The 62,702-nt window shown below is 31.8% G+C and overlaps 1 protein-coding gene across 1 annotated transcript; it reads left to right on the forward strand.

The window, feature by feature from the left end:
- Positions 1-28,823: 28,823 nt before the first annotated feature.
- Positions 28,824-59,679, forward strand: LOC148272148 (disks large 1 tumor suppressor protein-like; the record flags this gene model as incomplete). Its single annotated transcript, XM_088240459.1, has 5 exons — positions 28,824-29,027; positions 36,056-36,136; positions 40,153-40,362; positions 58,896-59,028; positions 59,613-59,679. Coding segments are annotated over 5 exons (695 nt in total), but the record flags the coding sequence as incomplete, so codon positions are not given.
- Between the last annotated feature and the right edge of the window lie 3,023 nt (positions 59,680-62,702).

Consider the following 62,702-nt stretch of genomic DNA (forward strand, 5'->3'; position numbering starts at 1 on the left):
CGCCAGTTGCAAAAAAAAAAAAACAAGAAATATTTTTTTCTCAATTGGTCTAGATGTTGTGGTGTATTTTTCATTACCACCTTCCATATCCTCCCTATCCCCCCTGCGGACAAGCCTCGAAATAGAGGCTTAGCTTGTTATTCCTTTAAAATAAAAATAAAAAACAAAAAGAAAAAAAAGAACGTTTTTATTTTATACAAATTTTTAAGACGATAGTTTGTTAAAATACATAGAATTTCTTATGTTTTATTGATGTTGTGTATTTTATCGGCGTTGAACACTTAAACCAGCATAAATTTAATAAAATTATTTATTTATTTAACAATTTATATGTTTAATATTCTTTCAGAAAACAATAAATATTTAAATATATAGATGCCCATGATACCCTTGCTCAGATAAATCTTAATTAATCTCACCGTAATTTGCGTACCAATACTGTATTTGCTGTGGGAAATTCAAGAACCAACGTCGGATTCTTTTCACCTCTGCCAAGGATCCTAAGAACAGTTAACAAAACCTACTTGATAGTTATGTCGATGTGTTTTTACAGCGAGGACAAGAATTTAAGAAGCGAGCGGTGTTAGCACTCCTGACTTGAGATGGCACACTTGCCAGGTCTACCTATGTAGATCATGGCAATACTACACCTTTTACATATATGTACATAGATACTAAGATTGTTTAGGTTAAGTGTATAAATAATTGTATTATGTAGCATTAATGCCAATCTATTAGGGCTGTTTTAAGCCAGTTAGTTAGTTTTAAAAAAATATATGCATACATTTTATAAATATATAAGGGCGGGCATATTGCCTTAAAGCAATTCCTTTCTACCTTCCCAAAGCGGATATGTTTTGGACTATGTTCAGTTTGAGAAAATAAGTATTAGGTAAACAAACATATTTTAGTCATATTGATATATAATATTTCTATAAAATTGAACATTTATTATGTGTGTTTTTATCAAAAAAAAAATATGGAAACAAAAATTCACTAAAAATCTACACTACATTATGAACTAAAGGAGGGAAATGGGAAGTAAATAAGGAGGAGAGAAAAATTTCATATTTTCAGATAGTGACATTTCAATCTTGATTTAAATATAAATTAAAATGGGGCGTCTCTGACATTTGTGGGTAGATTATTACACGATCAAACACCTTCTCCCAAGTCAGTCCCTCAATGCTCAGGGTCGCGATCACCATGAACACTTCTGATTAGTCTGTTCCACTCCAGTCTGTCCTCAGCCCGACGAACTGACTCATCAAATTTTAGCCCCGTAGCCACCTTTATTTGGTCAGTCCATCTATATGGGATTCTACCCCGGCTTCTCCTACCTTCAACTCGGCTAGACATTATTGCCTTTTCTAGATTGTCTGGCTCACGTCTAGCAATATGTCTATGGAAAAACAGTATCATTCTCAAACACACCACTGATAGACGAGTTGTAATATGGAGCTCTTCCAGTATTGATGCTTTCGTCCTTCTGGCTGCCCGAGTCACACGCAGCTGCTTTTTCCAACACCACATCTCGAATGCAGCGATCCTCTTCCTCTCATAGGCACGCATTGTTTACGTTTCAGTAACATATAGGAAAATGGAGAATACCAGGGCTTCCATCAACCGCTCTTTTGTGTTTATTGATATCCCTCGATCTCGCCAAATCTTCTTTAAAAGGTTCATTGCTTCTTTGGTCATTTGAATCCTGCGACCAATCTTAGGTCTACTACTGCTGTTGTTGGAAATTAGCAATAGGGTCAAACACCTACAAATGTAAAAAAGGAGGCAAAAAAATAAAACGGTAATAATGAATAATGAAGGCCAAAAATAACCCTTTCTTGAGCTAATTATCTAAACCTTATACAAATAAGGGTATATACTATTCAACTCGGTTAAGTTGAAACTATGCCATGTCTGAATAATCGATAACTGAGAAAAGACTACAATTAAATCAAGTCTTTCTGAATAATGTTATTATATATGTTAAAGACATTTTAAATTTATCTCTTGCTTGACTTGCTAATTTTATCTTTCAATTTTAACTTTTTAATTTTAATTTTAATTTATACTTATTCATATGTACATCTACTATTTGAATCGAATTAATCATTGTTAGTCGTGAATTTTGACAAAAAAATATAAATGTTCATGTAAGCAGAGAGAGAGAGAGAGAGAGGAAAGTAGAGTTGGAGCTATACTATTTCTTCTTCCTTTTATGTACTTTTTATTAAATGTTAATATTTTTACTTTTTTATTTATTTATATTTGGAGAAAAATACAAATGGTGGCAACGATTGAGAAGCAGTTGTAATTATTTGTTTGTTTTTATGTAAATAAAACTAGCGTAAAACATTGTTTTAGATAGTCAAATATAATGGTTAGCTGTGCATAATCGCTTCTTTACACGGTTCGCCATTGGTTTGCAGACAGGCTGGATTTCTTCCCTAGGAAATTATTAAGATCAAAATTTTTTGCAACATAGAGGGAAGTCATTTTTGAGAAGGGAATTAGGCAGTCAAGGCATTTACAGGGCTTATGATCTGTCATTGGCTGGTTTAAGTGGCTTAATTTACACATACTCAAAGCATTCTTGAATTGAATCGACTAACTGGTATAAGAAGAAGTATAAAAATTGTTCAGTTGTTTTAAGGCGTTGCTTAGTAGGTGAATTGGTTTAGTAGAATTAATTTTACCCACACGATAAAGGTTTCAGCTCCTTTACTTCATAAAGTCGACATATGGAAGAGTGAAGAAAATGTGGATTTTTAAACATGGGCAGAATGGTGAATGTTACACTGAGTGTAAAGTGGCTAATTGAACTAGCTAATAATAGGTTATAAGCCCTGTAAACACCTTGACTTCTATATTTCCTTCTCAACAATGTTTTCCCTCTCTGTTGCAACAAATTTAGATAAAATAAAATAACTCAATAAGTAATAACTTTAAATCTTAATAACTCCCTAGGGAGAAAATCCAGCCTGTCTGTAAACATTTGGACAAACTCTAAACATCGTTATTATTTATTTAATATATATATTTAATATACACTTACAAAACATTACTTTTTTATGATTTTGCGTTAGTAGAAACATGTTTGATGTTCTTAAACAAAACCATTGACCCATTAGTTAACATAAACGCACCCTAACCCCTTTATAATTATGACACTTTACTCTCGCCCAAACTCCCAATCATGCTCAGTGCCTATTCTGTCGATCTTTAACCGCCAGCCAGGTTTTGACGTGAGCTCGACATTTAATTCGAAACCGATATGCCTGATTGTGACGTGAAAGCGTGTAAAAACTTTTCTGGTAAACGAAAAAAGATGATGTAACTTTTCGTTGGTATGTACGGACCTAGGCATTTGTTTATGATTGAGTTCTCAAACATGAAAAAGTTCATTTTTATTCATATTTTTGCAAATGTCAAACTTTGCTCGTCTTACCAACAGGGATGCACTTAATGTTGGAATACTGTTTTCAAAAATGTGTTAAGTGTCAGTTCATATTATTTAAGCAATATCGAAAACCAAAAATTGGTAAAAAGTATTAGGAATTTAAGGGTATATAATCTGATTGGAATCCATGATAAACGAGTATTGTGAGTAAACAATCAAACACAAACTTAAAAAAAAAAACATTCTCCCAATTTTTCAATCAAGGACACATATACATTTAGTCTGTCGAGGTCACACATCCGAACATTTCCTTTTATATAAATATCTAGATGAAATGGAGTACAAATTTTCAAATTAATTTTACGGTAAAAATGTAACTATTGGAAATTTAATAGATGCGTAGATTTTCACGGTCACTGTTATCAAAAGGTATTTTTTTTGTGATCCCATGTAAATTGAATTTATTCAGGCGTCTTGACTACCATTGCAGGATCCGTCTTCAGGGTAAACTATGACAACTATGGTTCACTACATAGTTAACCCTGAAGATGTCTCTTGCAATGGTAGCCGAAACGTTGGAACGATTCCCAATTACACGGGATCACCCAACAAGGATACATATTGATTGATTGATTGGAGATTAACCTTACTATTTGACACATTGCGCCTTCCGTTCTGTTCTATTTTTTAAAATTATATTCTGGTCTTTTCTATGATGTTCTATTATATATTATTCCTAATTTAAATTGCTTTTAAAAGTAAAAAAAAAAAATCAACATCACTGTATTTAAGCTTGTTGCTAATTTTAATTTTGAATCTCTTTTTTGCATTGTACGAATTCGTTGATGAATATTCTATCACTGTAATCATAACTTATTTTCAAGATACTACAAAAATGCAAGTAATTATGTATCTGACGCGCTACCGACGAGTTACGGGTCCACCACTCTTCACGAGGTTGTCCCTTCCGCTGTTCGTAAGGCAGCGAAACCGAAGAACGAAGCACACACTGAATTTCACTGGCGGCGGGAACCGAAGGGCGAAGCACAAGCACTGGTTCACTGCAGCGAAAAGCCGATTTGAATAGTAGTCCTGAAAATGACTTTTAATTCCAAGAGAGCGCCGCGGTCGGGATCCGTAAGGTGAGAAGTCCAGAAGTCGAATCCAAGGGCAGGCGAAGGTCTTGTAGCGAAGTCGGTATCGGCGGAGAGTAGAGCGGGAGATGATTCAAACACGAGTGAATGATAATGACTGATTAATTTGACGGCACTGCGTCGTTTTATACATAACAAATCTGCGCGGCTGACACAGGCCGTCCAATGCCGGGCGGGAGTAAGCCGACCAATCCCGTCGCGAGAGAGATAGCGCGCTGTCGCCCGCTCTATCTATCTCTCTTTCGCCACGTATAATGACTACCTCCCCCCGCCACCCGCCCGCACTAGGGTGCAGACAAACATGTACAGAGAAAATATTATTATTAATCAAATAAGGGCAATGCGATATATTTATAAATTTAATTATAAAATTCTTATTCTATAGGCTTCGGTTTAACGGAAGCCACCCCTAAAGGTAACAAAATAAAATCTTTATTGGGGGGTGGCATTTTGTGTTACATACCGAGGTTTCTACACTATTCATTATTCAAGAGGCCCCAGGTAGGGCTGCTGAGTCTATTCAACGTCCGTAACAAATTACGTTGCAAATCTAATATAGAAGCAACAAAAAATATTTTGTTTTTTTATATTTATAATGTTTCTTCTGTTTTATTGTATTTTCTCATGCGGCAAAACAAACATAAGGGACAATAAACATCAAGTTGCTCCATACAGCCTTAACCCTTATTTTCAAACCAAACATTTATGTAATATAATGTTTATCTAAGTTTTATATTATTTGTACTTATTCTAAGAACTTATAGGTCTCACAAAACTCACTTGTCTTGTGAGACCTAGATTGTGTTGACTTTGTTCTTCATGCGTATTCGAATTATTTACTTAATTTCTCAAATACGTCCAAGGGTCGTTTATAAAAATAATACTAAATATTTTTTTTAAATTAGGTGATAAAAAAAAAGCAATTGTTTTTTCAAAGATGAGTAAGAACCAAAAAATCATGCAATGTAAATAAAAAGTAGCTCAGTATTGTTAAGAAAGAAAACACACAAAATGTAAACAAATTCATTTTATGTCGTTTCTGTCAGCTGTCAGCTCTTGTGCATCCTCCCAAGTCAGGATCGCGTCCCGTAGTTCTGACATGAACTGCCTACGAACAGACAGCGGTGAACGTCCAGGACGTCGAGAACCTGATGCCTCGTAAAGTAGGCAAGCGTGGTTAAGGCTTTCAGAAGGCATCCGCAGTACATGGACAACCCAACCGTATCACCTCCGCTTGTTGACAGTTGTCACCGAAGTTTGCTGCGTCCGTTCTCTTATTGCTAAATTCTTACTAAGTCGAACCATCGCACACCCAAGATTCTTTAGAGACACCTATTCCCAAAACTATATATTTTGCTGTTTTGGGCTCTAGTGAGGTCATAGAAAAGAATAGGTGATATGCGGGCGTTATATATTGTAACAAGTATATTTCATCTTGCTCCGTTTTTGGGCACCGCGTAAGTACTTGCGATTCGAAATTTATATTCTACACTGACATTCGACGTTCGACACTTGTTCGAAAAATGGCAAACGGGTCGGTTGAAATTCTTTAAAAGGGAAAGTGGTATTCACGAATTGGAAAGATGTGAATTCTTAATTACTGGAAGCGTCGATTTTGAAAGCTTTCGAAAATCCTATTAATATTATAATTTGAACCTTATGGCATAAGAATATGTCTATAGAATTTGGAGCATTTTTGATAACCCGATCCCGTGAGAGACGACAATAAGGCTTGTTATCTGAAATTCGTCCCTGCAATTACTCTGAATGCGGACAATCTTTGACGAGGCGTGAAATTCAGTTTGATAATTATGATGTTATTCAAACAACACTTTAAGATTAAATTTTTAACGAGGTATTGAAGATACTTTGAAAACAAGAAAATTAATGTCAACAAAGACTAAGAATTTTATGAATTAAGTGTGGTTTTTATTGTAATATTTGAAATTTTTTAATTAATCTTTAAAATTCTTAAAACTTGGACATGCAGGTACTACATTTATCTAGGTAAATTTATTTAAACTCATCCTGAGCTGTCTAGAAATATTTATACAAATTCACGCAGATAAATTGCTTGTAAAATAAAATAGTATTTTTAAATGAAGCCTTTGTTATTTTAAAATTACCTGTTAAACATCTTTTAATTAACAATGAACAGTGATTAATAATTTTACGAGATTATTTAAATATCGAATCGTGTTTTTTAATGATTTATTATGGAGAGATTCTCAAGTTTTCCGATTGAGCGAAACTGGTGGTAGCGTATATTTTGTGATTGATTTGTTTTGAATTTGTTTATTCGTCTTACTTTTTGCATTGTCTAAATACAATGCACAAAGCGGAGATGTTAACACTTTGATGACCGGCCGAATACACATAGAATTTACCTTGTGCCCGGCCCATTTCTGTGAAATTTCGTGCTTTGTGAAGGGTTTCTTAAAGTGTCATAATTATGAAAATACTGAGTTGAATAAATTGAAACTTCTTGTATTTATTTAGAACAATTTAATAAGAAAAATGTCTTTTATAGTTTGCCAACATTAGCCTTTATAGAGAGTTACATTGCAATGTTCGCACATAAAAAGGGTCTCACTTCTTTTTTGTGCTTTGCATCCTGGAGCCATGTAAACACGTAATTATAATAAGCACTTATGCTCATAAAAGTCACTAGATGTCAATAAAATGCACTATTATAGACCTCTGGTAAACCACGTGAAAACACGGGACCGGGACACAACGCGTGGTTATATAATCACGTGTTTACACGGCTCCGGGATACAAAGCGTTTATAAATTGCTACGTAAAAACACTTTTTATTTTTTCTCTATATATAGATGAGGTTCCTATAGGTGAGGTTCAATTTTTTTATTAACCTTTGCAATTTGTTGATACATTTAGTATAACTTTTTTTATTATTTTATGTAAGACAATTTTCTAACTCCTCACAACTACACGTTACAATATGCGCTAGGTTTTCACAGAATAAATATCTGATCTCCAGATAGCCTTTTTACTGTTAAGCTAGGGTTTCCTAGGACAGCGGTGCCCGTATTTTAGCGGCCGTAGTGAACGATGATGCGGTAGACAGCCGTCATAACGTCGACTAGTGGTTTCCTAGTGAAACGGCGTTAAATAGTGTTGATAAAACCGTTTTCCTAGAAAACCACACTCTAGTCACCGTTACGACGGTTATCCACCGCATCACCGTTCACTACGGCCGTTAAAATACGGGCACCGCTGTCCTAGGAAACCCTAGCTTTACTGTGCTACTCCTAACCGTACTTCCAGTTATTTTTTAAAGGTGCCATTTTCTGTAACATTTACTCCCAGGTATTTGAAACTCTTGACTTCTAGGCACGAAGCGTTACATAGTATGCACATAGGTTTTGCTGTTTTGATTTTTAAACACATGTATGCGGAGTACTTTTTTAAGTTGCCTACAGTGGGCTTTAGAATTTACATCTCCCATTTGGTGCCATCAATGTAAAAAACACATTCACTGAACTGAATCTACGCAATAAAAATTAATACCGTATTGCAATTTTAGATGGTTTGCTCTGAACGCAGGTGCAGACGAATCGACGTATTTACTTAAACTTTAAACTCGCAGAAACACGCCTGTAGCTCAATCACAAACAACTATCGACGTGCTTAAAAACATGCTAAGTATTTGAGCGATCACGATGAACAATAATGAACATGCTTAAGTTATCGCAGTCATAAGTCAACGCGTGTGTAATCTCTAATTCAACGCTTGTGTTTGTCGGTTTTTTGTTTTCCTCGTAAAAAAATACAGTTCGTTTGTAAAAAATTGGCGTTTACCATAAAAAATAAAACAATAAATTTCAATTGCAAAATAATTAAGAGTATCTGTTACAATTTTTTTTAAATTAAAGTACAATTACTATAGCAACTGCTTTTCTTGACATTTGGCTTACCAACCGTCGGCTAAATGCCATAAATAGCATGATAAATTATAAATAAATGAATAAAAATAGTAGTTTTGGAATATTTTCCATATTTACACCGGTGAAATTCAAATATGTGATTGCGCAGCAGGATTATATGTTACGAAACGTAAATATTTTGTCATTTAATATTAGGTGTTCATGGATGTTTCATTGCGATCGCGAATACGATAAACAACCATGATAAGAAATTGTTATCACGTCGCTTATTAGCACATCGATAGTTGTTTGTGATTGAGCTACTGACGTCATTTTTATGAATTCAATATTAAACAACTCGATGTGTTTTTTAATTTTATTTATTTATTCATATAAAGACACATATTACAAAAAAATAATAACCGACCCCTAAATTTAAGAGGCCAAGAGCCCTGTGATGAGTTGGGATACAACAAAATTGAATATGAAAGCTTGCATATTATCAAAGAATACTACAAATAAAAGTCATTACACAAACATAAATTTTAATGAAAATTTGGACAATACCCTAAATATTACCATATACAAATCTTTGCAATGTCTTGCAGCAGTCTCCTACTAACTACTAACATGTACACTTCTCTTGAAATTGGCTTTCGTTTTGGAGAAGTTAATATATTCATTTAGGACACTGAACACTTTAGGGGCCAGATGTATTTATTTATTTTATTTATTTACACTCTTTATCAAAATACAATTTTATGTTCACTTTGCCCAGCTAACTAGGGCACATACTCCGTTCCAAGCTAGACAATTACATTTAAATATATCATAATAGTTAACAAAGTAATAGAGAGCACAGACAAATAAAATATAAACTTATTTTGATACATATTTTGATACATATACATACACACATACACATATATACACATATATATATATACACACATATATACACACACACATACATACGCCCATGCGCATACACATACATACATTCATAAAAACATAGACAATTTATTTATGCGAAACTTCATGGTTGCCATCTATAAATATATTTTTTTTAATTATTCCTTATTTTTACATTTTATTTTCGACATCCAGTAAGAATCTCCAATCCGTGGCATGCATCAATTTTGTCATTTGTCATAAGATTCTATCAATGAATAATTTTCGAGTCCCAGTAACAACCAAAAAGCAATATTTATTGTAAATTTCTAAATGTTCCACAAAATCGTATCAAAACTCATTTGTAAATAGCAGTTATTTATGTTATTTATTTATTTACTTATAAACAGATTATTACACATTTTTTGAGGCATTTGTTCCAATTCCATAGGATTTAAAGTCTTGTTTTGAGTTAGGACGAGTAATTAGTTAACAAATACGTACGAGTAAATCATCACAAATGTAATACAGGGTCAGAAGCATAACCATTTTAAAACAAAATACTTTTTTTAATATGGCAAATAGCGAACTCAAACATTCTGAAAATCACCAAGGAGCGATATGTGTAATCATCAATGTAATCATGTCGATAGTAATATATGTCTTTGATTTCAATTAAAAATGAAAATTTTAAAACAAATTCGTGTTATAGTGTTGTTGAATTTGGAGCTTATAAACATATGTAATGAATGCTTGAGTTTGTTTGAATTTTTGAGGTGTTCTTTTCACCTTGTTTTTTCCTTCCTTTCCAATCTCCTCTCTTCTTTCCATAGTATAGTGTAAATTTTTGTTGAGATTTTAAATAAAATTATGAGATTTAGCACAATAACCTTGAATATGTCTATGCACTTGTAATTTTCTTAAACTAAACGGTTTGAGTTGGTAGGAAGATATTGCCTTGAAGCAATATGCCCGCCCCTTATATGTATATAAATTGTATATTTATATAGTGTAAAATATGTAAATAAAATACTGGCACATAATAAGAGTACACTGCAAAGTCAGCTTTATTCGTAATATATATTACAATGTGCAACTGTGCGACCGATATTTAAGCCGACAAACAAAAACTTCTTAACACTAAATGCCAAGAAATGCAATATAATACATTTCGAAACACAAAAGAGGAACCATAACATGAACATAAAAATAAACAACGAAACTCTTAAAGAACTAGAACATGTGACTAACCTAGGACTCACAATGGACAGACAATTAAAATGGACAAAACACATAGACGGACTCACTAAAGTAATGGCATCACTACATAGCCTCTTCTACAAAATTAAAGATTTTATATCAAGAAAGGAAAAAATTATGATGTACGAAGCCTATGTCAAAAGTAAATTGAGTTACATGATCGCCTTCTGAGGAACTGGTAACAAGACAGACATAACAAGAATACAAAGACAACAAAATAAAATTCTTAAACTAACATACAACCTACCCTACCTGACCTCTACGACTGAACTGTACAAAAAAACACACCAGTTTGACATAAACTACTTGAGAAATTGTGCACAAAATAACACTGGGAAACATACAAGACGCCGACATAATATTAGTCAAAAATGCAGACATACACAAATATAACACCAAACAACAACAACACTATCATATTGAAAAAGCAAAGACAAACACAGGACAGTCAAAAATACTACATAATGAACTTAAACACTACAACGAACTACCTTACTATTTGAAAACTTTTACTGGAGACAAATTTAAAATCAATCTGAAAAAGCACATGATGACTGAACTAACTAGACTAGACGAGACATAAATGACTTGATAATATTACATTTCTAATGTAACCCTAACGGGTTTTTTGAAATTGTAAATAAATTTAAAAAAAAATAAAAAACAAAAAGTGATGTATGCATTTTATAATTTAAATTATATGTCCATATTTATAATATTTCAAGTTGTTTATTTATAATATTTACCTTTAGCTATATAACATTGTGTATGATATTTATATCACAATTATTTATATTACCAATATTGCAAAGAAGCCTCTTATTTTATATTCTGAAATGCATAAATAATATGTATCTTATAGTTTTATAGATTTCTGTTAGCTTTCTAATAAAATAAAATAAAATAAAGTTTTCCAATGCGATTGTGCGTACGATTTTGATCGTCTCAATTTTGGTAAGGTGTTAAGTGTGCGTCAAACTGGAAAGGTCCGCAGTTATGTTTAATATGTTTTTTTTTGCCAATTGTTTGGCTACCATTTTCTGAGTTATAGAAATGTATAGCTGTATTAAAGAAATAACTAACAAATATTGAAGGCGATAATATAATCTTTATGGTTATCTTCGCCTATAAAGCCTGTCAAGTTAAAGTAACGCTGTCCAAAAGTTCTTTCTTCTGCTATAAAGTCTGCAGGGGTAGCTTAACTATAAAATATTACCTTCATTTTTCTTCTCCAATACCCCGTAATGATATTTTAACAATTTAATTATCAAAGTAATGGGTTTATTCAAAGTACAAATTTTAAAATGATCACGGAAATAACTAACTAAGAAGTTATGGGAAAATATCGAAAAAAAACATATTTATAAAAATCAGATATTTTTCGCTGAATTATTTTTCTTAATTTTTTTATTTGAATTTTAACGCATTTCTGTGAACTTGCTCTTACTCACTCGAAAATCCGTGTCAAGCCGTGGCACTTGAAATGCATTCATAAAGCATACATATACGAACACAAATTACGCCGTTACCAAATTAAAGATATTTGTAACATTTTTTAAGCGAATTTCACGTTGAAGTCTCATATTACTAGTATTGTAGATAATTCAAGTAAGATGCTTGGATTTGTACTTCGAATTTCTCGATATTTCAATAATAATGCTGGGTTTGATTAAAATTATTTATTGATAATTCATGATGAAATCCCATTGCAATGATGTAAAAACTAATATTAATATATAAACTACTGATTAAAAATACTTGCTACAGAGAATGAAAGGTGGGTAAATTTAAATTATATTGAAAAGACTAACAATAAAATAAAAAAAAATCTTACAAAAAATAATCTTTTAGTTTCGTTTCATAATAAAAAATCTTAAAAATATTTCTTTCTCATTTGTGTCAGAAAAAAAGTGCCAACCTTTGGACGATTGAAAATTGAAATAAATCGTAATTAAAGGAAAAATTGCTTGGCGTAACAAATTTTTGACAATTTTGAAGCGTAGATTGAAGGGTTCTAGACCCGATGATACAAACCGATGTACTAAAATCAAAACTTGATACCTCAAAAATTTATTCTGAACCATCTCCAGCATAATAGAGAACTTCAATTCGTGGGGCGCCCAGATCAGAGATCCACAATCAAGTCTGCCAATGAGTTTTAAAGGACATTTAAGAGAAGGTAATATAGAAGTCTAGGAATCTACATGGCTTATGACCCATCAATGGCTGGTTTAAGTGGCTACTTTACACACTGTGTAACATTCACCATTCTGCCCATATTTGAACATCGATATTCCTTCAATTCTATCATCTATCAATATGTAAATATAAACAGCTCCCCAGGGAGTTGAATCCAGTGCTTGTCTACAAAAATCTGGACAAACTCAACATAATGTTGAGTTATAAAGAAGCCTAAGAACACGAGTATTCAAGAACACATTGAACAACTTGAAGATGGGGAGATGATAGAGTATCTTCGTAATCGCCCGAGAGAATTTATCTTGAACTATACTATCATGGTGAAGGTGCGAGGTTCTTATCTTCCCATCATAATCAGTTTTGTTTTTTATGATTATTTTAGTTTATATTGCCAATTATGTTAATGATAATTAGGTTAATTAGAGTAATTAAGTTTTTATTTTAATATTATGTTAACTTTATTAAATAACTAATTTTAAGCTTTTTTACTTATTGTAAAATGTTTCCCTCAGCACGGGACACCTCAGTGAGGAAACGTTATTCTGTATAAAAAAAATACAAACATTGTAAAAGTATTAATAAATAACATAAATAATTATGATGTAATTTTTATTTTATTTATTCATTTTTGACCCTGATTGAAAATGATTTTATTACATAAACTATTATTGCTGATTCTTATAATAATAATAATAATTATGGATAACTTATGTAGCGCCATTTTCGTAATAAAATACCTCAAGGGCGCTTTACACGGTGATTCTATTGTTAAGTTAATTTAATTGAAGCTTTTAAATTTGTAATTTAATTAAAATAATTTATTTTGTTGTCACGTGCTACTGATTTATTCAAATGATTTAGAGAACAAGTGGGTTTTAAGTTTTTTCCGAAACATCACTTCACTTTCACAGCCTCGCACCTCTTATGTCATTTTGTCTGCTGAATCGTAACATGTAATAAACAAAAAAAGAATGGCCCACGCTCAGACGCTGAAGTCTTTGTGGACATTTTTTCCAATTTATGTTATAGCTTAATTTTAAGATGTATTTTTTTAAAGTGTATTTTTGTAATTAAAATTCCATGTATGGAAAAATAAACAAATAAAAAAAATAAAAATGAAAAAAAATATATATATCATCATATCACTTATTGTTTTCTGATAATTTTATTTTTTACCCTAAGTGACCATGTCTCGCATCTCATATTTAACTTTTAGAATTTCTTATTTTAGTATTCGTTTAAAATAATATTGTTTTAACCATGCATTTTTATTTACATAATATCGTGATCGATGTTGACTTCTATTTCATTCTTTCCTAAACTTTCGTTTAAATCCCGTTCATACTTCACTCTTACATTCTCGACTTGTTTTCAACCTTGACTCTAGACGAACATGTCACAGTTTTCGTTCGTGAGCGCCATCCACGAAATAGAATCACTCGAGTTACAACAATAAAATGTTCTGATTCCATTTCAGCGCCCCGAAACACGCGGGTGTCGGTTGTGTTTGTTCTTAATCTAGAGTCAACAACCACGTAATCAATTATCGTTCTTTCATTCCCTCTTTCCCATGTGTATTGGTGAATACCTTTATGATTAAAAAAGGTATTCGAAACAAAAAAAAAAAACAGTAAGCTGCTTGTTGTATGCTGATAATGCAGTTTTGTTAGCAAGCAGCAAGGCTGATTTGCAGCAAATAGTCTCTAGAATGTATGATGTATGCCTGGAGAGCGAATTGGCGATGAACGAAAGTAAGTCAAAAGTGATGGTATTTGAAAGGGATAGTGAGGTTACTGACTGTATAATAAATGTTAACAACGAATGTCTCGAGCAAGTAGAAGAATTGGTGTATCTAGGAAGCAAGTTTTCAAGGGATGAAAGAGTAGAAAAAGATGTTGAAAGAAGAGTAAATGCGGGCAAAAAAATGAATGGAGCACTAAGCACCGTAATTTCAAATAAAAATATGTCAATCGAAGTTAAACTGGCAGTGCACAACGGAGTTTTAGTCCCAACACTTATGGCGGCCTCCGTGGTGTAGTGGTCAAGACGCTTGACTCACGCACGGGAGGTTCCGGGTTCGATTCCCGGTGAGAACACAAAAATTAAAATGTGATTTTTCTCAAGCCTGGGTGCTCTGTGATGTAATTCACCACTGTAATTAAGCCTCCTGGCCTATTGTGGTGCAAAAAAAAATGTAAAAAAATGTAAAAAAATGTATGGAAGTGAAACATGAAACTGGCAGAGGAAGGGTAAAAGCCGAGTGAACGCGGTGGAAATGCGATCTCTTAGACGAATGTGTGGGAAATCAATGTATGACAGGATTACGAATGATGAAATCAGGCGAAAGTGTAAATCTGAGACAAGTATAATTGATAAGATTAAGAAAGGGTCTCTGAGATGGTTTGGTCACGTAGAACGAATGAACGACGAAAGAATGGTAAAACAAGTATATATGGCAAAAATGAACGGCAACGTTAGACGAAAACGACCAAGGAAGACGTGGCATGATCAGATAAACCAAAATCTTAAGTCTGGTCATGTAAAAAGCAGACAGAACCGAAGGGCATGTATGACAAGATGTATGAATAAGGAAGAGGCTAGGATTGTATGCCAGGATAGACGGGTGTGGCGGTTCATTCTCTCTGCCTACCCCTACGGGGAAATGACGTAATGGTAGTAGTTGTAGTAAAAGCAATATCGTGATAATCTCGATAAATTTATTTTTGGAAACAATTAGATGACTTAAGGTTTCCCGACGTTTTTACCAAAGCCTTTTAAAAGTTAAGCGTGCTTCGGTATTTATTCGTACTTTATCATTTCTGGTGTGTTCACTAAACAATTTCAAGTGGGCATTCTAGCCAAATTTCCATTTTAACCAACATGAAAGTAATTATTTGTCAAAATATTCCAAAGATTGTATCCAGTAAATTGGAATCCTTTCTTGAATATCCTATTTTTATTTGTTCCTGCGCTAAATATCGCTGTTTAACGCGATTCTTCAGTAGAAGTAATTTGCCGAAGGCACAAAGTACTTGAAAACGCATTATCCTCAAAGATAATTTGAGTGGAGCATCGGGGAAGGAAAGTAGGCCTAAGGGTCGCCTCGAAAAGTAAATTGTAATCGGAAATCTCCAGATGTAGCCTGTCCTGAAATGAGAAAAACCTTTGAGAGTGAAAACGATACTTATTGTGGCTAAACAAGGGTTAACAGATATTTTCCATCCCATTTTCACTAAGATACTTCGTTTTAAAATCCGGACGGATTTATCAAAAAATGTTTAGAGTTGTTTTGGGTTCAAGCGAGTGTTTTTAATCCGATTTTATAACAAATTATTCTGTACGTTAGTTCTAACACTCTAGAATTAGTGTTTTTTTTAATTATATAACTTTCCTCAGTGGGTTGACTGGTGCCAAAAGAAAAAAATACTTAATTTTGAAATAAAATTTGCTCTAAATACATATTACAAATAAATACATAATATCGTCGTGGTGCTGAGACGGGCCAGTGCCAAAAAAGAACTACTGTTCTCAATAAAACAGAGAAAACTCGCATATCTGGGGCATATTATGCGTGAAAGCAAATATGCGCTTCTACAGCCGATCATGATGGGAAAGATCAAGGAAAAGCGTGGAATTGGAAGGTGACAGATGTCCTGGCTGCAAAACATCCGTGACTGGACAGGAGTGCGCGGGGTTGAGGCGCTGTTCCAGTTGGCACAGGACCTAAATGCCTACTCTAGAGTGATTGCCAACGTCGGCGTCGGGGAGACCTGATATGGCACAGGAAGAAAAAAATACATACAAAACATAATCAAATAAACCTTTTTTTCATCTTATTTTGGTCTGATCCACTGGTATTTATTCATTAAAGTTCATGTTTAATAACATGAACTTGAATTAATTTTGGTTAATTCTAGAATTTCTAGATAAATCATTATAATTCCATATCCGCTCCCTAATTATGACATTTTTCAAACATATAATATTAACAATATTTTGAAAAAGTGGATTTGAAGGTCTGTTAATTGACAATGACAAAATTCCGTCTTCTCTTGACGAGTTTCCTGTGGTTTCCTCGTCACTAGAGCAAATGCAGAGAAGCTCCTGAAACAGGCAACAGCCGAAACATCCCTCCCGATCCTTACATATTATAAACATATCAACTAAATAAAGTTTATTGATTGATTTGGTGTTTATTTTGTAGAACTCCATATTAAAACTTATAATATTAGAAATTAAACACTGATTTGAGTCTACTAAACACTTTATTTTATTTTTTCAAATATGATGAATCATGTTACAATAGCATTTATATATTTTGATAAGAAAATCTTAAAAATAGATATATTGTATTATAATACATTTATGTTTATATAAATTTCCTCATAATATTTCAATCATGTTTTAAAATTAAAATAGACAGCAACCTATTATAATATTATTGAGATGTTTTCGAAAACAATTATCTAAATTTACAAAACTATAAAGCTTCATTAATTATCTCACAATACATACTTATATGTCAATAAATACTTACTTTGTTATATTTTTCCCGAAATTCAAATATAAATACCTAAATTCCCCATTACCTGTTAAACACTTAGCCTCACCCTTAACCATTGGTTTTTCCCTCAATTATGATTAATGTACATGCTAAAGTTCAAAGATTATTTTTATTTTCAACATAAGTACCTTAAATTTTATAACTATATAAGGACATTCAATCCATATATTCTTCACATTCGTTTGAAAATGCCCTAACAAGGCGAAACAATTGTCACGAAGTTTTTATTTTTATATGTTTATATTTGTAAAAATAAAACAAAGTGTTCAGTAGACTCAAATCAGTGTTTGATTTCTAATATTATAAGTTTAAATGAAGTTTTTTTTTAAAGTCAATTAAATAAAACATTGTTTTTTGAAGTAAACAAATAAAAAACTTTCCCTCCTAAGTAAATATAAATCTTGTACATTATAAGCCATATAACAAATAATGCAAATCTCATATAAAAAAAAACCTGATTTTTTGGAAAAAGTGGCCAACAGAATGTGATACGTAACTGCCAGTCACCAGTAACCAGTATGATTTCAAAGTTTAGAAATTGTCCAACCAAAAGCAGGAAAAGTTATTTTTATATGTACTTTAAATAAAACTTAGAATAATTGCATAATACGATTTTTTTATGATAAATGAGTATGGATATTGAAATGATTATTATATCCAAAACAAAAACTTTATTTCAAACGACTTGGATACAAAAAAATACACGGTTTTTACCACAACTTTTCAGCGTTAAATGTGGATTTCCTTTGTGAGAAAATCGTTTTTTTTTTATATGTGGACCATTAAGAAATTCGTCGAAGTGATGGATTCGGAGGAAAAAGTTTTTAGCCAGGAAATGCGGGAATTTAGATCAAAAAGTGTTGATTGATGATGAAAATATTGTACTTATGTGTAAGGGTGGGACATTTAGAGTGAAGATAAGTTTTAAAATCATTGGATCTGACAGTGGAATCTTAGAACCTTCTTTTTTAAATTTTTCAACTTGTGCATGTCATTTTTCATATATTTTTTAATTGAATTCAGTGAAAATAATGATTTTGTAAAAACGCCTACTCTGATATTTATTTCCGTAAAATAAACTGTTACGAGAAAACAGTATTTATTTTTTGTGTTTCTTTAATTGAAGCGTTTTTTTTGTGAAATATTTTGTTAATTGTTTTTTTTTTCAAAAATAGTCGTCCGTATTTTATAATACTAAAATAAAGGAAGCTTTTATTGGGAGAGTAATTAAATCTTAGGACCCCGAATTCTGCTTCAATATTTTTGTAAACGATGCATGTTCAAAATCTAAGTTTAGTATAAAAAAAAGAAAAAATATTTTTGATAAACCTATTAACTATTTTTTCACATAATCGCGATCACGTTCAATGCATTTGGCGAGCCGTAGCACAAGCTTCTTAATGTCTTTCTTAAATAATTCTCCCACCAACTCCTTTCACTAGTTCAGAACCTTTTTTTGCACCTGCTCGTTGGTTAACATTTTAATTCCACACATGTGTACCTTCAAGCAGGTGAGAACGAGATAATCTGACGTTTGAGTACGGGTGGTGGACTGTATGATAGAATGCGTTGATTGTCTGTAGGGATTAATTTCAAAAATACACACATATGTAAATGCATGAGGGCTGCATACTGCTTGTAGCGATAAAATGGTGACCGCTAAGGCATACTATGATGACCTAGTCGAGCAGAACGAAACAATTTTCTCTGCCTTTTTGGGCTTAGTAGGTAGTTCTAAATACAAAACTGAAAACTGTATGCGAGAGGGAAACTACGGTTTTTCCAAAAACCCAACATTTCAGAAGAGTCAAATTATTGATTTTTCATACTTTAAACATCTTGCATTTTTCAATAAAAGGCTTTAAAGTGTAGTGGATCTTTTGTAGAAATGAAATTGTTATGTGAATTATCACAGTTTTGTTGCAAGGTGTGTGAAGTTTGAATAAGAGATTCACTTACATTATTTGTTGGTTTAATTGAATATAAAATTTAAAAAAAAAACACAAAGGTTATAATAGACTAAAATACAAACACTGAATGAATTTAACCGTGACTCGAAGTTTATAATATGTAGGTAATTATAGGTTTGGGTTATAGGGAGCGACAGCGAATCCGAACCAAAGCCTATCGTGGGAGTTGAATCCATTCCTTCCTTTAAATGTGTTTTATAATTTTCAGGTTTAATTTTTTTTCTTAATCTTAGGTAAAAAGTATTGTGTGCATTAATAAAAATCAAATATTTTAATTTTTACAAAAAAGGCATTTTCGCCGTATATGTTAAAAAAATAATAAATAAAATGAACACGATCAATCTTTAAAGTTTATGTGTAATACTAGTTTGTGAAATGTATGTAGTTTACAACCAAATAAACACGACAATTACAATCAAAATGGCGGCACAAATATTATAAAAATTTTAACACAAAATATGATAGTGGGATGTTTGGTTTGTTTCGTAGAACGAATGATTTTACGTGCGTCCTCATAGCGACGTTAAATGAGTAATCCGGGGCAACAGTGCGGTCGGCTTTAGTGTGTTTGAGTACCGTTTGTACAAGTATTTTAGTATTTACTATTTACTCTGTTGGTGTAACTTTTGTTTGTCGTGTAATGTGTACTGCGGCCCTTAATGTTTAATTGTTGGTGCTACAACACCAATAATTCCTACTAAAGCATCCCGCTTACAAACACCGGATACATTTATGTGTAAAATACGAGTGATTACGCGCAGTACGCTTTCTTTACGAACCTTTAATAATATTATCTTTTAAAATGTGTCATAAAAAATATTAAAAGAGGCAATTGTGTAATAATATGTACTTTATTTATTTTTAAAACCGACACAGTCATTGTTATAGACAATACATAAAGAATAACAACAAATAACAATACTAATTAGGGGTTTCATATGGGAACGAAAATATAAAAAAACAAAACGTACAGTTCGCTAGCGGTGAAAGGAAGGGGGATGGGAAAATAGGAAAGGAAAAGAAGAAGAAATGGTAAGTTAGAATGAAACAATAGAAAAATAAATAAAAATGTATGTAAATGTACACATACAACAAACAACATACATACATATTTTATTATATAAATAAAACACGAGTGATACTTTAATCCACAAATTTGGAATATATATATATATACATACATATACATACACACATATATATATACAAGAATGTGTGTGTGTATTTACATATATGTATATATATACATATATACACATATATGTAAATACACACATATATATGTAAATACACACATATATATAATATATATGTGTATGTATATATATACATATATGTAAATACACACACACATTCTTGTATATATATATGTGTGTATGTATATGTATGTATATACACATACATACATCCACATACACACATGAACATATACGCATACACAAACGCACATACATATCTATGGCCCAGTTCTATAGGGAAATAACTCAAAATCATACAATTTTGAGTATAAAATACTTTTTGCCTCTCAGTCATTAAATCATAGGTAAAAAAATGTGATTAAGATCTCCAATGCCTCCACATTTGTAGGCATTGGAGTTCAAAATTTTAATTTTAAACAGATGGGACGGAGTGCAACAGTGGCCAGACCTGATACGGCAAAAAGTTACAATTCTAGACCTATTGAGTTTACACGCGCTGTTGTACCAAGTGTTTAGTGTTCACACCCAGACTATATACACATTTTTAGAAAAAGAATAATGCGTAGGTAGGTTTTGGATTAAATAATATTTTATGAAATATTTTTGAGGAATAAAAGAACTTCGTTTGGTGAACTACTTTATTAATTTAGGTAACAACGCGTTGTCCTCTTCAGGTTATTAAACAAATGCAGTTAAATTAATACGAAAGTATTTGCAACAATTATTCTCAAAGTTAGTGCTACAAACGTCCAAAATCAATAATATTTTAATTGTTAAACATGTTTTATTTTATAAAATACTATGACAATATTTGAGTTTGGCCAAATGTTTGAAGACAAAAGACTAGATTTCACCCCCTCGGGATTCAAACAGGGATGGAGAAGGGATATTAGGGGAAGTCTAGGCATTTACAGGGCTTATGACTTGTTACCGAGTGTGTAAAGTGGCCACTCAAACCAGCCAATAACGGGCCAGAAGCCCTGTAAATGCCAAGACTTTCATGTTCCCGTCTTTAAGGTATTCTCCATCCCTGTTATAATTTGTTAAATACTATGATTAACATAGTCTAATACCCGTATGCAGAGACAAAACTTAAAGTGAGGAAAGTACATTCTAATTTCAAATACAGAGAATAACCCGAAGGTGAAGACAATAGAATATACTCTCCTCACCTTAAGGTTTGTCTCTGCATACGGGTATTATACAATATTTACAACACAATATATTATTCCAACATTATCTATCACTATTGTACACTTATTGTTCTAATTCATAATATTTAAACTGTTCTTTTATATGTACGCTTGTATTAACTTATATATATTCACAACTTATAATATATCTTAATTAGTATCTTTTACATAAGTAGTCTCTACATTCAATTTTAAATACATTTACAGACAAGCAGTTCCTGCACAAAACCTTACCCCTCTCCTACCCAGCCGCTTCCCCTGTCCGTGTCTGGTGCGTATCGCTTCGTTGGTCAGATACATTTTTTTGCATTTTTTTGTCGGTGGTTTGCGGAAGGGATGCTAGTCGGGGAAATTAAAGATTTATTCAATTTGAGATCTTTTAAAAGATTTTTTAAAGCGGGGATTAAAGTTTTCTTTTTAATTAGGAATGTTCCTTTGAAGTTTCGCGGTCTGGCCCTGAGAAACCGTGTATAAGACAGTTTTTTTTTTTTTTTTTTTAATTTATAATTTATACATACATTTCATATTTTACAAAATGTCACTAAATTTTTCTTGTTTTTTTTTCCGGTCTTACATTTTTAAACCCTCTTGTTGCATATTTATGAAAGAACTCATTATTTTTCATTTGCAATATTGAATTTAATTCCTGATCAATTTGTCATAGTATTCAGTTTTGAAATTTTCTTAATTTTTCGTACGTTTACACCATCTTAATATTTAAGATCTCCTTTATTACTGAAATATATAGTACTGGAGCCATCATTAATGCAGGGAACTATAAAACTCCGTTGAGGAATTTTAGGGTCTCGTTTATTCCTTATTCTTCCCAATAAGGATACCTTCTTTGCAATTTTTTTGTAATATATAATTCGAAGTCAATAAAAACTCCTAGATTTAAAAAAAACACATGTGTTCTTTAATGCCGGTGAGAATATTTTTTTTTGTCTGTGTTTTTACAGAAAATAAATGCAAAGCGAAATCATTCGTATACTTTTATTACTGATACAAAATCTAGAAATGAAGGATGAAAACATTACTTTTAAAAATTAATTATGTTTCTTTGAAAATAATTTTACACAATAGGCGATATCTGTTATAATCATTCATGTATATTTGATTAAATTAAAACGTAATGGTAAAGTAATTGGTTTCTTATTTCCAATCAAAACACATGTTTTGAAAACTTTGATATTGGATAAAATATTTATTGCAGATCAAAAAAGTATTGATATCAAAGTTATATTAGCCTTGGCACCGGAAATTGTGCTTATTTCATTTTAATGAAAATTCTGCCTTTAATATTTCTAGCGGGGAAATCGGAAATTTTATTTTCCTGCCTGTGAAAACGTAATCCATCGCCTCGTTTTTATTCGGATTCGAAAACCAAGCTTAAAAATTCTTTAACGATATTAAAATCGACATCAAGAGATTCGCAGATATATTTTTGAAAGGCTACATTTCTCTGTTCCCTGAGTTTTGTATTATCAATTTACCCCATCGCGTCACTGCGCGGTACGTGCCCCATACAGAGCTTTTAAATTATTAAAGGTGTAAGAGTTGTACTGTATGGGAAAGGGATGCATTAGTCGAATGTATTGTATGAGTGATGAGATTTACACTCTCAGAACGTATAATTGCAAAAATTGCAAAAAAAATATTAATTTTGGGAAGGATCAGAAGATTTATTGATAAGGACTCTTGCAAAACTATTTACAAAGCAATTATTGAACCACACGTTCACTACTGTAGTAGCATTTTTTTTATCAAACAAAGAAAACATAGATAAACTAACTGTATTACAAAATAAAGCCTTTAGAATCATTTTGAAAAAAAACAGATACACGAGGGTAAAGTCGATGGTAAATGAAATGAAATTATTAACATATAAACAAAGAATATTTTACAATACAATGATATTTGTTCATAAAATTATAAACTCTATAAAATTATGAAAAAACAGAATTTTGGAAAAAAATTGATCGGAACCAGCCTCAACACGATCACAATACTAGAGAAAAGAACAAAATTAGACTTCCATTTAGGAAAAAGGCAAAGTCACAAAATTTAATTTTATTTAAAGCAATTAAAAAGTATTACGAAATGGAAAAAAATATTTATGAAGAAAAAAACATATTAAAATTTAAAATAATGGTCAAGACATATGTGATAAACAATTTATAAATTAAATATATTTGCAATGTTATTATTAGAACACACATAACAATATGTATGATATGTGTGCCCTACTTTAAGATTTAAATAAATAAATAAGATTTTACAAAGTGAAAGATATAAATCATGTTTTTAGTCCTAAGAATTTTCTGTTTCAAATCAGTTATTTTTCAACTATTGTAAGATTTATATAAGGCAGGCGAATTTTCTGTATGCGGATGATGCCGTGTTTCTTGCTAGCAGCAAAGAAGACCTGCAATTCTTGGTAACAAAAGTCTACGATGTATGCAATAAAAGCGATTTGCTTATAAATGTTGACAAATCGAAGGTGATGGTTTTTGAAAGGGATGAAAATATAACTAAATGTGAGATCAGTGTGAACGGAAATATTCTGAATCAGGTAGAAGAATTTGTGTAGGTGGGAATTATGTTTACTAGGGATGGAAAGACTGAGAAAGATATTGAAAGGAGGGTGAGTGCCGGGAATAGGATAAACGGTGCACTGAAATCTACTTTGGCAAACACATGTTTATCGCAGGAGGCTAAACTAGCAGTTCACAAAAGAGTTCTAGTGCCAACTCTAATGTATGGGAGCGAAGTATAGAATTGGAAAAAATATGATGAAAGTAGGCTGAATGATGTCGAAATGCGATCCCTCAGGCGAATTTGTGGTAAAACAATGTATGATAGGTGCACAAATGTCGAGATCCGTGAAGTGTGTAAGGCTGAGACATGCATTATCGACAGAATCAAGAAAGGAGTGCTGCGTTGGTTTGGACATATAGAACAAATGGGCTGCGTAAGAACGGATAAAACGATCTACTTATAATAAGTATTCAAATAATAACATATTCAATGTTATTAATTTATTTTTAATATCAGAAACAATGCTGATTTATGTTTAAAAAATATTCTGATTCAGATGATCTCCATTTTGTTGCAAAGACCCTTGCGATCAAGATCTAATGTTAGCAAAAATTCGCTAGCAGAGATATAGACTGATAGCTGCGACACTCTTACGTCGGATATTTTTATGTATGGCACTTATTGTTGCAGGCAAATTGGTGTACACAAAAGATCTAAGGTAATGAAAATCACACATGGTAAGATCGGGTGGATCTTGGGGGCCAGTCTTTGTCGCTGAAGCGACATATGAATTTTCCGGAAAAAATGCTGTTTGCAATGGACATTGATGGTGTAGCTGTGCGTGTCCTGGCCTCACGCTGCTGGAAATGGGTTCTGTTTTTGTAGCAATTGCATTGCTGGAAATCTGGTTTTAAAATTGTAGCTACATCATGGTACAAGAAGAGTGAATGCGGGCAGCAAAATGAACGGCGCACTAAGCACAGTAATTGCTAATAAAAATATATCAATTGAAGCTAAACTGGCAGTGCACAACGGAGTTTTGGCACCTTTGTATGGAAGTGAAATACGGAACTTGCAGAGGAAAGATGAAAGCCGAGGGCAGAAAAAAGCGATCTCTTATACGAGTTTGTGGGAAATCAATGTATGACAGGGTTACTAATGATGAAATCAGGCGAGAGTGTAAATCTGAGTTGGGTATAATTGATAAGATTAAGAAAGGGTCTCTGAGATGATTTAATCATGTAGAACGAATGAATGACAAAAAAATAGTAAAACGAGTATATATGACAGAAACGAACGGTAACGTGAGACGAGGACGACCAAAAAAGGCGTGGCATGATCAGATGAACCAACATTTTAAGTCTGGTCATGTCAAAAGCAGGCAGAACGGGCATGTATGACAAGATGTATGAATCCGGAAGAAGCTAGAAATGTATGCCAGGATAGACGTGTGTGGCGATCCATTCTTTCTGCCTACCCCTACGGGAAAATGGCGTGATGGTAGTAGTAGTTGTAGTAATAATCATGATAAAATGTTGTTCTGAAGTCACTGTTTTACGATTGCCAAAAAATGGCCCAACTGCGCCGGCCGAAAATGACGGACCAAACAGTGGTGTTCGGATTATGAAGTGGCTTTTGATTGACTTATTGCGAGTTGTTTTCGGTACGAAAGTATATATTTTATTAATTGACTTTCTCTCCAATGTAAAAATGGGCATTCTCATTTAAAAAATGTTGTTCAAACCTGTCGGGGTAGAAAATCCTTTATAATCAGTCTGGCATAGTTCTCCCTCCGTATGTGAAGATTTTATTTCAACCGCTGAATCATTTGCAGCTTGTAAAGATTGAATTTCAATTTTTGTTAAAAATGATTTTTTAATATTACCTTACAAACAAATTTGCGTGAATTCACCAACGTTTTCTCATTTTGTATGATTTCCAGGCTATTTTTGACTGACTATGTTCTTCTTAACGTCTGGTTTGACAGAACATCACTTAGTCTTCGAATATCAAACTTAGAACTTAATCGTCGCCTTGCTACTTTTCCCGAATTCTCGTTTGCGAAAAATACCTAAACCGCGACAGCGCAATGGGTTGTTGTCCACAGATTCATAGATGCAACGCTCCTGCGTCGAATGATCTCTTTTTCCTCTCACCACAACTACTCTCACAACGCGATTTAAAGTGTCAAATCTGCCGCCAGATACAATGTGCAAAAACATTTATGTTTGTATGTGAAAAATTTTGGCCATATTTTAAATACATATTTTTTTTATAATGTACTGAAAATGTTTTACCATGGATGTTTTTGTTGCACCTAGATAGGTGCACAGATGTGCAAGTATAGCCGTTCCATGATATGTGCAAGTTCTATGATGTGTCTGGTGAGTTATTGGTAGGGTATCGTACCCATAAGCAACACAGCAAGAGTCAACAAAGAGCAAAATAGCAAGGCGATCCGTATCACTTGTTAAACTATTTTTATATTTGCTCGAATGACAATGGACCACCTCGCAGGGGTGAACCGTGTATAGAAGCGATTATGCGCAGCTTACCATTATGTTTGACTAACCATAATAATGTTTAACTCTAATTTTATTGACAGAAAAATATTTTTTTTAAATCATTTCCACCTTTTGTATTTTTATCCTAATATAAATATTAATATTAATAAAACGCGCCCAGCGCCTGCGGTGAGCCAAGAAAGTAACCGATTATTCCAGTTTATTTTTTTATACAAATAAGTACACTATATTTTGAATGTCTTAACCCAAGTGCGGGTTTTTTCTCTAAATTAAACTTGCAGATTACACAAATTATATTAAGTTTCTTAATTTGGAAAACAGTATTTCAAACATTATTTTTAAGGGCTACTTTTCTTTTAGATGGTATTTTCACAAAAGACCGTAATTACTTCCATGTGTCATATTTTAGGACATATGGTGCTTGACGCGGCCGTTTTTAGCACTATTAATTCCTAGAACAATTCGGCCAGTTGACATATCAATTGAATAGTTATGTGTGAAAGTAATGGATAATGTATCTAAATAATATCACGAAATTACGTCGTTTGAGTTGATTTCATAGATGAGAGTTGTTGTATTACACAGAAAATTATAATTTTATTGTACATATTACTTAAATTATATTATGTACCTTCTATGTAGGTACAAACAAATGATATTTTTTCATAGCTTACCGGCAAATAAAATCACCATTCGCCACTGCCACCCCGTCATGACCACTCACCATATCTCTCATAAGAACAATGAATTCATGAATTAATTATAAATTATACACAAATATATATAAATAATTAGTTTTTAAGGGCATAGTACCTTATTCAAGAGCCACATCGCCACAGCTTTTAAAAACCTCCCTAGTGATTTGAGGTCCATTATTGATGCAGGTAGTTTATTTATTCTCATTGTTGTATATAATAGAAATAAAAGATGAATGATACTGAAATCCACAAATTTGATAAGCAATAAGCAGTGACTGGTCTCATGGTTTTCGTAAAATTTTCGAAATAAAATTGTACTTATTTTACAAAAACAGTGGGAATAAATAATTGTAAATTGCATAAAAGTTAATTAATTTGTACAAAATGTTACTTGGTAATATCACAAATTAATAAAATGTTGTTTCAATGATTTATAAATAAACTCTTTTATGTTATTTCAATGCTCTTTACGTATTCCATTTTTGAAAAAAATATAAACAAACAAACAAACCATCACGCCGTTTCTCCGTAGTTGTAGGCAGAGAGGAAAGAACGCTATATCACTCTATTTTTGCATACAGACCTCGCTTCCTCTACATGCATACATCTTCTCATGCATGCACTCCGATAATTCCTACTCTTAACATATCCATCTTCAAGTACTTGATGGCCTTAATCGTGCCATGTCTTTCTCGGTCTTCCTCATTTTCTGCATTCATCAACGTTCGCATCGTAAATCCTTTTAGCCGTTCTTTTGCAGTCCATTTGCTCTACATGTCCAAACCAACGTAGCACCCCTTTCTTGATTTTGTCGATAATGCATGTCCCAGCCTTACACAGTTATAATTTATAATATAAAAATATATATTGCAAATAATACTTAAACTGCCCCCATCTACCCTACACGTTTTTTATTTGAATTAACTAATTTGCTAGTCAAACAACTTTATGTCAGGGCGGTTTTTAAAGCCAAAAAAAAAAACAAATCACACTCTTTTTTTAACTAATTAACTGTATACATCGATTCTTATTTTTAAATGTGTATTTAAATGTATTCAAAATGCAAAAACTTACAAGGAACTACTGTTATAAAAATAGTTAATCGAATACATTCTCCAAATACTCCATTTGAGAAATTAAAACTTTTATATATGCATATACAAGTTACGGAAAAAATACAAAATTAAACATTTTAGCTTTTGTGTACCATTGTATTAATTAGATTTTGTCTTAATTGAGTTATTTTATGATTGACATCAGTGTTGAGTATCTTTTTTCAATGTTTAATCGTCAATTGAAAAAAATAATTGTAATAAATTAATGATTTCATCATTCTTTAACTTGTTTACAGGGTGAAGATCACGAGTGGCAGTACTTCACGGTGGAGCTGGAGAGAGGCTCCGCGGGGCTAGGATTCAGCATAGCGGGGGGCACGGACGGGACAGGGCCTAAGCCCTACTCGGACCAGGCCATATACATCACCAAGCTGACCGAGGACGGCGCTGCTACCCTGGACGGCAGACTGACGCTGAATGACGCCATCATGGAGGTGAGAAAAGTGTATTCATATCTTTGTAGGTAATGAAATTTTAAGATTGAAATGTATTGCCGCTTCTGGGAAAGAATTTTTCGGAAAATAATCGTTGACAGACATGGGCATAATGGCGAGTGATTCATCATCTGCTCGGCAGTACCTACATCTGAGAGTTTCAAAAAGGTTCATTTGGAAAATTTCATTCAAGAAAAAGATTTTTATTTATTCCACAGTACCCTGTAAGGGCTTTTGTGATAACCCTCACTCAGTTCCATTTTAGTTTCTTTGGGACGAAGGCAAACCTTTGCGAGTACCATTTTAGTAGTTTTTACGCACGGTGCACACCGGGGCTTCGATTATGATGAGAAGCTAAGGACGTCATACCTTGACGGTATAGTTAAAAATAAATTTTCTCTAACGATTACGAAGATGCACTACCGACCCTTCACCTTCACGTTTTGGGTAGGTATATCGATATGTAACAAAGGAAAGCGTACGTCACGGTACACACATCTACGCACTTAAGTGACAAAGCTTAATTCTGACATTATGTTTAAAGATAAATTCTCCCAAGCGATTCCGAAGATACACTACCAATTACCCCAGCATCGGGTCTTATATCCCTCGATACGCATATATGTATGAATTAAAGTGACAAAAAATTTGTTCCACTGAGCAATTTTTCCTTTAATTACGATTTATTAAATATTTTAATCGATCTAGCCTTTTAAAAATGTGACAGAAAAATAAGCAAATTTCGAACTCGAATTGAATTCTGACATAATTGTCAGTTTTGAACTCCAACGCCTAGATTCTTAGATAATGTGGCTGGATTCTGTTCTATTAAAATGTAAGAGCTTTAAGATGTTAAATGTTGCCACTATAAAAAATATTTAGTTTTTATATTTTTTCTATCTGTTTTAACATATTCCTTAGTGTAAGTATCAATACGTTAAATGAGCCGGCTAAGTAATTGCTCGGTTGATAAATACAGATTATCGTTAAGCATACCGTCTTGGTAATTGTCAAAAGTCATAAAAATCATGTAAAAGCGAGCATTTTTGGCCTAATTTGGGATTTACTGGAGTTTATTAACGCTTTGAAGTTAGTATTTTTTATCGCAAAAGTCTGTTTTGAAATATAAATGAGAACTTTTAAAATTTTTAATTAACTAAGGAAAATGGACTAAAATTCGGCATTTTTCTAAAACGTTTTCTCTCCTGTTGCTATCAGTTTTCTTATCATTATATAGTCAAATTAAGGAAGTCAGTTCTTACCATTAAAAAAAAGAGAGATAGACTCTTTAGTCCACTTAGTTTGATGAACCAATAAGCGGTTTTTTCACTTTTGTAACATTATCAGACTAGTATGCTTATTAGTATGGACCATTTTATTTTTAAGATTGATGTACAATATATAGGCTGTGAATTTAAAGGTATCTTAAATCAATTCACTTAAATTTTACAAGCAAAATATATTACATTAACTTCTTAAAAATCATACAATTTTAACGAGGTCACGAGAGCGATGAAACCGGTTATTTATCCATCAAACTGTAAAGCCTGTGAAGAAAAAAAACATTTTATTCTGAAAAGTAATGAATTTAAACAAACCTTAATGTTTTCGTGTTATTGTCTTTCAACTTTCCACAAAATGCTAAGTGGCAATTTTTATACAGATCTTGTATCCAATATTCCTAGTATTTACATTAAATTCTCGTACATATACAATTCATTCAGGTAAATGGCTTCAGGTGTTGCGGGCTTAACGTGTTCTAAGGTTAAATGCCACGGCTAAGCTCGGAATGTAGTCCCGTACTCTATGTTAATAGTGTAATATACAGATTTCCTGTATAAAGGTAACGCAGACTGGCACGCTGAGATATAATTACCAATTTAAATAAAATTGATAGCTTCGGGGATTATTTTCTTCCATTATCCGAAATTCCCCGAATACGAGGTCTTAGCATAGTGGTTCAAGAAAGGACTTCGCATTATTTAAAAACAGATTTTGAAACTCAATTAGACGAGATACAGATACAGTAAAACTCAAATTATCCAGGTTAAAAGTTTACATTTTTATTGTTTTTGTAATAATACAACAAATCGGAATCACGTTAAAAACTTGCTTACTTACAAAATCACATAAAAAAGCACAATTAAAATAAAATTTAAAAATTCTACTTTATTTTTTTAATTTCTTGATAACAATCTGGATATTTGGCAATCCGGATAATCATAGTTCGAAACAGCGGAGTTCTAATGTAATTAAATTATGACTACGTAGAAGGGTATAAAAAATTAAGTCAATTTTATTAATTAAAAAAATAATGCTCATATTATAAAATTCTATGATTTTCAATTAAACCTCGTTGCTATAATTATTTATTCAAATTTACAATACGCCCAAGTAGCATTTATAAAAATAATGCGGGTTAGTAAAAAAAATTGTTATAATTTAAATAAATAATTCTTATTAAAAATAAATAAATAACAACATCACAATATTTTTTTATTTTTAAAAAGACACTTAGAAACCGAAAAACACACTACAATGCAAAATCAAAAATAAAATTTAGCGTATTAAAAAAAAGAAATATATAATTATTTTTAATTATTCAAGTTCTCGATGATCATGTTTTTGACAGCATTATAAAGTTGATTGTAGACTATTTTTTCAAAAACTTTGCCGATAATAGTTCATTTGGAGATTGAATGTTATCTTTATATATATAATTCCTCTGTACGTGTGATGTCACCGAACTCCTCCTAAACGGTTTAACCAATTTACGTGCGGTTTTCAGAGAAATATAGATCTTTGCGCTGTGCGTGTATCAAATATGTAAAAAAGAAGTTAGGAGCATAAATGTTTTATTTATCGATCTACCAGGGTTGCATTTGAGGAGAACGCATTTGCAAAAAAATTGAAAGATGTTATTTTTTCTGTATAAAAAAGTTTTTTTTTTATGTTTACAAACATCCTTGTTTTTTGTGGATCTCAATTAGATTCTTTCCTTAAATTCATTATAATTTCAACCCATTTATTTATTTTTATTGGATTTTTGGTAACACTAAAATAATATTAAATTCAATACATTTTTAAAAATCGTATTTCAACATAAGAGTACCTCTTTGTTGGTAAGACGACCGGAGTTTGACGTTTGCAAAAAGAATGCCATATTTGAAAAAAGATTTATTTTATCTTTCAGTATTCAACCATAAACAAGTACCTACTTAAATTTAATATTTGAATATTAACAATTTTTAGTTTTGGAATTTAATCACAAGCAAGTACCTAAGTACCTACCTATTTATCAATAGAAAGTATTTTTCCAAGGCAAGCCAAAGTTCGGGCAGGACAACGTCTGTCGGGTCAGCTAGTTTTTTTTATATAATTTTTGTAACCAGATTTATATATAGGTGTAATAAGAGCGCTTTTCCACTTATCAGGAAATGTGTCTCCACTTAATGATCATTGAAATAGTAGAAAAAACGGTTTGGTAATTTCTTAACAACACATTTTAACGAAATATGAAGATATGTTATCACGACTCCCATTTGTACTATTTGACAAACTTTTGATACGACCAATAATCAACCTTTTTGAAATTGAAAAAGAAGATATGTTGACATGATCATCAGTTTGAATGTTTGTGTTAGGTAATTGTGTGTTGAGGGTGCAATGATTAAAGGAAGTAACAAAATGCTTTGAAGATAACTCACAAATATCACTAGGATTGTCCGCTGTAATATCATCTAGAACCATAGAAACGTAAAAAAAAAATTAACTTGAAGCGTAGAAGTGATTGAGTTTACTTGAATCTAGGAACTTTGTACTTCATTGTATGGATAAATGTGAACCGGTGGATGTGGTTTACACTGATTTTGAAAAGGCATTCGATCGTGTGGATCATATAATCCTTCTGAGGAAAATTTTTAACCTTGGAATACGAGGTGACGTATATCGATGGATATCATCCTACGTTAGCTACAGGAGCCAAGCTGTCGTACTCGGAGGTTTTCGGTCCAATTTTATAGATATTCCATCGGGAGTTCCTCAAGGGTCACACTTAGGTCCTTTGCTCTTTAATGCGTACCTTTATGATATATGCAGTCATCCATAATTCAAATTTCTTGATGTATACTGACTATAAAAAAATATATCTGAATATCAAAGATACTAGTGACTGCCATAATCTCCAAGACGAGCTTCACCAATTAACAGATTACTATGAAAAAAATTCATAAATGTAAATGTCTCAAAATGTTTACTCATTTCTTTTTCACGTAGCTCCAAACCTATTTTATATCAATATTTGTTAAGTAATCAAGCTATACAACGAGTTGAAAGTGTTTGTGATCTTGGTGTGATTCTAGATAAAAAAATTTACGTATGAAAACCACATCGAAAATATAGTGAACCGGGCACACAGAAACTTAGGTTTTGTTATCCGCACTTGCCAAGTTTTTAATGATATTGGTAGTATCAAATTGATTTATTTCGCTTACATTCACAGTCTCATTGAATATGGCTCCTCTGTGTGGTCTCCTTGGTATTCCATACACAAGATAAGGCTTGAAAATATTTAGAAAACATTTTTGAGACATCTCAATTGGAAATCCAGATTTACGGACCTTAACTATAAAACTTCTTGTCATTAACATAATATACTTAGTCTTGAGGATCATCGTTTGGTATTAGGTATGGGGATTTTACATGATATTCTTAATAGACGTCTTGATAGTCCTGTTCTGGTTTCTGAGTTGGCTCTTAATGTACCTGGCTACCGCACCCGTCACACGAATCTATCTCTTTTCCATGTACCTACAGTTCGCACCAACTATGCACAGAACTTTTTTTTTTTTTCTTATTTTTCAATAACATAGACATATTTTATTGAAGTTAACTCACTTTTAAAACCAAAATTTAAAAAAACTATTACATGAAAAAAATTATGTTTTTTTGAATAAAAAAAATATTTTTACATTATAAATTTAAGTTATTTCTATTCACTCAAATCAAACACACACTCACCCTGTCCATAAACCTACCCTCACACCCATATACAATCACACACATATTCACATACCTACCAAAACCACACTCCACTTTTTTACACACGCATCCTCACACAAAAAAAGAACTCGCACACATGCACTTCCATGAATTCTATCTAACTTAACTGGATTTTTATAATTGAATATACGTGGAAAACTGATTTGGCTTTATTTTATGTTTTTTTGATGATGTTGTGTATATTTTTTTGTATTGCTGAATAAACAAAAATATTTGTTTTTAAATAAAATTAAAAGTGATCCCCTTATTTTTATGTAACTAACAATTGGAATACGTTGCATTTAGTTTACAAATAAATATAGTTCAGAAGTGCAGTGCTCTCGATAAAGGGAATGCCGGTGGTGGTGGTTTTTTCGGATCCGTGTAAAAAGAAGATCAGGCGTATATCTAAAGAAGCCTGAAGAAACCACTTACTGACTAATGGTAGAGAGAATACAGAAGAAGTTTCTTCTTTACCTGTACAAGAGAGAGTATGGATACTACCCATTGCACTACTCATCATTGTTCTTTTAGGTACGCTCGAAATCACAAGCTTGCCGGCCAGAAGTAGCATTGCTCTTCCTTTTATCATTCCAACATTTTAGAGCACATAAAATTATGTATATTGCTCAACAAATTAATTAAATGAAAAAAATAAAGGAGCGTGAATACAAGAAAAATCAATAAACGATTAAGAGGATGAACACATTGAAATATTATGTTCCTGTTAAAACTTTGCAAATTATTTATTTATCTCTTTTAGAATCACTTACACGTTACTCTCTATTTTCCTGGAGGTTATCAAGCAAAACTAATCTTAATTTTATTAAAACTTTACAAAATTCAATGATCGAAATTCTACTACATAAAGGTTTATACCGCCAGAGACACAATATTTCAATGGCATTAATGTATGAATCTGTAAATAAATTATCAGTAAGGGAGAATTTGGTATAACTTAATTTGTACAACTTAAGCATGCGTAGCACTCTGAGTATAAACACAAATTGGTACATGATTACAACACAAGGTTTACTAGTATGGTTTTACTAGAGCTAGCTGTTCCCAGATATCGTTATAAATATAGCAAAAGGACACTGCAATACAGTTTACTTAAAATATGTAACATGTTACCGAACAATATTTGAATAGTAAAATTAATACAGGAGTAAGACGGATGCTCAAATTATGGCTTGTGGGGAAAAAAATGGTCTTAATTTTTACCAATATATGGTGTAATGTGTATGGATTTTTTCAAACGATTATTTTTGTTTTTTGAAAAAAACGTGAATTGTCTGATTATATGAGAATCAGCAGGACTCTTATTTTAAGATTATTGAGTAAATATTTTTGAAAATACGTTTTAAAAAAACTACTAAAGAGCAAAGTCACAGAAATTATTTGTTTTTCCTAAGTGGAGGACAAACTTACCATTTGATGCCTGGGGTAGGACGATTGATCCGTTAAACAGCCTACTGAAAGATATAGATTTCTTCAATGCTGAGATTACTAGCTTTAAATTCTTCCAATTTATATATCATAATGTGCCTTAGTAACAAATATTTATCTTTTTTACTATTGTTTTTATGGGCCACATGTTGTATCTTAGTAATCTATTGTGCGCTTTTTTTTAAAACGTGTTTTTTTAAATTCCTAATCATAAATTAATACATTGTCGTTGGCAGTTGTGTTGTATTGTACATTTAAATAAAATAAATAAATAAATTTCAAAAATGACCCTGGTACTTGATTACGTTTATGAACTGGATTTGATGTTCATTGATGAATAAATTTATTGACAAGGAAAATCACAAATTTAGCGCTCTAAATATATTAGCGCTCATTATACATTCCTGAATTCCTTTCAGGCCACGTGTGATGTGTAGTTTCTAGAACGTTCCCCCCTGTTTCTCCGCCTAGTTTACCTGTACCTGGGGAATAAATGAACAAGTTATGGCAATTAATGGGGTATTAATTATTTACCTTAGGTAAACGGTGTACCTGTGATGGGAGTCCCACACTCTGTGGCTGTAGACGCGCTCAAGAGGGCGGGAAACCACGTCACATTGGTAAGTTTCACCAACGCAATATTATAATATATTCTCTAAGTTTTGTTCATTTATTTATCAAAAATATTTACGAATTATTGAGTTTTTTAAAATTATTTATTTATAATTTTTAAAATCCGTCAAGGTTATATTCACATATTAAAGGTTAAGTCATAGGATATCTCATCTAGTTGCCATGTGCTTTTTAATGTTGGTTTTAAATTTTCTTTTAAAAATTTTTTTTTGAATTTTTATTACATCTTTTACTTTATTTTTTATTATGCTGTTTTTTTTTTCTTTCTTTAAATATGCTTTTTGCTATACAACATACATTCATTTTTTTATTATGACTTTAAATATGTTTCTTACTATGTATTCTGTTTTTATTTCGCATTTTACTGACTTTCAAAATATTTTTATAGACATATTTATATATTTTCATGGTTTTTATACTATGTTTTCACTGCATTTATTACTTTGTTTTTATAATTTTTTTTTTTGCAACGTTTTTTTTACTACATTTTTACTATGTTTTTACTACATTTTTACCATGTTTTTACTACAATTTTACTATATTTTTATTACATTTTACTATGTTTTTACTACATTTTTTACCATGTTTTTACTCCATTTTTTACTTTTTTTCACTTTGTCCTGTATCTTTATAACTGTTTCTATGAATTGATTACTGTTTTTTATATTTTTTGACTGTTTTAGAACGGGGTAAATAACCCTAGTTAGACAGTCAAAGCAACTTTACATAAATTATAATTTTGTGTATGTAATATAATGAAAATAAATAAAAATAAATAATAAATAAAATAATTTTGTCTCCGGTATAATTTTCCAAGTATTAAGGTAATTCATTTAAGTGTTTAATAATAATAATAAATTTCGTCAATTTTTAAAGCGCCGTTTTCGTGAGTAATCACTTCAAGGGCGCTGTACATTATACTTAAATAAAAAAAATAAGGTCTATCTACAGGTTAAGTCTAAATTACTATTTACAGACAAATTTTACAAATCATGTAATACACATAATATGGTACTTTTAACAATTACATCGAAAAGGTTTTAAGTTCATTTAAAATATTTTTTAATTATTTTTACGTATTGATTTTTTTCTGATAAACTGCCTGAAGTTTTTGCCGTTGATACAAAATATACGCGTAACATATTTGAAGAAAACCTCTGAAAGGGGAATAAGTACCTTCACGTTCTCTATTCTGGCCATTTTTGAACATTCATGATTATTCAATTGATCCACCTGTTAAAATTATTGACATAGATTAAGATATATTAGTTTTTTTTTTCTCCAAGACTACACTTTTTGACGCTATTTTCTATCAACTGCATGTAAACGAAATACGAATGAAAGTAAAATTCATGGGTTTAATGCTTAAAAAAAGATTTGTGATCTTCTTGTGAAAATGAAGTGATTGAATTAATTATTTAAAAACGATAACATTTGCGTTGACTGTTTTTCCGAATTTTTATTTTGTCATATTCAATTTTATAGGTATGTGTATTCCAAAATAAATAATAAAAAAATGTATTTGAAGTTGAAAAATATTATTTTGTGGGTAGTGAAATAAAAAGTAACATTAAAGTTTTTAATAAACAGGTTTTAATCAAAACTTGATTTGTATTTGACAAAAGTTGAAACAGTTTGGATTAAATTTGTATTGATGTTTCAGAGAATCGATTACCTATGATTATTTACTTAATACATAATGTTTACTATATATGTATGTACATTATACGATTCTATGTTGTAACATCATATTCACTAAAATAATAATCATATTATGCTGAAACAGTTATGTTTATCTTTTATATTCTCTGTCATGAAAAAAAAACTAGATTCAGCCAAACTGTAATAAAAAATCAAAGTTTATCGGTGCGATTCTAATACAAATAAATAACATTGGATTTTTTTTTTTTTTTTTAATAAATAAAAAATAGTAATATTACAAACAAACAAACCATTACGCCGTTTTACCATAGGGGTAGGCAGAGAAAAAATAACACCATATCACTACCTTTGCATACAGACTTCACTTCCTCTACATTCATACATCTTCTCATGCATGCTCGCCGATTATTCCTTATCTTGACATGTCCTTCTTCAAGTATTTGATGGACTTGATAGTGCCATGTCTTTCTCGGTCTTTCTCGTTTTCTGCATACATCAACATTTGCATCGTAGATACTTTTAGGCGTTCTTTCGCTGTCCATTCGCTCTACATGTCCAAACCAACGCAGCATCCCTTTTCTTGATTCTGTCGATAATGCATGTCTTACTCTTACACAGTTCACGGATCTCGATATTTGTGCACTTATCATACATCGTTTTACCGCACATTTGCCTTAGGGATCACATTTCGGCAACATTTTACCTGCTTTCATCATCATTTTTCCGATTCCATATTTCGCTACCAAACATTAGAGTTGGCACTAGAACTCCATCGTGAACTGCTATTATAACCACCTGCGATAAACATTTGTTTGCTAAAGTAGATTTCAGTGCACCGTTTACCCTGTTCCCGGCACTCACCTTCCTTTCAATACCTTTCTCGGTTTTCCCATCCCTAGTAAACATACTTCCCAGGTACACAAATTCTTCTACCTGATTCAGAATATCTCCGTTTACACCAATCTCAAATATAGTTATATTTTCATCCCTTTCAAAAACCATCACTTTCGATTTGTTAACATTCATAAGCAAATCGCTTTTCTTGCATACATCGTAGACTTTTGTTACCAAGAATTGCAGGTCTCCTTTGCTGCTAGCAAGAAGCACGGCATCATCCGCATACAGAAGACAGTTAACAGTTATACCACTCATTTTTTCTCCCATTCTTAAATATTTCAGTTCTTTCATACTGTTATCGATGTATATGTTGAACAATTGTGGTGACATTACACATCCCTGTTTGACTCCTTTAGAAATGTTAAACCACGATGCGAATGATCCATTAACTTTTACACGTGCTTACAAATTACAAAAATACAATATTTTAAATTCCAAAAACACTAGTTTGAGTTAATAATGAAAAAAAAACAATCGTACGTTCAAAATACCAGTCTTGAAACTATGAAACGTTGTTTAGTAAAAATAGCACTTACGTGTGAAATTTTTATGCATTAATTTTACAAATAAATTTCTAAAAGAGTTACCAGATGACATAATACCAGCATATTATACAAACAAAAATAAAGGAAATTCACTAAAAAAACAAATAATCAAATACTGATAAATTAGACAAATTGGACATTTACAAGTTATGGCAGTAATTCATTATTTTGTTGGAAAACATCACGTTTACTGAAAACTAGAGTTAAAAAACATATGAAATGTTTTAAAAATAGTATTTTTTTGGAGTTTGTAGAACATGCCCTTACAATTTTACTCACAAACGAAAACGGAAGAAAACTTAATAATTTTCGAAATAAAAAGGTACTAAATAACGATTCATGTAATTTGTAATATAATAAATCTAAGCAACTGTCCAATTTTGAATATATTCATACTCCTTAAGCCCACACTAAATCCCCCTGTCTCCTTCCTTAGCCACACCCACTTAACCTTCTGTGTATATTTTTTTATGTAGGTACTTCTTTTTTTTGTAATTAACCCTAAAGAAAGCAGTGTTTTGTCGAAACTAGTAAATTATTATTAGTATTTAGTTTTTTTTATAAGTGGTTTATAAAAAACAAAGTAATCGTATTTGAATATATCATTAATAATGTTCCACAAAATCAGTGCTTTAAACGTTAAAACTAAAACACACATAACATCAACACTAATTATGCATGTCACAATGCGATCCTAAACTTCTTCTAGGGAGTAGAGAAATCGTTGCTAGCACGTAATTTATGTAGAGAAAACGTTGCTAAAACGTAATTAACGTATAAAAAGCATAGCTAGCGCATAATTTACGTACAAATTACAAACACGCAATGCTTTTTCTATCTCTAAAGAGTCGACGTGCTATGGTGTCTTTTATAATATGATTTTACTGTTTTTTTCTTAGTTTATCCGTCGAGCCAACCCTGACAGGCGAGGGGTTCCCGTAGTCCTGGAAAAGGGCCTGAGAGGATTGGGATTCTCCATAGCGGGAGGTCGTGGCAGTCCACACGTTCCTGGGGACGTGGGAGTCTTCGTCACGCAGGTGGCCCGGGATGGGGCCGCAGCTGGGAGGCTCTCCGTGGGAGACAAGATCGTCGCCGTCAGGGACACTAAGGTAAGACTAAATAAGCCCATTGCGGGTGGAATAAACTAGCCGACACTTTAAAGGTGAAGTAAACTCATTACTTTTGTTTTATTTCTGTAATCGATATAAAACAATCTTGTTAATTTAAAATATCACAAGAGTTTTGTTAAAATAGTAAGCAAAAAGCTCGTATAGTTGAAACATAAAAACACTAGTTTTAACATTTTGTTAGTTGGTTCAATTCACATCTCTCTCCAATCCATGCTTCGTGTCTGTAGATGGTGATTAAGTCTGACTCCGGGCATGGTTCATCAGTGGATAGTCTCTCTCCATCTGGAACGGTTTTGTGCTCTTCCGTAGGCGTTCGTCAGTGATAATTCTGATAATTCAGTGACCAAGCCGCTTCATCTTATTGGTTGACGTCCTCGCGATCTTGTTTCTTAGACACTTTCCAAGAGGATAGTTTTTTCTAAGCTATCAGAGTTTCCCCTTGAAACACGGAAGTAATTTATTACCTTATGTCTAGTTCCTGGAGTAGATATATTTTTTCGTCTAGCTGTCCACGGAATCTGCAGCATTTGCCGCAAACACAATATTTCGAAAGCTTAGATTTTTTATTTTTAGATTTTCTGAGTGTCCAACACTCCAGACCGTCCAGTTATATTACGATTCTTCCAAATCTTCATCAGCTGACTCATAACACTTAAGGCAATATCAAGACTTCGCCGTATTTCACCTTTACACACACCATCATCGCTGATAAGAGAACCTAGATGAATTAAATTGACTCATTCTTTTATTTTCTGTGCATTTCTTGAAGATAATGATGCTACTTTATTAGTTTGATCAATGATCATAAGCTTTGTTTTGCTTATATTAATAATTGAGAGTCCCAGATCTGAGCTAGCAGCATCTATTCGGTCAATTAGTTCATTTATTTAAATTTCTGTTCTATTCACATACAGTGGGCTTAAATATTACAATAATTTTTATTTTAACTTTGAATATCTCCAAATTCATATTTGTTACAAGAGAGATGTTGACTGATTTAGGAAGTGACATTACGATCAACTGCCTTTAAAAACTTTGACATTTCTCAGACATTTTGTCATTCTAAAATGATTGTTGACTTAATATCTTGCTTTAGTCAAAAACTAAACGATGTCATCTGGAATTCCATAACATGACTATTCACCATTAAGTTTGTGGAAAGTGAAGCGTTTTGCTACTTATTAGTAGCAAAAAAATATTTTTAAATAAGTGATTTTGAATTCCTGCAAAAACGGTCATTGCATTGGCCACGCCCCCCATACGTCACAATTCATGTTTATTTTCAACTTTGTTAAAAACCATTCAAATTTTTACAGAACATCGTCACGAATCTTGATGTCACAACTGTCAAAGCCAAACATGTCGCGTTTTTTAGGGACATATTTTTTTTATCCATTGTTATGGATAAATAAAAAATAATCATTATAAATAATCCATATTGATTTTTAAAATACTGTTAATTATTCAAATTCACTTCATGTATTTTTATCGGTATTCATAGTTCGTTATATTTCCCAATTGTGGATGGGAGATGATTCCACAGTTGAGCTGCACAACCACTTTGTGAATAAGAGGAAAAGGAGCAATTATAAGTTGTCGATAGTTTTGTATGTATACAGAATATATGAAATTAACATTCTGGCTTGTTTAGTATACACAAAGTCAAACTTACTTTCAAGCAAGTAATAAGAGTAGGCAGCCAGTTTTATTCCTACTTGTTGCATTTCTCAAATTTCTAGATATAAGGTGTACAATTTCAAACTTCGTATCTCTGCCTACTATTTTCTCGAAGTTTCTCAAACTAAAGCTGTATTATATGTTCAAGACATTAAAAGAGGGATCTCCTGACAGAGCAAGCATTGCAGGAACATGATAGTACATTAATTTACGTGGTAGAGTCCGGTTGCATAAAAGATGTTAGGAATAACACCTACCGAAAAATTTCCACGAACCAAAATAGTTTACGGCAAAGGTATTGTGAAAGGAACGGTGTAGAGAGTTCTAAAAAATTCAAAAACCAAATTTCCGACAAAAAAATCACGCCTTTGGTGTTTTGGGACCAAAAAACCATCAATTTGGTAAAATTTCGGCCTCAAGGGGAGACTGTTAATGCACAACAATATTGTTAGACCTTAAAAAACTAAAAAAAAGCATTAAAAATAAAGGGCGGGGAATACTGATGAGAGGAGTGTGCTTGTTGTACAACACTCGTCCTCACACTGTTTCAGCCACCATGGCGCTTTTGAAATCATTTGGTTGAGATGTTTTGAATTCACGCATTTAGATTATCATTTCAAAACCTCCCTGATGGCACACATGGGTAGAGTAAAATGTTTAATTGACGAGCAGGCGCAGAAAGATATTCTGAATGGGGGAATTAGCTGGCTTAAGAGTTCTTCGAGGGGTGCATGAAGAAGCTTGTGCCACGGCTCATCACATGCATTGAAAGATATGGTAATAATGTGGAAAAATACTCAACAAGTGCATCAACTTTATCCTGTATATTTTTTTCCAAGTACGCATTTTATAAAAATATATATAAATCTAGTACACTTACTTTCTGAGCATGCCTCGTATTGAATATATTCGCTTTTACTCGCGGCTTTGCTCGTATAGTACGTAGTATTAGGAAAAAATGAGTTAATTAAGTAGCTTCGTTGTTTAACAAAAAAAATATCCTTTGAAAATATATATCTTTTCGGCATGAAAAGTAGCCTATATCAATTGCCGGCCCTCCAACTATCGATATGGAAAACGACTATCCGTTAGTCTATGGCGACGTAGCACCGTTATTCTGTTTTAATATTTAATTATTTTTCAACAAAGAATTTTCCCTGGAAAGTGATATTTTTTTCATCCTGATCATTCTATGCCACTCTCCAGTAAAAACGCATGGTGTCCACAAATAGCCGCCAGACCTTTCTGTTGGCTGCCAGCTTCTGTGCATCTACCTAAGTCAGTTCTGAGATGATTCACCTACGAACAGTCACTGACGGACGTCCAAGACGTCGACAACCTTATGCCTTTAAAAGAACGCAAGGGTAGTAAAGACTAAGAATGGCACCTGAAGCGAAGACTGGCCATCTTTCCTTCGTGTCGCACAAAATATACAGATACGCTGTTGTTGGTATAAGAATGCAGTGCTCTATGCATCATTAGATGAGGATAGAGAAATGATGATGAAGTATCTGATCACTTGACAGCCTTATCTATTTGACTGTTCAAATGCTGCGCCTGCCACACTCCTAGTTTTTTTTTAAAGGTACCATTTTGAGTTACATAATAGACTCCCAAGACTGGTATTCTAAACGCTAGAGCACGCTTAGAGAATACTTTGCATGTTCAAAGTATAAAATAGCACCCCAGGTGCTGTGTCACATATGTTTATTACGCTTTTTATCGGGTCGATTATAGATTTTATCTATAAATGTATTTATTTATCACAAAACACATCGTTTTACTTTACATATAAAATTACGTAATACATAACATTACATATTTTATTTCTACAAAATATTCCCAATCAGCAAAAGCGCTGGTATGAGAGGATATACTAAGTTACGACATCGATAAAAGTCGATAAAATAACATTACATATCACTCGTCATATGGGCAGTAAGAACGTTTAATTTAGTTGTTTTTTAAGTGCGCATGGGTTTTGTATATCTTTAAAGTAATTAGAAAGTGAAATATAGAACTTACATACGATACGTACTTGTATAAACAAAACTGTTTTGTTTTATCTTAGTCCTAGGTTATTTGGAAGTTAACTTATTTGAGGCTCTTGTATTTTTTCGATGTATATTGTAGTTAAATTAATTAAAAAAATTATCCTCATTTTATTATGTTTCGTCTTAAATATTATTTTCACTTTTTCTGTGTAAAATGAGTTCAGCCTAACTGAGCATTTTTGTTATTGTATTAAAGCATATTTATTAAAATTTAATATTTCTTTTTATTCATATTTCTTTTAACTAATTATTGCATTTATTTACTATACTTCGACCATATTAATCCAAATACTAAGTGTGAAAGTAATCAAGATTAATGATTTTGTTATTTTATCAAAAATTTCTATTGTCCTCATTTCCCCAATAATTGAAACCAATTTTTTTATAACATATTGATATGTTTCGTCCATGCTTATTTGTTATTTACTTCTAAACTCAAGTAATAAACATTTTCGGTTTCTATAATTTATTACTCATCTTTAATTACTGGGCAAAGTTTTATGGGGCGTCTGTTTTTTTGTTTTATATTTATATTTTTTAAAAACATTTTTAAAAAAAAGGATTAACCCGCTAAGCCTCTATTTCAAAGGCTTGTAGGAAAGAAAAAATATGGAAAGAAATGATCAAAAATACACCACAACACCCAGACCAATTTAGAAAAAAATCTTTCTTGGTTTTCTTTCTTGCAACTGGCGGGAATCGAACCCGCGACGCCAGTCTCACAATTAGCCGTCTTACCAACTGTGCCACGGTGCCTGTCTTATTTGTATTTATAGTAAATAAGTTGATATAATATTACCTACCCAGTACACGAATTTATTCAGATAAACATTATATTGTTTTGAAGTTGGATTTCATTATCAAAACTTTAAATTAATAAAGTATCATCTGCATAGACAAAATACCTTCCCGATACATTTAAATGTATGGTGTTATCCATGTACAATAAACACAATAGGGGGCTTAATATTGACCCCTGAGGGACTCCTATAAGTATAAGTATCTTATCACTAATTAAGATTCTTTGTCATAGTTTTTCTTCCCTTTATATATTAGCAATTAGCTTTAAGTAATTCCTTCTGAATTCAAATCTTAACAGAAAGCATAATAGAGTGTCATGATCAATGGTGTCAAAGGCTTTAGATAAGGCAATAAAAATTGGTATCACGTATTTACCTTTATCTAATTTATCATTTATTTAATTCATAGCGTTTACTCAGATTTAAAAATTTTATTCAACCAAAGATTATTATATGCATTTATAATATAACTTTGTACATGGATTAATAATATGGTCTTAGTGTAGTAAACAAATGCAAGAATCAGTTAATAGAACAATGAATAGATCACTTAAAGTAACATTTAATTTTAATAAATATAGTACCACAGGTTAATATAGAATAACTAAAATGCTCAATTTAGATGAATTAATTTACACAGAAAAAGTAAAGATGATATTTAAGATAAAAAATAATAAAGTAAAGAATAATATTAAATTTAATTTTAACTACAATATACACCAAAGAAATACAAGAGCGTCAAATGATTTAACTTGCGAACAACCTAGGACTAACAAAAACAGAAACAGGTTTTTGTATACTGCAATAAAGTTCTACAATTCACTTTTTAACGACCTAAAAAATAATTAAAACATATGCGCACTTAAAAAACACCTAAATTAAACAGTTCTTACAACCCATGTGAATAGTGATTTGTGATGTTGTTTTGTCGACTTTTTATTAAAACTATTGTGTCAAAATATGTTATATTTCCTCATACCGGCACTTTTGCTGATTGGGCATATTTCGTACAAATAAAATATGTGAAAAAAATGTGTAAAGTTAAAAACGATGATATGTATGATTTTTATTTAGAAACTTCGCTGGTCTGTCTTTAAACCGTATTTAAAAAAATATATATTATATCATTGTCGACTGTTTGTTTCTTTAAAATAAATAAACCTTATATATAAGAAAGTTTTATCTCGTCTGTAATTACCGACAAATGCGGCCATTGTTTTTGAGCTGCAGGACCCGCATTAAACTAGAAAGTTAACGTTGGTTTTCAATTTCAATCTACAAAGTAAAATTAGGTTTTCTGTATGAAAAACAAAATATTTACACATTTTTTTCTAAAGTGTTCAATTGCAGGTTACAGACGAAGATGCTTTTTCCATATCAATGTCCACATTTTCGTAAATAAATACCGATTTTACTTTACACCGTCTCGATAAGTACTCATGGAGATAGCGTTTGTAATCGCGGCCTGGTACTTAAATCTCCATCCCCTTTCGATGATTTGGATTACAGTTGGGGAATAGAGTAATTATTATTATTGCAAACGATAACGTTGAGTTTGAAGAACACTGACTTCATTAAATCTATCTGTGTTAGAATTTGATGAAACCTTGTGCACATATTCTATTTGATGAATATCTCAATATTAGAAACGATGCTTAGCACCATATTCAGTGGAAAGGCGCATTTGGGGTTAAGTCAAAATCCATTATTTTCTTAAAAGTTAAAAAGAAAATCGTCCATATGAAAAATGTTATTATCATCATTTCCATATCCACACATAGTGATGCATAGAGCTCTGCATGGTACTCCAATTGCAGCTTTTTTTGTGTTAATTTTTTTGGAAAAAACACCAAAAATAATATAAACAAGTACATTCATACAGTTTTTTCCCAAATAACGGTAAAAGTAATTATGCACCTGTAATCAAGGACTTCGTAATATGGGATGTTTGTTTTCTTCACTTGGTCGTGAGTCGTGAACACCAAATGCTATTTTTTTATGGAAAAATTATGAAAAGACTTGTACTGATACGAACGTATTTCAAAAATATTAAGGTGGTTCAGATATAACATGATTTTATAAAAATAGAAAGGTTCAGGATAATATAATATAATTAGAAATATTTACATGGCAAAATGTTACTCATTTAGAAGAAAAAATAGGATATTATTTCATTCATTGATTCATTATTTATTTTTCACACAGAATGGTGCATTAAGCACTGATTTAGTACATCAATTGCAGCGCATCTTGATCATTTTTGTTACATGAAGGTAAAGTGATCAGTTTTTCGCTTCAGGTGCATAATATTCTACTAGAAAATAATAAAAAAGCACCACAAAAAAGCCGAAGATGAAAAAATAAAATGGAGGAGAGAACAGAGGACTATTACAATAATTTTTTTTAAATTCGGAAAAACCCGCTTAATTTCTATTTAGAAGCTTGTCAGCAGGTGCGATAGAGAGAATATTGAATAGGTAAAGAAAAATTTACTACAACACCCAGACCAATTGCGAAAAAATCTTTCTCGCCGTTTATTGACCCATATCTGTGTTTTAAATCAGTATTTTTCTAACTTCGTCTAATTTTAAGATTCTTTTAATATAACTTTTACGAAAAAATACACTTATGCTATAAATATGTACACTCATACATTTTCTACTAATATATAATCATGTTTTTTTTTTTCCCTTAATTCATTTGATTTTTTGCTACTTTTGTGTAAAATGCATGTTTCTCTTCATAATTAAAAATGCACTTCTATTCTTTCCAATGCAATATATATATATAAACTATATGTTTAGTTTATCCATATATTTTATACTAACATGTAAAGTTGATATTTTTAAGTTTTTTTTTCTTCTTCTAAAAATCATTTATATTTTTTGCTACTTCTGTGTAAAATACATGTCTCTCTTTATTTGTATATTTGTATGTAAAACATGTAAAAGCCGACAAGGCATTAAATAAATAATTATACCTCTCATGATACCACCCAGCACTAAAATTGATGAAAAACTCTCAAAATCACAAAAATTTTACTTGGTATGCTCGATATTTTACCTATCATAAATACATGCAGTTCAGTCAAACAATAATATCAGCAGAAATACTCAATCTAACAAAAAAGCTGAAGGAGCTATTTTATGACTTAACCCCTTTTCCACCCACCGCGGGTGAAATTACGTGAAATGATGCGAGACGGTTAATATTGATCGCTAGTAGGGTTTTGTATGAGTTATAATTCGGCGGTTCAATGATTAATAGTATATTAAAATCGAAGCTTACGTGACACGTATTTTAGTTTCTATTATTTCAATATAACACGAAACATGCATTGCTAAAGTCGGGAAAATATATTATGTGCAAATGAGTAATACTTGCGACGAGAAAAACTGACTGAACGTTAACTCTTGTATGGCTGTGATGTCACACTAGTCGACATAGGACACAAGACTTGATATATCTCTCTTATTTTTTTTAATGATGAACTCGTATTTATTAAATCTTCAAATAGACATTTTCAAACCGGATTTGGAAAAAAATATATATACGGGTGTTCTTTAAACCCTGTCACATCCGATACTACGATGATCAGTATGGGCAAGAAGAAATATTATCATATTTAATAAAATATTTAGAAAGATTTTTTTTTTTTTTTAATAAAATATTTTTAAAAAACCAAAAGGTTGCTCACTTCTGCAGGAGAGAAGCACGGGGAGCCTCCCCCCACCCCTCACCTCGTTTCTTCCCCGCAGACGTAAGCAACCATATGTTTTTTCCATATTTTATTTTTTAATATTTTAGTCGTTCTAAAAAAATATTTTCATGTGCCAATATATCTTCTTGCTCATACTGATCATCGTGGTTTCTGATGAGACAAGGTTTAAAACCTTTAAGAACATCCTGTAAAACTATGCTGGATGTCGATACAAAAAATGTTTATCCTTGCTACGCGAAGAATGAATGTCCACTAATTCAGCAGCACATCTGTATTAGAGAAAGCACGAAGATAGAACTCATAACATGGAAGACAAAGACGCTGTTCTATGGTGGGTGTTGGGTAAAACAGATTTAGTCATTAGTCGTTTGATGACAGCGATGGTGGACGCACGCGCGTAACATGAGTGGCGTATTTTTTATTTATTTTTCTTCAGCTGGGCTAAATTATATTTTATCATCATCATTCCCTTTCCGAAGCTAATGGTGCATAGGGCACTGCATTGACACACCAATCGCAGCGCATCTTGAATATTTTTGTTACATGAAGGTAAGATGAGCAGTCCCACGCTTCATATACCAGTCCAGGGACTGTGAAATATTTTTTGTGTAAAAACACCCTTTTGTCTTGGTATTTACTGGACCTCGAATCACATTTTGAATACGTGTATGATTCATATCATTTATTGTAGTGCTTTCACACTTATAGATTACGCAGACAGGGTATAGTCTAAGCTTATAACCGAGTTACACAGTTTAAACCCGCGCTGTGCCAGCGGGTACCCTGCAAGACATTGGACCCTCCCAAATAAAAAATATTAAATACATTTTTAATATCAACCGTGTCGGGAATCGAACCCGAGACCTCTTGCGTGGCAGGAAAATGCGCTAACCGATCCACCGCAAGGTCGACAAATTAAATGTTTATTTGCGTAAATTATGGAAAAAGTATTATTAAATAATATGTTTCCATGATTTTTTTTTCTTCAAATGTCTGAACTTTAAAATATTCCGTCTTTTACTTTTACTTGTGCAGGGGGATTATTTACCACAGTGTTTTAAGAGTTAATGAAATCTTTATTATAGATGTAAAATCTTATATTTACATTTAATGTTAGTTGATCCAGAGAATGCGCATCGTTAACATATAACTTTTAATATTTTACCGTTTTTGCTTGAATATTTAATATTTAAACTTTTTGTATTTTTCAATTTTTCTTTTTTCTTTTATATATTGTATTTTGGATATTTCATTTTGAATTCATTTTCATACCTTGTATTCTGTTTATTTTGTAAGTTTTTGAAACATTTTTGTACCTTTTTAATTTGTGTATCATAATTTTTATTCTGCTTTTGTAAATAATGTTATAGTTTAAAAAATAAAATCATCTGTACATAAATATTGTTATCTGTATTTTTGTACAAAAACTCCTTAGAAATATTATATAAAATTATGTAAATTATGTTTTAAATTTAATTAAAAAAATTTTTTTTAAAGTTAAACTAATTAAAAATATTTAGTAAACTTGAACATATTTTTTCGAACAATTAGCGCTTTCACCTTCTAATGGGCATTTTTGGCATGATTTTTTGTGCAAAAACTCCTTAGAAATATTATATAAAATTATGTAAAATATGTTTTAAATTTATATAATTTTTTTTTTTTAAAGTTACTAATTAAAAATATTTAGTAAACTAGAACATATTTTTTCGAACAATTAGCGCTTTCACCTTCTTATGGGCATCTTTGGCAAAAAAAGCGGAATTTATTAATTAACATGTAATTGTCCTGGTTCATATGTAGGACAAAGCGGAAGAGCAATTGAATATGGTCTGAAATAACATTTAGCTTCACATACTCGTAGATAAAATAACGAAATATAAAACTATGCATCACATTTTAATGAGATAAAACGTAATTTTGGCGCTTAAATTTTACATAGTCCGAAGTAAGATAGATAAGAAATTTTAGAAATAAAAAAGATAAAAAATTATAGCCATAAAATTTTAATTAATCAGCAGATTTATTAAAATTCAAAAACTCACCCTAATAAGGGTATATGACTAATAAGTCACCTCAATTGCACCCTATACAATGTAATTAAACAATAAATATTTTCATATAATAAAATCCTATCTTACAGTACAGTACACCACCTGCACATGTTTCAGTAATTTGTCCACTGTGTGTCATTGAAATATTACGTATTGTATCTCTTTCAAGTTATTTTTAAATGTACCCACACGTAAGATTAAGTTTAGTTTTATATAAGTTATCCTTACCCTATATAATGTTTACCAGTCAGAAGTCACTGTTAATTCCGATATCATTAAACTATAATAAAAACAAATGGTGAAAAAAAATGTACAGTTGTTCGGCGTTTCGTTTTCACACAAAGCTTTGACAGTAAATAAATTACAACGGAGTTAAGAAAGAGATTTCTGACTTCGTAGAGCGTCGTCTCAAGTCAGGTATTTGTATAAATGACAAAAACGACGCTCTAAAAAGCCGATTAGGCCGGCAGTCTCTTTCTGCTAGCTACTGTACATTTCTTTCAAAGCTTACAGCGACAATATTTCCCCAGACAAAAATAACTCTGATTTACTACGATAATAAGACTCAAATTCTTATACGCGAGTATGACCGTTCTCCACTTCTGTGGGGCGTTTTCAGCAATGAAAATGCCCCATAAAAAAAACATCGGCTTGATTGGTAAATAACAACACATTTTAAAAATTAATTCATTAGTTAATTGGCAGGTAAACACGAACACCAGTACACCACACCATTAGGCTGGCTAATCCACACTCGATTTTGTGCCAAAAAATTTACACCCGCGAGTAGAAACTACAGAAATAAAATAAAAAAATACAAAAAATAAAAAGTAACAGCATCTTATTAACGCTTTTAGACCTGCCATTATTATTTTCGGTAAGGGTCGGTATGATGGTCATTAAAACGTAAATAAGATGTTGTTTTAAATTAAATATTACAACTTTTCTTCTATTTAAAAAAAAAATACAATTCTATAAAAAAAGGCTTCAACTAAAACAGTATGATAAGTTTCTTTAAAAGTATTACCGAAGGCATAATTTTACGGAGAAATAAAAGAAAATGTCACAAAAATATATCCGATTTAAAATGGTTGTATTTCTGGTCGAAATCAAAAAAATTAAAGTTAGCTTCGGTCACTTTCATGTTCAACTTATTATCTTTAAATTATCACAATAAATTTTAGTTTAATACTAAGTCTTTATTGAGATCCCAGAAACCTAAGTTTAGTCTAAATTTGAAATGGCGTAATCTGCCGGTCTAAAAGTAATTATATTTTAGTTACATAAAACTTTTAAGTGTATTTTTTAACAGAAATACATATAAAGAATATTTTTTATATATAAATTATGTTATTATTATTATTGCGCGATGAAAAAAAAACATTTGTTTAAAAATTAAAAATCGTATGATTTCTTAATTTTGTTTCAAAGTTTTTCACAAATATAATGAGAAAACATGTTACATAGTAAAGAGAAAAAATAATATATTATATAAGACAACAATGTAACGCACTAAATTTAGTGAACGCGCATTTGCGGTCGCAGGCCCTATGGCATGGAATGCTCTCCCAGCAGAGGTGCGAGGCTGTGAAACTGAAGTGATGTTTCGGAAAAAACTAAAAACCCACTTGTTCTCTAAATCATTTGAATAAATCCGTAGCACGTGACAACAAAATAAATTATTTTAATTAAATAACAAATTTATAAGCTTCAATTAAATTAATTTAACAATAAAATCACTATGTAAAGCGCCCTTGAGGTATTTTATTACGAAAATGGCGCTATATAAGTTATCTATAATAATAATAATAATAAAGGTAAAGGGACGAGGAAATAGAATGCAGAAGAGGAATTTTCATAATATTGTTCACCCAATCAAAATTTTGATATGATAACATGAACATAATTAAAGGTAAATTAACTCATTACACACTGACAAATGTTTCATTTTACTTGTTTGTTCAAAAAAATTTTTTTTTATGTGACATAATTTTGTATTATAAGTTTCTTAATTAGGAACAGCGACTATAAATAAGCGAGTTTTAAACTTATTTGATTTTTGGGCCATGGATATATGTACATATATATTTTGGTTTTTTTTGCACCACATTTTTGCCTTGATTGAGAAAAATTACGTTTAATTTTTGTGTTCCCAATTTATATTTTTTGAATATATTGTATTTCAAGCGCATAATTAATAAAGTAAAATAATAAATCAGCCCCTAAGTTTATACGATTCATAGAAAAAAAAACAATAGTCCCTTTAGAAAAATCCAAGACATATTAATTTTTTAATCAAATAAATAACACGATAAAATTCTACTTTAATTTACCCCAAGCACTTCATTGTGAATACACTCTTAAATTATGCTATTATTTTCCTATATTAGTCTACTTATAACCAGCCGTGAATCTTTAAAATAATTTTTTAATACCCTGTTTATGGTAACTGAAAAAAAAAAAGAATTTTCGTGTCGGAAACAGGAATTTCTTTGCCAAATATTATTGTACCCATGCATGGTTTACGCTGACCGAGTTAAAACTTTATGTCGGCTTTTGTATCACAATGCTAAAAATTTGCTTTCTTTAAACAACTCTTAATATATTTTGCTGGGCGGATTATTGATATATGTATATTGAGTAAATTATATTAAGAATCCATATTCATGGTCTTCCATATTCATATTTTGAACATGATACATACGCACGAAATTTAAATCCCTTTGAATTTTTTCAATTGTTTTAATTTTAAAATACAACTTAACAAATTTAAAGCTAAGACAAAAATTTTAAAAAAAAATACTATCTCATTTACTTGTATTTAATTTTTTTAAACTTTTATTTTATTGATAAATTTAAGATTTTTATATTGTTATTTAAACATTATTATATTGTGTTACCAAAATGTTTAAAGAGAGAAATCCCTGCAAAAAACTTATGTGCAGTTTGATGGGAATTAAAAAATTGTTCAAAAGAATGCTTATGTAAAAATTTTCAATAATAAAAAAAGGCAAAATCTGGTATCATAGTAATTTTTTGAATCTATAAAATCTTATACCGAAAAAGTCCAGATTTTGTCTCGAGTTTTACAATGCGACATAATTGGGATATTGGTGCATGCAAGCCATAGTTTGCGCTATGCTGATCAAGGAACAGCAAATTATTATTTCGCAACCGGCGGATCGGAACATTAAATGCCACTTGTTCTAGTTACGATGGTTCATCAATTAAGCCATTCAGTAAATTAAACATAAATATGGAGTCAATGTTATTTTTACGTTTTCAACAGAATACATTTTTAACGTTATAACTTTGAAACTTAACCTCAGAGGATTTAGAGACTTTTATCAGTTGATAAAACTTTTTCTAAAAATCACATAACTGCATTTTTATCTTGTTTTCTTTAATTTTGTCATTAAGAGGGTTTTAACAGTATACCGACGATATAATATTTATTTGATTTCTATACAGATTTCAAAACGAATATCGATGATTTTTATTAACAATTCTATAATAAAATAATCTTAGTCAAACAGCGGTAATCAATTTAATCACTAAAAAACTTTTATTTAAATTCTACTAAGTGCATATCCTTAAAAACTAATGGATCGATAAACCGATTGAAAGTTGCATGTTGCGTCTGTTTACGTTTACTGACTACAAGTTAGGTTTCAAAACTTAATTTTAAAGAAACACAAGACTTTGAATCGGGTCCCATGGCCAGTGACTCGGACTCACGGATCAAAGGTTCGTTGGTCGAATCCCACTCTACTCCAACTTGATTCCCATTTTCTGATAGTGAGTTTTTTACAACTCGTTTAAAATGACCCTAAAAATAGAATATTTGGGTAAATCGTTAAAACGCAAATATTTATTTTTCTTTTTTTAAAAAAAAACACAGTAAAAAGTTACATAATCTCTATTTCATGCAATTTATTAATTAAAATGATAAATTTAGTTCACATATTTTCGGATAAAAAATGTACCCTTAGCGCAGTTGTCCTCTTAAATTCATAAACTTCTTCGTTTCTTCTGATGGTACGGAAATTCTCATAAAGCAAAATACTATCAAACCAATAAGAAAACTTTTTGAAACAGCATTTATCAAGTGCCGATCATTTTCAGTTTCAGATTATTTCATAAAATGAACGTCATATTATTCAAAGCGCAAAACTGATTTTAACGTTAGAATTTTATAGTTTCTAATTACTTCTATTACATAAATTTCAAAAATTGCACATAATTTTTTTTCATTCAATCGAATGAATTTGGTTGCAGAAAAAATATGAAATGTACACTTTTTTAATTTGACCTAATATTTAAACTGAATTTTATTGAAATAAGAAAACGACGGATTTTAATTTTGGCGGTTTTTTAATGTAGAATTGTTCATAATGATGGGCAGTTCATATATTCTTCAATAATAATTGCCAAATACACCCTGGGCAAAGTCGTCCTTTATAATTCATTTTATTTTTGTTATATCTTCGAAAATATTACATTGTAGGGGATTCAGATGGTACTAAATATGACGCATTCAATTAACAATTATTTTTAATACGAAATTTATCGAATACCAATCTTTTTGAATGTTATGTATCTCGACCCATTTTAAGTGTTTTCATTTCGAAAAATGATATCATAGTTTATTTTATTGTTTTAGACAGCTTTATACGTTGCAAATAGTCTCTTTAGTAAATTGCAATAAAACAGTTTTTTTGCTTGTATTTTTTTCTGTTACAATGCCAGGTTGTGATATTTGATCGGCCTCGGTGGTGTAGTGGTCAAGACGCCAGACTCACGCACGGAAGGTTCCGGGTTTGATTCCCGGTGAGAACGCAAAAAAAAATACTGTGAGTTTTCTCAAGCCTGGGTATTCTGTGTTGTAATTCACCACTGTAAATAGGCCTCCTGGCCTGTTGTGGTGCTAAAAAAAAAAAAAAAAACAAAAAACATTAAGTCTTAAGTCTTGTTGTTGATTATTTAAACAAATTGTATTTAACGAACAAGACATTGATAAATTGTAATAAAATTGCTCTTACGTTTAATGTCGCAAATTAATGAGTCAGGTAGGCATCAACTTGAGTTTATTTTACTGACAAATTTCCTTACAACAGATCTAAAAAATACCTCGGAAACATTTACGAATGATAAACTTAAGGCAATTTGTAAGGAAAACTGTCGCGAAGATGAAAACTCTTATACGAGGGAATTGTTACTTACGAAATGATTATTAAGACAAAGTATCGCTGAAGATGTTACCCTGATTTATCTACTCCATCTGTTTTCAAGTACTTTTACAATTGAACCATGTAAAATCAAGACCATCAATCTGCAATTTTCAAGAAAAATAACAAGAAATATCGAGAAATATGTTTTTCAAATTTAAATACATAAAATTTGGTGAAGTGCCAAAAAACTCAAATTTACTTACTGTTGTCTACAATTTTGTCCTTTTCTTACTCCCATTATAAAGTAGGCCCTAGAGAATATTTAAGAATATCAACAAAAAAACACTTATGAAAACATTGATGTTAAAAAAAAATATATATATATTCTAGAGTACTCGTATGTGATACACGCGTGATAAAAAATAGGCCGGATTTGGCCTGGATCTCCAGAAGTTATTTTATTTATTTTATTTTTATAAACGTAAAGGGCAAATCTGCCTTTTACAAACATTTATAATATGAACATATTTGGCTAAATATTTTATTTTTTTTAAACATGAATTTCCTTATACCCAAGATTTATAAAAAAAAACTAACTAAAAATTACACATGATTTATATTTTAAAAAATTACCTAAAAAATATACAGCATATTCAGTAGGAAGTTTAGACAATAAAACATTCTACAGTAAAACAACAAGAAAATCATAATTACTGTTTCACACAGCTAGGCAAAGTGAACAAAAAACTCTATATATATATATATATATATATATATTATAAAATGCATGAACACATAAATATAATTACTATTCACCATCTTTGAAAAAGTTCAAAAGGTTTGTTCTATAGGACCAAAACCCTGCACTAAATATATCAGATACGTGGTAATAACTAATGACGAGTTCATGAAGTCTATTTAATACGGCATTACAAGTATACACTGTCCGTGAATTGTTGCTACAAAACGGTGGCAGGTGCCAGGTAGACAGGTGTCTAGTCATTCTTCCAGATACCCTGACGTTGATGTGAGATCGTCCTGACGTTCAGGGCAATCCCATATTGAATTTACAATTTTGAATAAATTTAAAAGGTCTATATTTTTTTTTATATCGTTAAGTTTTAACAAATTTTATGTTTTTAGTACAAAATCGTAATTTAAAAATTCATGACTGATTCTAAGTTCAAAATTTATATACCGTAAGAATTTTTTTTGGACTCTAAGTTATGACTTAGTAAGATCAGTTATTAATTTCATGGGGACTGTACGAGCTTTTAATAAGCTGTAATTTTGTAGTTTAACAAAAATAAATTTCCCGACGAATTGATATATTTTTAGGTATAAAAAGTGGCTTCTGTCACTGTCACATCTTTCCAGCTATCCCTTTGCAAAATCATCAGTTGCTCCTATGCAACGTGAAGGAAACAAAAAAACACTATTTCTCATTAACAATATTGTCATGGAGTCCTAAAAATATTTTAGCGCTGATAGATTCTTTCATGTTCTTGTTTAAAAAAAAACTTGTCTTTAAAGAATTTCTGAAAATTAAAAAGTATATAAACGAAAATATGTTAGTCCTACTTATCACTCTTAACAGCTAAATAGAAGTATAATTGATTCGAATGAAAGCATTTTGACGTAACAGAAATTGTATCTGAGAAGTGTCGACTATAAATACTGAAAATGGTCATGCAAATATCAAATCTGATTTGTGCCTTTGATTCTACAAGCAAACCGTTCTTTTACCTTTTTATTTCAAACTCTCTTTATATCTCGTTTCACACTTTTTGTGCCGACACTTTCATTATCAGCTATTTTATGTTCTTAAGGAATGAAATTGTCTAGGATGTATGATGTACAAGAGAGCGAATTGGTGATGAATGAAAGTAAGTCAACAGTGGTGGTACTTAAAAGGGTAAGTTAGGTTACGGATTGCGTTATAAATGTAAACAACGAATGTCTTGAACAAGTAAAAAAAATGTGTATTTGGGAAGTATGTTTTTAAGACATGGAAGAGTGGAAAAAGATGTTGAAAATAAATTAAATGTGGACATCTAAATGGATAAGCACAGTAATTGCTAATAAAAATATGTCAATCGAAGCTAAACTGGCTGTGCTCAACGGAGTGTTAGACTCATTACTTATAAATAGAAGTGAAACATGGAACTGGCAGAGAAAGGATGAGAGTCGAATGAACGCAGTCGAAATGGGATTTCTTAGACGAATTTGTGGGAAATCAATGTATGACAGGGTTACAAATAATGAAATCAGGCGAGAGTCCAAATCTGAGTCAGATATAATTGGTCTTATTAAAAAAGGGCACTGAGATGGTTTGGTCACGTAAAACTAATGAATGACGAAAGAATGGTAAAACAGGTATAAATGGCGAGAATAAACGGTAACGTAGAACAAAGATGACCCAAGGAATACGCGGTATATTCAGATAAACCAAAATATAAGTATGGTCATGTCTAAAGCAGACAGAACCAAAGGACATGTTTGACAAGATGTATGTATGTGGAAGAAGCTAGTAATGAATGTCAGGATAGTCGTGTGGGGCGGTTCATTCTCTCTGCCTCTACGGGAAAATGGCGTGATGATAGTAGTAGCAGTAGGAATGAAATTCATCATTTTTTAGGTTCAATATATAAATATATAATACGTTTTGAAGTTCATTAACAAAAATTTTACTGTTTTTCCCAAAAAACAATTTATTTTTAAATGTATATAAATGTTTTTTGTGCAGAGTATATAAGTGGCGAATTTTTTTGATAAGGTGAAATATCATCATTTTTTTTAAATCGTAACTAACCGTATTATAAAAATGAAATCAAGTTGTGGTAGAGTGGAATATGAATCTTGGACCTTTGGTCCGCGAGCCCACGAAACCGCCATGAGGCGACAATCCGTCTCAAATATTTTTAACAGCTCATCATGGTAAAGTAATTATTCTTAAGTTTTGGCGTCCTCCGCTGTAACTTGCTTGGCATTTGGTATGTTATATTATTATGTTAACTTGATATTTTCTTCATTAGAATGGGGAAAGGAGTCTGGTTGGTGTAACTCATGCTGAAGCTGTGTCTGCTCTCAAGGCCGCTGGAGACTCCGTGGAGCTGGTCATAATCCCTGCATCACGACAGGCTGTTCAAGAAGAGTTTCCAGGAAGACGTAAGTTTTAAGAACAGAACAGATCTTAAAACAGGCTACGCCATGTTAGATAAAGATTATCCTAGCCAGAAGACGCTCCGTATTAAATTCCAATTCACTAATTTTATATGGATAGATTTTGAAAATAAACACTGTGGCAGATAACAAGTAAAACAAGAATTTTATTCATAAAAATACTATACTAAACTTCGAATTTTCGCAAAAACTCAGGTTTCGTCGTGATCGACATCGTAAAACAAAAAAAAAAATATCTTTTACTCGAATGCAAATGAAAGCATGTCAGTCACGATAAAACCCGTTAACTTGTGAAAATTATAAATAAAAGTAGAAAAAAAGTGTCCTTATTATTGTAATAAAAATGCAGTTTCAACGAGAAATGTTTACAAAACCTTTTTTGAAATAATTTTATCCATTTATATTTTTTACGAGATCGTATCATTCAAGCTTTGTCAAAAACTGAATTAATTACAAAATAAAAATAAATTTAAAAAAAAATGGAATGTAAGTATTTTGATCCACGGGCGTATAATTTAATAAAGGTACACTGAAAGTATTTCTAAAATGTATTTTATTGTTTTCCGTAGAAAGATCTCAGGCCACGTCATGCTCAGCCCTTCACGAACTTACTACTCCAGATGATGAAATTCCAAGGTTTGTACTGGCCATATGGCGCTTTTTAATTATATCCGCCTACCCTTAAATTTAATTTGGCTCCCCTGTAAGCGTAGCAATAAATGTTTAATTTTTCACGTAACGAACAAGCAGTTTTGTTCAAGTTCTTCGGGGAGTTTTCTGTAATGCCACGAATCACTTAGTCCGCAAATATTTAATAAGACATTTATGAAGAAACAAATATTTATACTGAAAGAAAAAACAACATCAAACCAAATAAGAAAAACAAATGGATCTAATTTAGTAAATTTTCTTTACAGATCGAGCTCTCTGTAAATATTTTTGGTCATTTTCTCGAGCGAAACCACTTTTTATATCGCTGTAAAGAAAATAATTTACAGTTGTTTCAAGATGTACAAAGTACAAATCAACTCCATCGCTTTATTCAAGGGTAGTTTTATTTCCCTTCTTAGGGCCATTGCGGATAATTTGTATTTCATCTCTTTGTTTCCCGAAGCAGGTCTTGGTACTCCTTATCTAAATTGAAATATCCTCCAGCCTTTGGGGCAATTTTGTCAGTTTTGTCACGTTCCCGAAATAAAGTCGAGACACGGGAACATTGGTTACAAGATTACGGGTTGTTTTATAAATTCCACCATTTACGGTCCATACCTCCCTGTTTACTTTCCCATTTCTTCCTGTATCCTTAAATCCGCCAAATTGGTTTTAACGTTTTATGACTAAAAATTCCTTCAATTCGAAGTTTATTATATTATAACTCCCAGGTGTTCGAAAAACAGTGGATTAAAAACTGTTATTATTAATTTTTTAAACATTATTCTGCTTTCAATATAACATCTCGGGTCGGAACACCCAAATCAAGCCAAACAGAGTTCTGCATTCTCACTTTAAAATATAGTAAATATCTATATAAACAAACAAAGTGCAGGCTCCTTCTAGAGTCAAAGTTGAAAAACTGCAAAATGCTGACATAAAAGATAATTTTGAAAGATCTGTGAGTCACAGACTGAACGAAAAAGATGTAGAATGTATGGGTATAAATGATATGTGGGAGTGTTTGAAAATAAGTATGTGCGAGGCGGCGAAAGAAGTGTGCGGTGTGACAACGCTAGGGAGAAAGAAAGGTGATGCGTGGTGGGACGACGAAGTCAAAAAACTCGTTAAAGAAAAGAAGGATGCGTGGATAAATTTGCTTGCTGTAAAAAAGAATACAATTGAATATGAATCGGCTAAACGCGTGTATGGTGAAAGTAAGAAAAAGGTTAAGCAGGGTGTATGTGAACGGAAGAAAAAATTGAAGGATGAAGAAGGAATGAAAATGACACACAATTTCCATGAAAACATTAAAGTTTTCTGGAAAGCTGTGAAAAACTCCAGGAGTAGCAGTGAAAGCGGAGGCATGACAGTTGTTAAAGATAAGGATGGAAAAATGGTGACTAGTGAGAGTGGAATAAAAGAGAGATGGAAGGAATACTTTGAGGAAGTTTATGAATCGCACACTGGTAACTCGGGCGGTGCCGATGTATCGACATTATCCGAGGTGTGTTTGAACGCAAATGATGAGGTAAGTCAGATTAGTATGAAAGAAACTATCAGTGTTGTCAAATGTATGCGGAATGGTAAAGCGCAAGGGTATGACTGTATTGCAGCAGAGTTTATTAAGTCGGGTGGCAAATTAATTCTCACATGGCTACATAATCTTTTTAACTTGTGTCTCAAGGAGGAAAGGACTCCACCTGATTGGAGGAGGGCAGTTGTTATGCCGTTATACAAGGGAAAGGGTTCTAAGGTGGAGTGTGGGAATTACAGAGCTATCAGTCTTCTGAGCGCTGTCGGCAAAATGTATGGAAGAATACTGATAGAAAGAGTAAGAAACGTGACCAAGGAGAAAGTATGGGATGTACAGAGTGGATTTATGAATGGTAGAGGATGTATGGATCAAATATTTGCATTACGCAATATGACAGAAAAGTTTTTGGCGAAAAACCAGAAGCTTTTTTGCGCTTTTGTTGATTTGCAAAAAGCATTTGATCGAGTTGATAGGAAAAAAATATGGATGGTTCTATCGGAGTATGGAGTGAGTGACAACCTTGTCCGCGCTATTGCTTCTTTGTACAAAGATAGTGTAGCGTGTGTAAGGGTAAATGGGTCATTAACTTCCTGGTTTGACATCCCTAAAGGAGTCAAACAGGGATGTGTAATGTCACCGTGGTTATTCAACATATACATGGATAAATGTATGAAAGAATTGAAAAGTATGGATATGGGAGCGAAAATGAGTAATCTAACTGTCAGTTGCCTTCTGTACGCCGATGACGCAGTCCTCCTAGCTGACAGCGAAGAGGAACTGCAATCCTTGGTTACAAAGGTTTACGAAGTGTGCAAGGAGAGTGATTTGCTAATGAATGTGCAAAAGTCGAACGTCATGGTCTTTGAAAGAAATGTTACTATGACTAAATGTAAGATTGTAGTAAATGGAGATAGTTTGAAACAGGTCGAAGAATTTGTATATCTGGGTAGTATGTTTACTAGAGATGGAAATATGGACAAGGATATTGAAAGGAGGGTTAGTGCCGGTAACAGAGTTAATGGTGCCTTAAAGTCTGTCGTAACAAATAAGTGTCTATCGCAAGAGGCTAAATTAGCAGTTCATAATGAAGTTCTGGTACCAACCCTAATGTATGGAAGCGAAGCATGGAGTTGGAAAAAAAGGGACGAAAGTAGACTGAATGCTGTTGAAATGCGATCCCTCAGGCGAATGTGCGGAAAAACAATATATGATAGGTGCCCTAATGTCGAAATTAGAGCAGAATGCAAGGCTGAGTTAAGCATTATCGACAAAATTAAGAAAGGTCTTTTGCGATGGTTCGGTCATGTGGAGCGAATGAATGATGAAAGAACGGCTAAAAAGATTTATGATGCGAATGTGTCTGGTTGTAGAAGTCGAGGAAGGCCGAGAAAGACATGGCATGATCAAGTACAACAAATTCTTGAAAGTGGTCATGTGAAAAGTCGGAATAATCGACGTGCGTGCATGAGAA

The sequence above is a fragment of the Micrasema longulum genome, unplaced genomic scaffold (assembly GCF_059751315.1).
Source record: "Micrasema longulum isolate JH-2025_06_02 unplaced genomic scaffold, ASM5975131v1 h1tg002461l, whole genome shotgun sequence".
Taxonomy (NCBI): Eukaryota; Metazoa; Arthropoda; class Insecta; order Trichoptera; family Brachycentridae; genus Micrasema; species Micrasema longulum.